At 39.2% G+C, this 72,089-nt stretch overlaps 1 protein-coding gene across 2 annotated transcripts; it reads right to left on the bottom strand.

Annotated features, from left to right (window-relative positions):
- Positions 1-641: 641 nt before the first annotated feature.
- On the bottom strand, positions 642-30,547 carry LOC131994258 (G-protein coupled receptor Mth2-like). Of its 2 annotated transcripts, none has more exons than XM_059360909.1 (7): positions 30,465-30,547; positions 23,694-23,853; positions 23,435-23,623; positions 10,157-10,402; positions 9,934-10,081; positions 4,805-4,999; positions 642-4,750 (listed from the first exon to the last, which is right to left on the bottom strand). In XM_059360909.1, the coding sequence occupies exons 1-7, from the start codon at positions 30,525-30,527 to the stop codon at positions 4,612-4,614; spliced, it is 1,140 nt and encodes a 379-aa protein (XP_059216892.1). In that variant the 5' UTR covers positions 30,528-30,547; the 3' UTR covers positions 642-4,611. The 2 variants fall into 2 exon arrangements, with proteins under 2 accessions (XP_059216892.1, XP_059216891.1); XM_059360908.1 differs by having other exon boundaries at positions 30,207-30,547.
- Positions 30,548-72,089: the final 41,542 nt, after the last annotated feature.

Raw genomic sequence — 72,089 nt, forward strand, 5'->3', positions numbered from 1 at the left:
TTAAAATAACGGTCATATTTGATCACACTTTTGATACTTTGTTGGCTCCGAAATAGGGTGTACACTCGATTAATCGTTATTTGAACCTGGATTTTCAAATAAACAATTAATCGAATAATCAAAAAATACAAATACATGTACACCCTCAGTTTTTGGCGAGTGGCCAAAGATGTGTGCGGTCTAGCATTGTCCTGGTGGAATATGACATCTTTACGATTGACCAATTCTGGTCGCTTCTCCTTGATGGCTGTATTCAATTTGTCCAATTGTTGACAGTAAACATCCGAATTAATCGTTTGGTTCCTTGGAAGCAGCTCAAAATATACCACACCCTTCCAATCCCACCAAACAGACAGCATAACCTTCTTTTGGTGGATATCAGCCCTTGAAGTGGTTTGAGCTGGTTTACCATGCTTGAACTATGATCGTTTTCGACTAACGTTGTTGTAAACACTCCATTTTTCATCTCCAATTATGACTCGTTTTATTATATATGATGAATACAAATAAATATAAATAATTGGTAATGAACATGATAAAAATATAAATTCAAAGAAAATTGATGAAAAGATGAAAAGCCAAATTGTAGAGCCAAATTATGCAAAAATTAAAATGATCTTTTATGCATAAATGTCGGTTAAACAAGCAGCAATGAGCAATTAGAGTTTTCGCGGACTTGAAAATTTATGGAAAGTCGTTCGCAAATTGCTTTATTGTTTTTCAAAATGTTCCCCATTAAGATCTATACACTTTTGTATGCGCTTGAACCAGCTGTCGAAGCACTTTTGCCACTCTGATTGAGGTATCTCCAAAACATGCATTCTGAGCGTGTCAACCGCTATTTCAGGTGTCGAAAATCGTTGACCTCTCAATTCATGTTTTACGTACGGGTATAAAAAGAAGTCATTCGGTGCCAAGTCAGGACTTTATGGCGAATGACTCATCAAATCGATGTTTTGAGTCCTCAACCAATCGACTCGAGCCTTTTTTTGAACGATTGGCAAATTGTGTGGGATCCAAAGCAAGAAAATTTTTTATACCATTCCGTTTTTTAGCCATTCCGTTTGTAACACTTCGAAATATTCGTCTAAGACTCCATTATATATATTCTTAATCGTCTCGACGTTCTGAGTTGATCTAGTCATGTCCGTCTGTCGAAATCACAATAGCAGTCGAACGCGTACATATAAACCCGATTTGATTTCATGAGTCGTTCGAAGTCGCAATTTTTGTCCGATTTGGCTGAAATTTTGCAATCAGTCTATAAACTGATATTGCACCCACGATAACCGGTCTCTCGATGATCCTTGTTCGGTTCCAAGAAGCTTTGATTTTTGCTGGTTTGGCAAAAGTTTTGACTAACAGAATAACAATAGAAATGCCTTTATCTGAATCCCATATGATCTTTATTGGTCTATGAGTTCGCTCGAAATTCGGATGTTAGAAGTAATCCATTCTTAAAAGACTTTATTTCAGCCCTATATTCTCATGATATACGATTTAGAGATGTTTTCGGTGGTGAGGTGGGGGAGGCGTCCCCCAAACACTTGGCCCTAAAATTGGTTATCAAAGCCCCATATTACGATGGTCAGTAAAAAATTGCTGTTTGTGGGGTATTTTGGGGTGTGGGGTTGTCCTCGAAACACTTAACCCTGAGAATATAGCAGCATATAATAATATATATTTGAACCCCATATTGCAATTGTGCTCGATATCAAATTCGGTTTCAAATCTCAAGAAGCTTTCGTTTTGACCCTCATTGCAAAAGTCAGCAAATATATCTGGTTTCGGGTATGGGCCTTTAAACCTATCAATATCGAGCTATCTTTTGCAAGCACTAGCCTTGCAGCTTAGTACAGGGTAGCAGAGATTAAGTGTTACCAAATCCGTTAAACTAGAAATGACAGCTAAACGATAATAGTAGCTGACCTGACGTATAGATGGCGGTAGTAGTATGAAAATAATATTTTCCCCAATTTGTTGTTCTTTCTTCTTTAGGTTGACTTCTGTTGGCACTCTCATCGCATTATCTTTATTAACAACTCATAATATTGTCAACGAACCACCACTAAAAGCATGTGTTTATTTAAAAATAAAGTTCATGTTGAAGTTCAAGCATAGTAAAGTTATTGCGTTACATATGTCGAGGAAATCACAACCGGCTATTGTCGGCGAACTCAAACACATCAAAGTAAACCAACTGGTTTTGTATCGCACCATTAATCCATCAAAATGGGTTCGGCCAGTGAAGACTCGAATTGAACGAGATCGATACCGTAGTGCCATTCAAATGGCTAAAGATCTGAAAAAACCGTAAAAGGATGCAACATACGACGTCTGATCGAAACAAAATTTTCAAATTTCGTGAGTTTTTTTATATATATTGTTTATACCAACTTTTTTGGATTGCCCGTTTGTTTTTGACAGATAAAAAGGTAAGCCGTTTTCTGTGTTTTTCGATTTTTTACTGTTCCAAAAAATGGATCAAAGAAACGGTATTAAGTTTTGTGTATCAAAAAAGCGCGATTCACAAGTGTTTCGAAGATGGGAAAAACGCAACCAATAGTTGGAAAGATAATTGAGGGAGACAACATAGTTATTGATGAATAAATAAATACTATTTGGAAAATTTAAAATAACGGTCATATTTGATCACACTTTTGATACTTTGTTGGTTCCGAAATAGGGTGTACACTCGATTAATCGTTATTTGAACCTGGAGTTTCAAATAAACAATTAATCGAATAATCAAAAAATACAAATACATGTACACCCTAGCCCGAGATTATAACTGCGATGAGTTACAAACGCAAGGACGAGGGGGACATTGATGAGTATACAAATTCTTTTTGAAAATGTATATCGAAAAAGGAGCCCAAGATAAAGCCTTACAATTTTCACAAAGACCAAAGCAAAAAGAAAGTTAGACTCGAATAAGCCGAGGAGTGGCTGCGCTTGCACGAACTTAGTGGATTACCTTAATTCGTGTACTCTGAACAGATAAATTTCCCAACTCAGCAATTTGTAAACTTCCAATATAGCACAAATGACGCCAGCAGTAGGAGTGGAAAATAAGCACTGAAAAATTGTTTCTGATCTTCTCGCTTGGATTCGAAACAAGACGTTCAGTGGCATAGGCGGACATGTTAACCTCTGCGCTACGGTGGCCTTCAAATGCAAATAAATGCACTAAGTTATGATGCCCTGCACCCTGTAGTATGCCAATCTGGATGCCCTGTAGGATGCCATTGCATGGGAATGGGCCAAAATATTTGCAGATTTCATTGCAACTAGTTTTTTGACCGACTCAAAGCCCTAGTCAAGGCTTAAGGTAGTCATATCGAGCAGAAGTGAATGGAGTCTTCAACGAGCGTTGCCTTTTATATTTTGGGATTGTACAATCCTTGTGTTGCAATCTGCCAACTGACAGCTCTATCGCTAAGCTTGACATTTTAGAGGTAATACGTACTTAGAACATTTTGGCAAATGAGCACTATTTGTGTGGTTTACAGTAACTTCAAAGATTCATCTCGCCCAAAAAATGGAATTAAATCACTTGAACATTTTCGTGCGACTATTTTTTACAACTTTTGCCATGCACTTAACAAGAGCGCATCGATGAACTTAATTCAATTTTTGGCGATGAAGCTCCATCAAGGACCAGTGTTGATCGATGCTATGGTGAATTCAACCAAGGTCGTAGTTCACTTCAAGACGAATTTCGTGAAGGTTGTCCAAAATCAATTGTTGTTCCAAAAACCATTGATGCTGTGCGCCAACTGATATTGCGAGCTCTTCATGTGACCGACCTATCGTCAGATTGAGACAACCTTAGGTATTAGTCGGACCAGCATACATTCAATTTTGCATGAACATTTGACTGTCAAAAAAATTTGTTCGCTTTGGATCCCACACAATTTGCCAATCGCTCAAAAAAAAGGTTCGTGTCGATTGGTCGAAAGAAATGCTCCAAGACTACCATCGTGGTGCTTCGAAACACGTCTATAACATCGTGACAGGTGATGAATCGTGGGTTTACACGTATGAGCCTGAAAGTAAACAGCAGTCGATTGTATGGTTGTTTTAAGATGGACCAAATCCAACAAAAGTTGCTCGCGCACGAAGTACTTCCAAGCTTGCAAACTTTCAAAAAACTGGACATATCCCAATCGTACCACTAGAACAACGCAGAACAGTCAGTTCTGAGTGGTACACAACCATTTGTTTGCCAGTTGTCTTACAAGAAATCAGGAGAACCAACCGCCGAAGGCGGATATCCCTCTTCACCGCGACAATGCAAGCTCTCACACATCGGCTCAAACAACTGCATTTTTGAGCACTCAAAACATTGATTTGATGAGCCATCCGCCGTATAGTCCTGACTTGGCACCGAATGGCCTCTTTTTATCCCGTACGTAAAAATTAAAATGGGAGGTCAACGTTTTTCGACACCTGAAGAAGCGGTTGATGCGTTCAGAATGCAGTGCTTCGATAATTGGTTCAAACCCCCGCAAAAGGTGTACAGATCTAAATGGGGAATATTTTGGAAAACAAAAAACTGATATTCGATGATTAATAATTGTGCCTTGGATTGGTAACACTTCTTGTGAGCTATCCCTTATGAGATACAGGATACTGCAAGGGCATATCCTCATCCCAAATCATTGTGTGAATCTCTTTCGGTTTCTGCGGATCTTGTAGATATTTCTTCCTTGGAGTGGGTTTGCAATGGTTTACGACTTTAACAATACTGCAAAGAGAATTTGTATTAAAACCTATCAAAAGTCTGTAAAGAGCTTAATACCTGTTCCATAGATATTTTAGTGTACTTTTCTTTAAAACGAAGAATATAAAGATAAGTAGGCCTTGAATGGATTTATAAAAGTCCGTCATTATAAAGAGTGGTTCCGCAATACTAACGTGACGTAAGAAAAACGAAACACTGTCCATAATCCATGATATGCCCATTAAGATGAAAAGGCGGAAAACAGCTAAGGCACTTTAAAGAAAAAAAAAAAAATAATAAACAGTTTTAAAGAAGTCAATTCAGACGATTGGTTTATATGGGGCTATATCTATATATGCAACTATTTGAGGCCATTTGGTGTGAGTGTTAGAGGGCACTTAAAAAATTCTAAATTGAGGCTAACGAACCGTAGCTACACACAAAAAAATAAAAATCAGCTTCCATCGCGAAAATAATTGATCCAAACGATTTTTTAATTGAAACCACTTCAATAATGAAAATGATAATATCAATCATAGTTTTTGAAAAGGGGTGATCGAAAAATTTTCAATTAAATAAATGTACTTAATTAACTTGATTTTTATACCCACCACCGAAGGATGGGGGTATATTCATTTTGTCATTCCGTTTGCAACACATCGAAATATCCATTTCCGACCCTATAAAGTATATATATTCTTGATCAGCGTGAAAATCTAAGACGATCTAGACATGTCCGTCCGTCTGTCCGTCTGTCTGTTGAAATCAAGCTACAGCCTTTAAAAATAGAGATATTGAGCTGAAATTTTGCACAGATTCTTTTTTTGTCCATAAGCAGGTTAAGTTCGAAGATGGGCTATATCGGACGATATCTTGATATAGCCCCCATATAGACCGATCCGCCGATTTGGGGTCTTAGGCCCATAAAAGCCACATTTATTATCCGATTTTGCTGAAATTTGGGACGGTGAGTTGTGTTAGGCCCCTCGACATCTTTCGTCAATTTGGCTCAGATCGGTTCAGATTTGGATATAGCTGCCATATAGACCGATCCTCAGATTTAGGGTCTTAGGCCCATAAAAGCCACATTTTATAACCGATTTCGATGAAAATTGACACAGTGAGTTGTGTTAGGCCCTTCAACATTCTTCGCCAATTTGGCCCAGATCGGTCCAGATTTGGATATAGCTGCCATATAGACCGATCCTCCAACTTATGGTCTTAGGCCCATAAAAGCCACATTTATAATCCGATTTCGCTGAAATTTGGGACAGTGAGTTGCGTTGAGCCCTTCGATATCCTTCGTCAATTTGGCTCAGATCGGTGCAAATTTGGATATAGCTGCCATATACACCGATCCTCCGATTTATGGTCTTAGGCCCATAAAAGCCACATTTATTATCCGATTTTGTTGAAATTTGGGACAGTGAGTTGTGTTAGGCCCGTCGACATCCTTCGTCAATTTGGCCCAGATCGGTCCAAATTTGGATATAGCTGCCATATAGACCGATCCTCCGATTTATGGTCTTAGGCCCATAAAAACCACATTTATTATCCGATTTTGCTGAAATTTGGGACAGTGAGTTGGGTTGAGCCCTTCGACATTTTTCGTTAATTTGGCCCAGATCGGTCCAAATTTGGATATAGCTGCCATATAGACCGATCCTCCGATTTATGGTCTTAGGCCCATAAAAGCCACATTTATTATCCGATTTTGCTGAAATTTAGGACAGTGAGTTGCCTTAGGCCCTTCGACATCTTTCTTCTATTTGGCCCTGATCGGTTCAGATTTGGATATAGCTGCCATATAGACCGATCTCTCGATTTAAGGTTTTGGGCCCATAAAAAGCGCATTTATTGTCCGATGTCGCCGAAATTTGGGACAATGACTTGTGTTGGGCCCTTTGATATTTGTCTTCAATTTGGCTCAGATCGGTCCAGATTTGGATATAGCTGCCATATAGACCGATCTCTCGGTTGAACAATGACTTGTACTTATAAGCATTTGGTCTAAATCGGATGATATCTATAGAGCTGCTATGTGGCATAAGGTATGCATTTTTCACTGGATTTTGACGAAATGTAGTTCACATATATACCCGAGGTGGTGGGTATCCAAAGTTCGGCCCGGCCGAACTTAACGCCTTCTTACTTGTTTTTTAATTTTTAAGTTTATATTTAAACAAGTAAAAAGGCATTAACTTTTGATACCCACCACCTCGGGTATATATGTAAGCCCCCTTTCGTCCCAATCCTATGAAAATTGGAAAATTGGCATATCGGTCTATATGACAGCTATATCTAAATACAGTCCTATTTTTACAATATTTGGGTCGGATGGCGGGTGGCCTAAGACAGCTCACTGTTTCAAATTTCAGTGAAATTGGATGAAAAATAATGTTTTTATGGGCTTCAGATCCCGATCTGCCGATAAGACCGGTCTATATGGCAGCTATATCTAAATATAGTCCGATCTGAACCACACTAAGGTCTGATGCGGGAGGCTTAAAATAACCAACTGCTTAAAATTTCAGCGAAATTGGGAAATAAATAAAGCTTTTGTTGGTTTCAGATCCTTTATCGACAGATCGGTCTATATGGCAGCTATATCTAAATATAGTCCAATCTGAACCATATTAAGGTTCGAAGTTGAGAGGCCTGAATCTACTCACTATTTCAAACTTCACCAAAATCGGATGAAAAATTAAGTTTTAATGGGCATTAGACCCCTTATCGGAAAATCGGTCTATATAGCAGCTATATCCAATTTAGCCCGTTTAAGAACTTAATCAGCGTGCATCAAAAAGACGTATCTGTGCCAAATTTCAGCGCAATATCTGAATGTTTGAAGCCTGTAGAGTGATTATAACGGACGGACGGAAGGACACAAGGACATCGTTAAATCGTCTTAGAATTTTACGACGATCCGAAATATATATACTTTGTAGGGTCCGAAATTGACATTTCGATGTGTTGCAATCGGATTGACTAAATGAATATACCCCTATCCTACGGTGGTGGGTATATACAAATATTATTGAACATTGTCGCAACTGTCAAATAAATTGAAAAATTAATATAAAAATATAATTTTTTAAATTTTCAAAAAATAAAAGCCGCTATTTGTTCAAATTCATATTTTAAGGAAATATATCTCCAAAAAAAAATTAAAAGTTATTTTAACAACTCCTTCAAGATAGAACCAATTTGTTAAGCCATTAACCATTCCATTAAGAAACAGGGTCAAACTTCTCACATATCAATGAGTGCTGTCCGTTTCTAGTTTTAAGCTCATTCGATTTGTCTGTCTGTCTGTCCGTCTGTCCATGTTAATTTGTGAACAAAGTACAATTCGCAATTTTCATCCGATCGTCTTCAAATTTGGCACAGGCATGTTTTGCGGTCTATAAACGAAGTTTATTGAAATTGAAAAAAATTGTTTCAGATTTGGATATAGCTCCCATACATATGTTCGTCCGATTTGCAGTAATAATGCAATAAAATGGTCATTTGTTAACCGATTCTCTCGAAATTTGGCAGGAAGGATTTTCTTATGAAAATCATTACTGGTGAATTTCATAGAAATCCGTCGAAATTAAGATACATCTGTCATATATATATATATATACATATCGCCCGATTCTGACTTCTTTGGTCACTGCAAGCACATTTATGCACCAATCTTGTCAAAATGTTGTACAGCGCTTTCCCCGATGGCCACCACAATATCTAAAAGTTTGCTAGGAATCGGTTTGCTGATATGTTCGTCCGATATTGGGAAATATTTCAACAAAGTGCTCATTTGTTAACCGATTCTCTCAAAATGTGGCAAGAAGGATTTTCTTATACCTTCTAATATTACTGGTGAATTTCGCAGAAATCGGCTCAGATTTATATAAAGCTGCCATATATGTATTTTACCCGATTTTCACTTCCAGAGTCACTGCACCGAAATTTGATACGGATTGTTGAATAACCTATCTGTTCCATCAAAACTGGTTCAGAACTAGATATAGCTCCCACCTTATACATATAGTTTAGGTGTAGGGTGTTGTAAAGTCGGCATCGCCCGACTTTTGCCTTTCCTTATTGGTTTTGCAAAAATATTATCATAACCGATTCTCATAAAATTTGGCGCAGAGGATTTTCTCATGATTCTCGGTACTGATGTGGAATTTCATAGAAACCGTTTCAGGTTCAGATATACACCCAGAAAAATTTGTTTGCTGATATCAGCAAACGCTGTCTGCTGATATTAAATTAAAAAAATTTTAGACTATTCACAATTGTTGAACCTTTAAACAACAATTGAGGCATTTGCTATATATTAATCAAAAAATTTGCCAATTTTAGGCGTTAATTGTTTTGTAGGTAATTTGTCTGTTGATACTGAAATTCGAATAAAAATTAGCCAATTGTAGAAAATTTTAAAAACTTTTAAGTTAAAATTGAAAAATAAGATGGAATATATCAATTGTTGAAATATGATGATATTATGAAATTTTTGAGCTTTCTTTAAAATTGTAAAACTTCAAAAAACAGCAGAATATGTTTGCTATCCTAGCAAAAAACAACGGCTGTCCCATTTTCAGGAGACTTTTTTCTGTTTCAGCAAACATTTTTTGTCGTATTTATCATAAAATTTCTATGAGTGTAGATTCTATGAGTGTAGTGAGTTTTTTGTGTAATGACAGACATGCTTTCTGTGACAAATTTTATTGAAATTGGTTTAGATTAAGATATGGCTCTCATATATATTTTTGTCCGATTTTTACTAAAACTCCAATATTTTTGTGATTTTCTAACCGATCCTTAAGAAGATAGGCACGAAATTTTCTCTTGTGACTAATCTGATCACTAGTGACTTTCACATAACTCCGATTTCCCTTTTACTGCCTTTGCAAACGCAAACTATAAGCCGAGCATGGCCGATCTTTTTAGACAAGATCAATTGATAAGATCTTCTCAAAAAAGTTCGGCTTGTGAATGGGCCAAAGTGTGCCCGATTTAAATTTTGGGCCTCTAGAGGGCGCAATTATTATGCCATTGGGTAACATTTTCTAGATTCACATGGTCACTAGCCATTGCCATCGGTACAAACCCTAATATAGCACCCATATTAATAGACCTGCCGACATGACTTCTTCAGCCTCTAGAGGGCGCAAACCAAAAAAAATGTAGCTCATATGAAACGGGAAAACACTTACTTGCTATTGGACGTTGTTGCACAATTCTCCTTCAGTGTCTGGCCGTTTTTTCGAATGTACCAATATACTTGGATAAATGCAGCAACATTTAACGACATCAAAATTGAATTGGGGCCATAGAAATACATTGCAGCTGCCCATTTCTCGGCTGCAAATACAAAATGGAAGAAACGAAAATTAACAAATAGAAATCCAATGCAATTTATATGGCAAAACAAATTACTATTTAACCAACAAACGTCCTCTCCAATGTCGGGCTTATAGAGATCAGCAATCAATTCAGAATCTTGGCACCACATCGTGATGAGTGTCAGCAGAGATGGTACGCCCCAACCATACAAACAATACCAAATGATACGTTTTCTGTTCTGCCTGACAAGGACAACTTGTGTTAGACTGGCATAAGTGTCGAAGCCCATCACATTTAGCCAAGTATAGGTGGAAACAAAAAGAAAGTAAAGGGAAAATCCTATAAAAAAGAAAAAGAATATTGATAAAGCAGCACATTAGAATTCCTTAAATCTTTTATATAACAATTGAAAGTGTGCTATGTTTGGCCGGGCAGAATTTTATATACCCTCCACCATGGATCGCATTTGTTGAGTACTTTTTCCGGTGTATCATTTTAGGCAAACAAAGGAAAGGAAAGGATGAAATAAAAAAGTTACTATGCTATTGGAGTTATATCAAGTTATGAGACGCTGGTAGAAGTCATTGTGTAAAATTTGACCGAAATCGGATAATAATTGCGCCCTTTAGGGGCTCAAAAAGTAAAATAGGGAGATCGTTTTATAGGGGAGCTGTAGTAGATCATAGACAGATGCAGACCATATTTGACACGTATGTTGAAGGTCATGGGAGAATCCGTTGAACAAAATTTCACCCAAATTAGATAATAATTGCGCCCTGTAGATGCTTAAGAAGTCAAGATTCAAGATCGGTTTATATGACAGCTATATCAGAACATGGACCGATATGGCCCGTTTACAATGCCAAAAAATTCAAGCTGCTAGCTTTACTTTTCCGAAAGTTAGCGTGCTTTCGAAAGACAGACGGACAGACGCACAGAATGACGGACAAGAATATGTATACTTTACGGGATCTGAGACGAATATTTCGAGAGGTTACAAAAAGAATGACAAAATTAGTCCTATTGTGGAGGGTATAAAAATCAAATTGTGTTTGTTTGTACAATAGGTTTGTTTGTTTGTTTGTGTGTTTCTTATAGACTCAGAAACGGCTGAACCGATTTTCTTGAAACTTACACAGATGGTGCATAATGATCCCGTGGTAAAAATAGGGTACTACATTTTTATACCCACAACAGGAGGATAGGGGTTTATTCATGTAGTCATTCCGTTTGCAACACATCGAAATATCAATTTCCGACCCTACAAAGTATATATATTTCGGATCGTCGTAAAACTCCGTGTGTATGTACGTCTATCCGTCTGTCTGTCCGTCTGTTGTTATCACTCTACAGGCTTCAAAAATTGAGATATTGAGCTAAAATTTGGCACAGATACGTCTGTTTGATGCACCCTGGTTAAGTTCTTGAACGGGCCAAATCGGACCACATTTGGATATAGCTGCTATATAGACCGATTTTCCGATAAAGGATCTAATGGCCATAAAATCTTTATTCTTCATTCGATTTCGCTGAAATTTGAAGCAGTGAGTACTTTTGGGCCTCCCGACATCGAACCTATATATGGCTCAGATCGGACTATATTTAGATATAGCTGACATATAGACCGACTATATTTTGTTAAAGCTGCCATATAGACTGATCTACCTATAAAGGATCTGAAGCCCATAAAAGCTTTATTTTCAACCAATTTCGCTGAGTAGTTCACAGTGAGTAGTTTCAGGCCTCTCAACTTCGAACCTAAATATGGTTCAGATCGGACTACATTAAGATATACCTGACATATAGACCGATCTCCCGATCAAGGGTCTGAAGCCTATAAAAGCTTTTTGTTAACCGATTACGTTGAAATTTGAAAACTTGAGAAGTTTCAGGCCTCTCAAATTCGAACCTAAATATGGTTCAAATCGGACTAAATTTAGGTATAGCTGCCATATAGACCGATCTGCCTATAAAGGGTCTAAAGCCCATAAAAGCTTTATTTTTGATCTGATTTCGCTGAAAATTTAAAACAGTGTGTAGTTTTAGGCCTACCAAAATCTAACCCAAATATAGTTCAGATCGGACTATATTTAGATATAGCTGCCATAGAGACCGATCTTCCGATAAAGGGTCTGAAGCCCAAAAAAGCTTTATTTATTGCCCACTTTCGCTGAAATTTGCAACAGTGGGTTATTTTAAGACTCCCGACATCTGACCTAAGTATGGTCAGATCGGACTATATATAGAAATAGCTGCCATATAGACCGATCTCCCGTTAAAGGGTCTGAAACCCATAAAAGCTTTATTTTTAACCGATTGCGCTGAAATTTTAAACAGTGAGTAGTTTTACGCCCCCTAACATATGACCCAAATATGGTTTAGATCGGACTATATTTAGATATGGCTGCCATATAGACCGATCTCCCGATAAAAGGTTTGAAGGCCATAAAAGCATTATTTTTTATCCAATTTCACTGAAATTTGAAACAGTGAGCAGTTTTAGGCCACCCGCCATCCGTCCCAGATATGGTTTAAATAGGACTGTATTTATCTATAGCTGTCATATAGACCGATATGCCGGTTAAGGGTCTGAAGCTCATAAACGCTTTATTTATTACCCGATTTTGTTGAAATTTGGTATAGAAAATTGAACAGTGACTTATACTTAATAGACCATTCAATATCCGTGCCGAATTTGGGTGCATAAGTTATCCAATTTTCATCGGATTGTGACGAAAGTGGGCTTACATATTACCCGAGGTGGTGGGTATCCAAAGTTTGATTTTCACATATCCCTCCCCCTCATCCTTATTTTCAGAAACGCCAGATCTCGGAAATGGGTGGTGCGATTTAAGGCAAATTTTTTGTGCTCTCTTATAGTAACCTACAAACAAAAATTTGGTATCCAAATTTCGGATGGGGTTCCTAGAGACCAATCGCGATAATATGGGACTCAAATGAAAGGTTTTTAAGTTTAGAAAACGTATCTGATATCCAATTCTCGAACTAAGTGTTTGGGTGACCATCCCAACCCACAAAAAGACACCCCTAAATCGGACATATTTACCGACCATGGCAATATGGGACTCAAATGAAAGGTATTTGGGAGTAGACCATGAATCTGATATCAACATTCGGGACCAACCGTCTAGGGGACGTTCCACCACCATTACAACCCCCAAATATGACGTATTTGTTCACCAAGACAATTTGGGTCCTCGATATTCATAGTTTTTAGGCCCCATTCCCCAAACCGGACATATTTGCTGGCTTTTGCAATAAGGGATTTAAATGAATGGTATTTGAGATTAGAAAACCAATTTGATATCCATCATGTTGCTGATATATTTTCAGGGCTAAGTGTTTGGGGGACCACCCCAACCCCCAAAAATCGGACATATTTACCGACCATGGCAATATGGGACTCAAATGGAAGGTAATTGCGAGTAAAATATTAATCTGATATCCAAACGTGGGAGCAAGTTTCTGGGGGTCCACCCCTTCCCCACAACACCCCCCAAACAGGATTTATTTACTGACAATGGCAATGTAAAAGCATTTAAGTGTCGAATACGAATCTGATATCCAGATGTGTGACCAAGTTTTTGGGGGCTGCCCATTCCCGAGAATATTTCCCAAAGAGGACAAATTTACGACCATTGCAATATGGTGCTCAAATGAAATGAAAGGTCAAATGAAAGCACCAATCTGATATCAATATTCGAGAAAAGTGTCTACGGAGCCACCCCACCCCCACAACACCACCCAAATAGGGAGTATTTGCTGAATATTGCAATATGAGGCTCAAATAAGAGGGTTTTTAGAGTAGAACACGAATCAGATATATAAAGGGTGATTTTTTTGAGGTTAGGATTTTCATGCATTAGTATTTGACAGATCACGTGGGATTTCAGACATGGTGTCAAAGAGAAAGATGCTCAGTATGCTTTGACATTTCACGCTTGCAAATCATTGAATTTTATTACCAAAATCAGTGTTCGGTTCGAAATGTGTTCAAATTTTGACAAATTTTGTTCAGCGATGAGGCTCATTTCTGGTTGAATGGCTACGTAAATAAGCAAAATTGCCGCATTTGGAGTGAAGAGCAACCAGAAGCCGTTCAAGAACTGCCCATGCCCATGAAAAATGCACTGTTTGGTGTGGTTTGTACGCTGGTGGAATCATTGGACCGTATTTTTTCAAAGATGCTGTTGGACGCAACGTTACGGTGAATGAACACATTTCGAACCGAACACTGATTTTGGTAATAAAATTCAATGATTTGCAAGCGTTGCTCGTTAGTAAGTCTATTCATGATGAAATGTCAAAGCATACTGAGCATCTTTCTCTTTGACACCATGTCTGAAATCCCACGTGATCTGTCAAATACTAATGCATGAAAATCTTAACCTCAAAAAAATCACCCTTTATTTGCGAGGCCAACTCACTGAGTGGCCGCCCATCCCTCAAAACACCCCCCAAGCCGGTCATGTTTACCATCTATGGAAATAGACCACGTATCTGATATCAACATTAGGGACCAACTGTCTAGGGCACGTCCCACCACCATAACAACCCCCAAATAGGACGTATTTGCTGACTTTTGCAATAAGAAGTTTAAATGAGATTAGAAAACGAATTTGATATCTAATTTTGAGGCCAATGCCAATATGGGGTTCAAATAAATGATGTGTAGATATATGAGAATAGACCACGTTGCTGATATATTTTCAGGGCTTAATGTTGGGGGACCATGTTGGATAATGTTGAAGGCCACCGTAGCGCAGAGGTTAGCATGTCCGCCTATGACGCTGAACGCCTGGGTTCGAATCCTGGCGAGATCATCCGAAAAAATGTTCAACGGCAACATTTGCTGGCAACATTTGTGAGGAACTATACCATATAAAATTTCTCTCCAAAGTGGTGTCGCACTGCGGCACGCCGTTCGTACTCGGCTATAAAAAGGAGGCCCCTTATCATTGAGCTTAAAGACTTGAATCGGACTGCACTCATTGATATGTGAAAAGTTTGCCCCTGTTCCTTAGTGGAATGATGGGCAAAATTTGCATTTGCAATGTGGGGGGACCACCCCAATCCCCAAAACACCCCTAAATCGGGCATATTTACCTACCATGTCAATGTGGAGCTTTAATACAAGGAATTGAGGGGTAGAGCAAGAATTGATACCCATTTTCGGGACCAATTCTCCCAAAATACCCCACAAACAGCAATTTTGTACTGACCATCGCAATATGGGGCTCAAATAAAAGTATGTATGACCATGTATTTAGGGTATCACCCCTTCCTCAGAACACCCCCCAAAGGGTAAAAACTTTTCGACCATGCCAATATGTGGCTGAAATGAAAGTATTTGGGATTGGAAAACAAATTTGATAACCTATTTCCGGGCCATGTGTTTGGGGGACGCCTCACCGTGTAAGCTCCCCTCAAAACCAATGGCAATATGGGGTTTAAATAAATGGTATTTGAGAGAAGAGCACGATGCTGATATTTTTTCACCACCCACCCCCGAAATCACCCCTAAATTAGACATCATGAGAATATCGGGCTGAAATAAAGTATTTTAAGAATGAAGTACACCTTACATCCAAACTTAAATTCGTAGACCAATAAAGATCATATGGGATTCAGATAAAGGCACTTCTATTGTTAAACTGTTAGTCAAGCGATATACTATTTTCGTATCATGGTATTTCACTAAAAGCTCTTTTATTGTTGAAAATGAATATTCCAATTAAAATTTTGTTCTATACAAAGTGAAAGAAGGCGCAGCGGAGCTGGCCCGGGTCAGCTAGTATATATTGGGTTGCCCAAAAAGTAATTGCGGATTTTTCATATAGTCGGCGTTGACAAATTTTCAACGGCTTGTGACTCTGTAATTGCATTCTTTCTTCTGTCAGTTATCAGCTGTTACTTTTAGCTTTCTTTAGAAAAAAAGTGTAAAAAAAGTATATTTGATTAAAGTTCATTCTAAGTTCTTTTAAAACTGCATTTACTATCTTTTAAAAAATCCGCAATTACTTTTTGGGCAACCCAATATATATACTTTATTGGTTTTTAGACGAATATTTCGAGGTGTTACAAACGGAATGACCATCCTATGGTGCTGGGCGTAAAAACCAAGTAAAAGCGTGTTAACTTCGGCCAGGCCGAATCGTATATGGATCACATTAGTCAAGTTTTTTGTCCGGTATCTCTTTATGGGCGACCTCTGGATAATGAATAGAAGCTGCTATTGGAGCTATGTTTAATATTAGATTATGAACCGATTCGGATTATATCAGACTCCAGGCCCCTATAGGGGCACAAAAAGTTATATCAGATAATGGACCGATTCAGACCAAATTTGGTCACACATGTTTTAGGTCATAGGAGTTGTCGTTGTACAAAATTTCAGCCACATCGGATAATAGTATAATCGCGTATTATCCGCTTATATGGGAGCTATATTAGGTTATGGCCGGATTTAGACCACATCATACAAAATTTCAGCCACATGGGATAAAAATTGAGCCCTCTAGAGGCTCAAGAAGTCAAGATCCAAGATCGGTTTCTGTGGCTGCAATAACAAAACATGGATCATATGGGCCAATCCCAACCGACCTGCAGTAATCGGAAGGATTTTTGTAAATTTTCAAGCGCCTAGCTTCATTCCTTCGAAAGTGGGGCTTTCGACAGACAGACAGATAGACGAACATGGCTAAATCGAATCGGAGTGTCAATAAATATGTCAGCTTCCAGACGTGAGATCGGTGAATCGGTTTATATGGTTCTAGTCCGATTGGGACCAAACTAAGCACCAGCATATCGGACAAAAATTTAAGCTTCTAGGTGCTCAAGAAGTCATATCTAGGGATCGGTCTCTACGGGGGCTAGATCCAAATTTGAATCCGTATGACCCATTTGCAATCCCCAACGACCTACATCAATAAGAAGTCCTGTTCAAATTTTAAGCGGATATCTTTAATTGTTCGACCTCTATCATGATTTCGGGAGACGGATGGACGGACATGGCTAAATATGGAAAAATTTATATAGTTTATGGGTTTAGAGATCAATATTTCGAGGTGTTACGAACGATATGACTGGGTTAGTATACCACACCTTCTATGGTAGTGAATACAACAAGTTAAAGCGAACTAAGTTCGGCCAGGCCGAAGCATATATATCCTCCACCATGAATCGCATGGGACAGGTTCTTTGAATGTATTTTTCAAATAGATAAGAGCTGTAATAATGGGAACTATATCAGTAATTTGGCACAATTTCAGTCGAATTCCGTAAAAATTGCTTTCTTTAGGGGCTCAAGAAGTTTTAGCTGAACACCGGTTCATATGGCAGCAATATCGGTTCATGGACCAATTTGGACCATGCTAGGCACAATTGTTAGAAGACAAAACAAGGACATATTTAGCCCATTTACAATCTCAACCAACCTACTATATATATGTATATATATATATATATATATATATATATATATATATATATATATATATATATATATATATATATATATATATATATATATATATATATATATATATATATAGTACTCCAAAATTTTAAGTGCTTATCTTCAGGCAGAGAGACAGACGGACGGACATGGCCAAATCTGAGCAAAAATAGGTTCCCGTTTTGGATCGCTGGTTTGGCGTTTGACCATAATTTGTCTTGTATACTGACTGACTGAAAAAAAATAGTGTACGTAGTACTTTTTTGTATGTAGAACTTATCTCGAAATCTAGTCAGACTTTTATTTGGATACCTATTGAAACATCAAATAGAACCCTGTAAGATTTTCCTACGATAGGACAACAAACTTGGATTTCCACATCCTTAAAAGGCCATATCGGATAAAAGATTATATGGAAGTTATATCGAAACCTGTGCCAATTTAGATGATGCACACTGGACCGTCAAATAGAACATTTTACGCCCTAGATTGTAGAGATAAGACCAAAGTTGTGATTTTTTCTACCTTCAAAGTCCATATCGGATAAAGCTATTTCTCAATTAGGACCAATTTTAATGAAATTTTGCACACGTATTGGAAAATCAAATGCAAGATCGGACGAACATTGTGGTTTCTACAGGCTAAAGTCTATTTCGAATGAAAGATATATCGGGGACCGATATCTAAATCTTAACCTAATTTTATGAAATTTTGCACAGGTAGTAAGTCGTCAAATAAAACACCTCGTACTGCATTTTGTTAACATCGAACTAAAATAGTGGCGTCTACAGCCTAAAACAAGTAAAAGCGTGCTAAGTTCGACCGGGCCGAATCTTATATACCCTCCACCATGGATCGCATTTGTCGAGTTCTTTCCCGGTATCTCTTTTTAGACAAACAAAGGATAAAAGGCAAGAATTGTGCTAAGTGACTTGAATGTTGGAGACCACAGTAGAAGTCTATGTGTAAAATTTCAGCCAAATCGAATAAGAATTTTGCATATTAGGCGCTCAAAAAATAAAATAGGGAGATCGGTTTATGTGGGAGCTGTATCAGGCTAAAGACCGATTCAGACTATATTTTGCACGTATGTTGGAGATTATATGAGGAGCCATTGTACAAAATTTCAACCAAATCTAATAAAAATAATACGTCTCATGCAAAATTTCAGCCAAATCGGATAAGAATTGTGCCCTCTAGTGGCTTAAAAACTCAAGACCCGAGATCGGTTTATGAAAGATATATGTGGGAGCTACATCTAAATCTGGATCGATTTTAATGAATATTTGCACACATATGTAGACCTCAAACAAAATACCCAATGCCAAACTTTGTAAAGATCGGACGAAAATTGTGGCTTCTACAGCCTTAAAAAGACATATCGGATGAAAGATATATTGGGTTGCCCAAAAAGTAATTGCGGATTGTTTAAAAGAAAGTAAATGCATTTTTAATAAAACTTAGAATGAACTTTAATCAAATATACTTTTTTACACTTTTTTTCTAAAGCAAGCTAAAAGTAACAGCTGATAACTGACAGAAGAAAGAATGCAATTACAGAGTCACAAGCTGTGAAAAAATTTGTCAACGCCGACTATATGAAAAATCCGCAATTACTTTTTGGGCAACCCAATATATGGGAGCTATATCTAAATCTGAACCGATTTTTTTCAAAATCGTGTTTGTCCAATCGGACAACAAATCTGACCTGCACTTTGATTACAAGAATACATGGTCTCACAGACGGGCATGGCTAAATCGCATCAGAAAGTGATTCTGAATCGATCGCTATACTCATCAATGGGTCTAGCTCTTCTCCTTCTTAGCGTTGCTAACTAATGCACACATCTATAATACCCTACACCACAGAGGTGGTGTAGGGTATATAAAAAAAAAACAAGTAAAAAGGGTATAAGTTCGGCCGGGCCGAAATTTGGACACCCACCACCTCGGGTATATATGAAAACACCCTTTCGTCACAATCCGGTGAACTTATGCACCCAAATTCGACAGGGATATTGAGTGGTCAAATAAGTATAAGTCGCTGTTCAATTTTTTACTTCAAATTTCAACAAAATCTAGTAATAAATAAAGCCTTTATGACCTTCAGATCCTTTATCGGGATATCGGTCTGTATGGCGGCTATACCTAAATATTATCCGATTCGAACCTTATTTGGGACAAATCTCGGGAGAACTAAGACTACTCACTGTTTCAAATTTCAGCAAAATCGGATAATAAATAGTGATTTTATGGGCTTCAGACCCTTTATCGACAGATCGGTCTTTATCAGCAGATCGGCAGCTATATCTAGTCCGATCAGAACCACATTTGGGTCCGATCAGAACCACATTTGGGTCCTATGTTAGGAGGCGTAAAACTACTCAATGTTTCAAATTTCAGCGAAATCGGTTTTAAACTAAAGCTTTTATGGGCCGATCTCCTGGACCCTTTATCAGGAGATCGGTCTATATGGCAGCTATACCTAAATATAGTCTGATTTGCTCCATATTTGGGTCAGATAGCAGGCGGCTTAATATAACCCTTAGTTTTATGGGCTTCAGACCCTTAATCGGGAGATCGGTCTATATGGCAGCTATATCTATATAGTCCGATTTGAACCATATTTGGGTCAGATATCAGGAGGCTTAAGGTAACCCTCTGTTGCAGATTTCAGCGAAATCGGGTAATAAATAGAGTTGTTATGGGCTTCAGACCCTTTATCATTTCAAAGCAATTCGTTCAGTTTAAGATATAGCTTCCATATCTCCCAATTGTCACTTTTATGGACTTTGCTAACGCACTTCTCAATCGATCTTCCTAAAAATTCGCACAACGGTTTACTCTATGGCTCCTACAATGTGTACGGATTTTCTACACTAAGCTGATTTTTGTGTTGACAACATAGCCTGCATAGGTTTAGGATATCAAAAATTAGGCTTCGCCCAACTTTAGCCCTCGTACTTACTTGTCCACATCTGTCGATGTGGATTAGCACAACAAGAGTTCATTGATGAACTTCTCGTTGGATCTAGACCTGGCAAGATATTGATGAAAATATCTTTATTTAATTTTTTGGCTGAATATCTGTTAAAATTATAGCGATTGGAAATAAGCGATGGTATCAATATTATCGATATTTATTTTAAAAATCGAATGTCGCGATTATCGATTCGTGTCGATTGTTGCATAGAAATGATGAAAACCAAGTAAAAGCGTGATAAGTTCGGTTGGGCCGAATCTTACATACCCTCCACCATGGATCGCATTTGTCGAGCTCTTTCCACGGTATCTCTTTTTAGGCAAACAACGGATAAAAGAATATTGAATATTGGAGACCACAGTAGAAGTCATTGTGTAAAATTTCAGCCAAATCTAGTAAGAATTGCGCACTGAAGGGGCTGAAGAAGTAAGGCTTTAAACCGATTCATACCATATTCGACACGTATGTAATAGGTAATGGGAGAAGCCGTTGTACAAAATTTCTGCCAAATCGGATAATTCTTGCGCTTTTTAGAGGCTCAAGAAGACTAGATCCCATATCGGTTTATATGGCAACTATATCAGGTTATAGGCCAATTTGAACTATTCTTAGAACAGTTGTTGAATGTCATAACAAAACACGTCATGCCAAATTTCAGGCAAATCGGATAGAAATTGCGCACTCTAGACGCTCAGGAAGTCAAGACCCCAGATAGGTTTATATGACAGCTATATCAGGTTATAGACCGATTTCAATCATACTCAGCACTGTTGTTGGAAGTCATAATAAAACACCTCATGCAAAATTTCAGCCAAATCGAATAAGAATTGTGCCCTCTAGCAGCTCAAGAATCAAGATCCCAGATCGGTTTATATGGCAGCTTTATCAAACCGTGGACCGATATAGCCCATTTACAATCCCAACCAACCTTCACTAATAATAAGTATTCGTGCAAAATTTCAAGCGGCTAGCTTTACTCCTTCGAAAGTTAGCGTGCTTTCAACAGACAGACGGACAGACGTACGGACATGGCTAGTGCGACTTAAAATGCCATGTCGATCAAAAATATATATACTTTATGGGGTCTTAGACGAATATTTCGAGGAGTTACAAACAGAATGACGAAATTAGTATACCCCCATCCTATGGTGGAGGGTATAAAAATACGATCGCGGAGCTCCAACAGACTTATAAAATCGTCACAGGTGACGAATCATGGATCTATGCTAAAGAAGACGAGCCAAATGCAACGAAAGTTGTTTGTGGAAGAAGCACTCCAAAGCAAATGGTTGACTTTATCTTCGGCAATGCTGGTCATGTTGCAACTGTCCCGCTTGAGCAACGTGAACGGTCAATTTTGAGTGATACACCACAATTTGGTTGCCTGAAGCAACAAGAGAAGGCGAATCATCGAAAACTTCAAGTTGATGGGTCATCCGTCTTAGAACCTTGACTTCCTATGACGTTTTTTTGTTCCCACACTTTATCCTGTTAGCTGCCGTAGAAAAATTCTGGCTCGAGTTAGAAAAGAGGTATCCAAAAGATGTTGTTGTTGTTATTGTAGCCACATTGCATATGAAGGTAGCGATCCTCGTCAAACTCATAAAGATCAATAAGCACATTCCGGTCCTTAGCACTGATCGATGCGGGAACGTGACATCCATTGGTTATTTAAAGGCGCCAATAACTCGCCTTGTCATAACGAGCATCATGGGTATTCAGTATTTATGAAAGAGCCGGTGCCGCCCGGCCTCAGACTGAGGCGCTTCATTCGTTGATTCACCGCGACTGCAGTTGCAGCTTCCCCGTATACGAAGCATCCCACCAACCACAATCTGTGGACGGTGACTGATAACAATGACTACAACAAAGATCGGAGTTCTAAGTTGTTAAGTTCGGTCGGGCCGAATCTTGGGAACCCACCACCATGGATTCTGCTAAAAATTTATACAAACTAACCTTGGTTAAAGGGCATAATTTTATTCTACATACCAAACTTCTGTCAAGCCAGCAAAAAATTTAAGCTTCTAGGAACCGAGCAAGGATGATCGAGAGACCGGTTTACATGGCAGCTATGTAAGGTTACAGACCCATTAGGACCGTATAACAGAACACCGCATGTAAAATTTTAGCCAAATCGGATAAAAATTGCAGCTTGTAAGGGGTCAGGAAGTCAAATGATTTCGGCGGACGGATGGACATATCTAGATCGACTCAGGATGTCGAGACCACCAAGAATATGTATACTGTATGGGGTCCTAGATCAACATTTCAAGGTGTTAAAAACGGAATGACTGGTTTAGTATACCCCCATCCTATGGCGGTGGGTATAAAAATAGCAATTATTTTAGAGAAGGGACAATTTTTAAATAAATTGGTTTATTGAGTTAATAACCGCTTTAATTGGATTTTTGAGCTTGTCATAAATCCAAGATACAAAATTGTGAGTCAATACTACAAATTCGTTAATTGGTCCGATTTCAGAGAATTCTTTAAGCGAATGTAACAATTTCTTAATTGAACAATTGTTTTTCATTTTTGCTGTGTTAATACGATTTTGAAGCCCGTTAAAATGCAGATGAAATGCTGACTGACATTAAGTTTCTACGGCGCACCATTTATGGCTAAGCAGAAAGTTTTTATTTTTAACATGGGGGTACAAGGCATCCATAGTACTACCGGCGCCTTCGGAGAAAAGAGTGATCCAAATACCTGAGAATTTTGCTGAACGGAAAATTTAACTTCAAACCCATCATATTGGAAATGACATTAAGGTGACTCTCGCCGTATAATCCTAGAGTTGTCATACTGTTCAATGCTGTATGGAGATGTGATGGTTGCGTTAAACCTATTGTGAATCTCTTAACATTTAACTTGTTTCGTACATTAGAAATAAACTGTTCACACTTACCCAAAGCTCTGCAAGGTGACAACTCAAATGTCCATTCGGAAATGTTGATGAAACAAAAGAGGGAATAGCATCCTATGAGTGATATGCTGTAGCAAACAAAAATTACCGTAGTCGGTCGCCTACGGAGTTTAGGTGAAATCAAATAAACTAATAAAGTGGGTATTAAAAAAATCAAAGACAAAAGCATGCCTATGAATTGAAAAAAAGTACATTAAAATGGAAACAAAAAAATATTTTATATTTTTGATTTTATATTTACCAATTGATTTCAACTTTAACCTAAAGCTGGTATCATTCGGTATAGGGCACGTCATGGCCATGAAGACACTTTCATTGGCCCCTTCAGCCTTGTACGGTGTCAGGCAGTAGCTAACAACATCGAGGATTGAATTATCATTTAGAATATGCAATTGTCCGTCCTGAAAATGAAATAGGAAATTTCAGATTATCCACCGTTTTGGGCACCATTTAGTATAGGAGGATAGGAGGTAGTAAGAGATATCATAGTGAAAAAATTTCAGCCAAATCGGATACGAATTGCGCCCTCTAGAGTCTCAAGATACCAGATGCACAATCGGAAGACCGGTTTGTAAGGGAATTATATCAGTTTATAGACGAATTCCGACCAAACTCAGGACAAATATTAGAAGTCAAAGAGAAAATCGTAATGCAAAATTTTAGCCAAATCGGGCTAGAGTTGCTTCTACTAGAGGCTCAAGAACTATTATAGGGAAATTGGTTTATATGAGAGTTAGCTCAGGTTATGGACCGATTTGAAGCAGACTTGGTACAGAGGTTGGAGGTTGTGGCGAAAGTCAAATGGTATAAAATAGCGCATAGAGCCCCAAGAATAGAATGGGGAGATCGGTATATATGGGAGCTATATCTTAACACAGACCCATTTACAATCTCAACCAACATACATAAATAAGAAGTATGCAATTGTGCAAAATTGCGAGCGGCTAGCTTTTCACTCTTTTGAATATTAAAATGTATTTTCGGACGACGTACGGACACGGCTAGATCGACTGAAAATGTTATGACGATCAAGAATATATATATACTTAATGGGATCTTTGACCAATATTTTTAGGTGTAACAAACGGAATGATCTTATGATCTGTTATACACGCAGAGAAAACAAGTAAGAAGGCATTAAGTTTGGTCGAGCCGAAGTTTGGATACCCACCACCTCGGGTATACATCTAAACCCCCTTTCGTCACAATCTGGTGAAAACTTGATATCTTAAGCACCCAAATTCGGCACGGACATTGAATGGTCTAATAAATATAAGTCACTGTACATATAGGACACGGATGTTGAAAAGCCTAACATAAGTCACTGTCAAATTTCAGCCAAGACTTTAAATCGAGTGATCGTGTTTTGTGGTACCTATAACCAAATCTGGACCTAATCTTATATATAACTAGTAAGGAAAGGCAAAAGTCGGGCACTCCACATAGCCTAAATATATATGTATATGAGAGCTATATATAAATCTGAACCGACTATTAAACAGATCGTTTGAAATTTGTTGTCACTACGGCCATATAAGCGCAAATCTGGCGATAAATATGCATGGGTGCTACTCCAAATCTGAATCGATTTTGATGAAATCTCGCACACATGTTAAGATCAGTAACAAAACAATCCGTGCCAAATTTTGTTTAGATCGGTAACAAATTGTGGTTTTTACTGCCTTATTAGTGTAAATCGGGCGATACATATATATTGGAGCTATATCCAAATCTAAACCGATTTTGATGAAATCTTGCAGATATGTTAGGATCAGTAACAGAACTATCAGTACCAAATTTTGTGCAGATCGGTTGAAAATTGTGGTTACTACGCCCATTTAAGTGCAAATCGGGCGATGTATACATATGGGAGCTAAATCTAAATCGATTTGGATGAAAATTTGCAGATATGTTAAAATCAGTAACAAAACAATCCATGCCCAATTTTGTGCAGATCGGTTACAAATTGTAGCTACTGGGGTAACTTAAGTGCAAATCGGGCGATACATACATATGGGAGCTATATCTAAAACTAAACCCATTTGGATGAAAATCTGCAGATATGTTTTGTAGCTACAAGGCCATTTAAGTGCAAATCGTGCGATATATATATATGAGAGCAATATCAAAATCTGAACCGATTTTGATGAAATCTTGCAAAAGTGTTAAAAACCAGTAACGAAACAGTCCGTGAACATTGTAGCGACTATGGCCATGTTAGTGCAAATCGGGCGATACATATATCTAAATCTGAACCGATTTTTATCAAAATCAATAGCGTTCGCCCTTAGGCCAAAAAAATGATTGTACAAAATGTCGTGTTGATTGGACAACAACTACGACCTGCAATTTGATTACAAGGAAACATGGACTCACAGACGGACAGACGGACATGGCTAAATCGAATCAGAAAGTGATTCTGAGTCGATCGGTATACTTATAAACAGGTCTAGCTCTTCTCCTTCTTAGCGTTGCAAACAAATGCACAAATCTATAATACCCTGTACCACAGTGGTGGTGTAGGGTATAAAAATTACCCTACCCTCCCCCTTACCACAATTTTCAGAAACACCATATCTCGGAGATGGGTCATGCGATCTAAGCGAAATGTGTGGTCCCTTATAGTAGCGTACAAACAAAAATTTGATATCCAAATTTCGAATGGTTTACCTAGGGGGGCGCCCCAAACCTACCAAATACATATATAGACCAATCACGACAGTATGGGACTCAAATGAAAGGTATTTTAGATGAGAAAACGTGTCTTATATCCAACAGTCGGACCAAGTGTTTGGGGAACCACCCCAACCTCAAAACACCCCTAAATCGGACATATTTACCGACCATGGCAAAATGGAACTCAAATGAAAGGTATTTGCGAGTAAAATACGAATCTGATATCCAAATGTGGGACCAAGTTTCTGGGGGTCCATCCCTTCCCCAAAACACCCCCCAAACAGGACTTATATACTGACCATCGCAATATGGGGCTTAAATAAAAGGTTTTCGATCATAGCAATATGGGGCACAAATGAAAGGTCTTTGGAAGTAAATCTGATGTAAATATTCGGAAAAAGTGTCATAACACCACCCAAATAGGAGGTATTTTCTGACCATTGCAATTTGAGGCTCAAATAAGAGGTATTTTAGAGTAGAACACGAATCTGATATATTTATATTTTCAAAGCCAAGGCGCTGAGTCGCCACCCCATCACCCCAAACACCCCCCAAACCGAACATGTTTGCCGACTATGGAAAAATGGGGCTCAAATGAAAGATATTTGGGAATAGACCATGAATCTGTTATGTAGTTTTTAGGGCCCATACCTCTTAGATGAAAGTTATTTGAGAATAGAAAACGAATTTGATATCCAATTTTTAGACCAATGGCAATGTGGGGTTCAAATAAATGATATTTGAGAGTCTTTCACGATGCTGATAATTTTTAGGGTTAAGAGCTTCGGGGTGTCAAATGACAGGCATTGGGAGGTAGAGCGCAAAATTAATACCCACTTTCGGGACCAATTGTCTGTAGGTCTACCCCTTTCCCATATGAGGCAAAAATAAAGGTATTTGGGAGTAGAATACGAATCTGATTTCCAAATTTGTGACCATTAATTTGGGGCACCGCCCCTTCCCCAAAGAGTACAAATTTACCGACCATGGTAATATGTGGCTTAAATGAAAGATATTTGAGATTGGAAAACTAATTTCATAGCCAATTGTTGGAGCCAAGTGTTTGGGGACGCTTCATTCCATAAATTCCCCTTAAACCGATGGCAATATGGGGTTTAAATAAATGGTATTTGAGAGTAGAGCCCGATGCTGATATATTTTTCAGGGTTAAGTGCCTGGGGAGTAGAGCACGAAATTGATATTCACTTTCGGGACCACGTTTTTGGGTTTCACACATACACCCTTTACTCAATAACCACCACCCTGAGTGCCTTTCCACTCCCAAAATCCCCATGAGAATATCGGGCTCAAATAAAGTCTTATAAGAATGGCCCTAGGCCCTCCGAGCGAATTCGTAGACCAATTAAGATCATATGGATTGAGATAAAGGCAGTAATATTGTTATACTGTTAGTCAAGCGATATACCATTTTTGTAGCATGGCAATTCACTAAAAGCTCTTTAATTGCCGAAAATTAATATTAATAGGATAATTTTGTTCCATATAAAGTAAAAGAAGGCGCTGCGGAGCGGGCCGGGTTCAGCAAGTTAAACAAGGACATAAAAATCACCCTATTTTATTATAACTCCCCTAGTATATCCGCAGTTATATTATTATGGGATGGTCTTGATCATAAATTATTCAGGTCCCGGGAACACATATACAAACAAGTAAAAAATTCCGATTCGAGCCATATTTGAGACGGATGTAGGGAGAACTAAGAGTACCCACTGTTTAAAATTTCAACGAAATCGGATAATAAATAGAGCTTTTATGGGCTTCAGACCCTTTACCGGCAGATCGGTCTTTATGGCAGCCATATCTAAATATAGTCCGATCTGAACCAAATTTGGGTCCTATGTTAGGAGGCGTAAAACTCCCTACTGTTTCAAATTTCCGCGAAATCGGTTAAAAAGTAAAGCTTTTATGGGCTTCAATGGCAGCTATATCTAAATGGTAAACGGTCTAAATGGCAGCTATATCTAAATATAGTTCGATTTGAATCATATTTAGGTCCTATGTTGAGAGGACTAAAACTGCTCAATGTTTTTATTTTAAGCTAAATCGGTTAAAAAATAAAGCTTTTATGGGCTTTAGACCATTTATCTGGACATGGGTCTTTATGGCAGCTATACCTAAATATAGTCTGATTGGATCCAATCAGGAGGGTTAAGATAAACCTCTGTTTCAAATTTCAGTGAAATCGGGTAATAAATAAAGTTTTTATGGGCTTCAAACCCTATATTGACAGATCGGTCTATATGGCAGCTATATCTAAATAAAGTCCGATCTGATCCATATTTGAAAATAAAGCATTTATGGGCATTAGGCCCTTTACCGGAAAATCGTTCTATATAGGAGCTAAATCCAAACATGGTCCGATTTGGCACGTTCAAGAACTTAACCAGCGTACATCAAAAAGACGTATGTGTGCCAAATTTCAGCTCAATATCTCAATTTTTGAAGGCTGTAGAGTGATTACAACAGACGGACGGACAGACACCCCGGCATCATTAAATCGTCTTAGAATTTTACTTCGATCCGAAATATATATACTTTGTTGGGTCGGAAATTGATATTTTTCGATGTGTTGCAAACAGAATGACAAAATGAATATACCCCCTATCCTACGGTGGTGGGTATAAAAATATGGTTGATGTAACCATATTTGGGCAGCATAATACATATTGTAAGTATATTGCCATTTTTGTATACCCTCCACCATAGGATGGGGGTATATTAATTTCTTCATTCTGATTGTAACACCTCGAAATATGCGTCTAAGACCCCATAAAGTACATATATTCTTGATCTTCTCGATATCCCGAGTCGATCTAGCCATGACCGTCCGTCTGTTCAAATAACGATAGCGGTCGAGCCGTTTGAAAGTTTGCACAGATACTAAATATTGAAGTAGGTCATTAGAAATTGAAAATGGGCCAAATGGGTTAAAATTTTGATAAAGCTCCCATATAAACCGATCTCCAGATTTGACTTCTTAAGCCTTTACAAGCATCAATTTTGGTCCGATTTGGCTAAAATTTAGCATGTTGTGTTCTGTTATGACTTCCAATAACTGTGCCAAGTACGGTTCAAATCGGTCTATAACCTGATACAGTTCCCTGATCTCCCGATTTAACTTCTTGAGTCCTTACAAGCAGCAATTTTTGTCCGATTTGGCTGAAATTTTGCATGCCTTGTTCCGTTACGATTCCCAACAAATGTGTCAAATCGGTCCAAATCGGTATATAAGCTAATATAGCTACTTTCTAAGCCGGTCTCTCGATCATCCTTGTTCGGTTCCTAGAAGCTTTAATTTTTTCTAGTTTTACAGAAGTTTGGAATGCAGAGTAATATTATGCCCTTCAACTAAATTTATTTATGTATAGAAGAATCCATGGTGTTGGGTTCCCAAGATTAAGCAAATTAAAACAAATAAAAGCGTGGTGAGTTCGGCCGGGCGAATTCTTGTTAACCCTCCACCATAGATCGGAGGGTTAATAGTCCGAATTGGACCGTACTTGGCACAGTTGTTGAAAGTCAAAGCAAAACACTACATGCTCAATTTGAGCCACATCGAAACAAAATTGCGACTTGAAAAGGCTCAAGAAATCGGGAGATCAGTTTATATGGGAGCTGTATCAGGTTATTGACTTATTTGGACCGTACTTGACACAGGGTTTGGAAGTCATAACAAAACATCAAAAGCAAAAATTTAGCCAAATCGGACAAAAATTTCGGCTTCTAGGTGCTCAAGAGGTCAAATCGGGAGATCGGTTTATATGGGAGCTATATCTGAATCTGAACCAATATGGCCCATTCCAATCTCTAACGACCTACATCAATGTTAAGTATCTGTGCAAAATTTCAAGCGTCTAACTTTACGCGTTCGCGATTTCGACAGACCGACGGAAATGGATTGATCGACTTAAGTTTTGTGAATATAGCCCTAAATATATACAAAATTTCATCAAAATCTGAAAAGAGAAACGAAGGTCAGTCTTTGGGGTGTTAAACCCCCTTTGGAAGTTAGTTTAAAGTTTGACTGTCGATTCATATGCCCATATAACTCGTTTACCTCATTCAATTGCCATTTATCCGTTTTTAAAGAAAGGCTTTCCAACATTTCGCAAGGTTGCCCAACTTGCGGAATGAAGTGTTGTACTATTTTCACCATGTCCTGTGTACCGTTGTCCATGCTAATCTCGATCTCGGTGGGCATTTGAAAGTCTTCTGGAAGTTTCTGACATTGCAAGGAAGTTTCATTGAAAAAGTGGTTATTTTTGCAACAAAGTTTAACACAGTAACGCCGCTGACTACAAACGCATCCTCTTACATGCAGATCGGTTGCATGTACAGAATTTTGGAACTTAAGGCGATAATTGTAGGTGGCCAACATGTCTGGTGGTATCAAAGCATTTTGATAAGCGTATGAGCCATTTACAAATGGCTTCCTTAGAGATAGGTCCACAGTGTCCTTATACGGGCACTTTTCATCAGCAGGCAATGGTAAATACTCGGTTACACTACCATCATTGATATCAAACGATTGTACATTGAATGTAATTAAAAGTAAAACAAGTATCGCTTGCCACACGAACGATTGCATTTTATTCGCTTTGTGTTAACCGGTCTATGAACATCGAAGAACTGTTTAAATTTTGAATTTCTTAAGGCTAATATACATTTATAAAATGGTTTCACTTTAATCAGTGACGGTTCTCAGAACTATATACCAGTGTGAGTAAAGAGTAGAGTCCAAATAGTCAACTATAGTCAACTTGATAATAATGACCAGAAATGTTGTTAAAAATATTAAAATTTGACATCGTAATTCAATCTAGCCATGCCCGTCGGTCCGTCCGTCTGTCGAAATCACTATAGCGGTCCAACGCGCAAAGCTAGCGGATTGAAATATTGCACAAATACTTAATATAGATGTTGGTCGTCGGAGATTGCAAATTGGCCATATCGGTTCAGATTTGGATATAGCTCCCATATAAACCAATTTCCCGATTAGACTTCTTCATCACCAGGACGAATGTAATTAAAAGTAAAACTAGTATCGCTTTGTGTTAACCGGTCTATGAACATCGAAGAACTGTTTGAATTTTGTTTTCTTAAGGCTTATATCATTTATAAAATGGTTTCACTTTAATCAGTGACGGTTCTCAGAACTATATACCAGTGTGAGTATAGAGTAGTGTCGAAATAGTCAACTTGATAATAATGACCAGAAATGTTGTTAAAAATATTAAAAAAATATAGCTCCCTTATATATCTCTCATCCGATATGTGTGTCTATGGTTATGGTAGCCACTTTTTTAGTCAGAGCATTACCAAATTTGGTAAGAGATGCTCTATTTGATGTCCCAATACGTCGGCAAGGTTTCATCGAAATCGGTTAACTTTTAGATATAGCTCTAATGTATGCATTTCACCCGATATACATTTTTATACCCACCACCATAGGGTGGGGGTATTCTCATCTAGTCAATCGAAATATTGATCTACGACCCCATAAATATGTACTTTATGGGGTCTGGATGGCCTCGACATCGTAATTCGATCTAGCCATGCCCGTCGGTCCGTCCGTCTGTCGAAATCACTATAGCGGTCCAACGCGCAAAGCTAGCGGATTGAAATATTGCACAAATACTTAATATAGATGTTGTTCGTCGGAGATTGCAAATTGGCCATATCGGTTCAGATTTGGATATAGCTCCCATATAAACCAATTTCCCGATTAGACTTCTTCATCACCAGGACGCCAAAATTTTTGTCCGACTTGCCTTAAATTTTGCACAAAGTGTTCGATAACTCTTTCCAACCACTGTGCCAACTACGGTATAAATCGGTCTATAACTCGATATAGCTCCCATATAAACCGATTTCCCGATTTGGCTTCTTGAGTCCTTACAAGCCGCACTTTTTGCCCGTTTTGGCTAAAATTTTGCAAATTGTCTCTAACCTGATATAGCTACCATATAAACCCGATGTGGTATCGTAAGCCTTTACAAGCCGAAATTTTTGTCTGATTTGGCTGAAAATTTGCATGTGGTGTTCTGTTAAGACTTTCAATAACTGTGTTAAGTACGGTCCGAATCGGTGAATAACTTGATATAGCTGCCATATAAACCGATTTCCCGATTTGGCCTCTTGAGTCCTTACAAGCCACAATTATTGCCCGATTTGACTTAAATTTTGCATGTAGTGTTCCGTTATAAGTTACAACATCTGTGCTGGCCACGGTCCAAATCGGTCTATAACCTGATATAGCTCCCATAAAAACCGATTTCCCGATTTGGCTTCTTTAGTCCTTACAGGCCGCAATTTTGCCCGATTTGGCTAAAATTTTGCAAGTGGTGTTCTGTTATGACTTCCAACATTTGTGCCAGCTACGGTCCCAATCGGTTTATAACCTAATATAGCTACCATATCAACCCGATTTGGCTTCTTGAGCCCTTACAAGCCGAAATTATTGTCTGATTTGGCTGAAAATTTGCATGTGGTGTTCTGTTAAGACTTTCAATAACTGTGCTTAGTACGGTCCGAATCGGTGTATTACTTGATATAGCTCCCATATAAACCTATCTCTCGATTTGGCTTCTTAAGTCCTTACAAGCCGCAAATTTTCCCGATTTGGCTGAAATTTTGCATGTAGTGTTCCGTTATAACTTCGAACATCTGTGCTGGTCCAAATCGGTATATAATCTGATATAGCTCTCATATAAACCGATCTATCGATTTGGCTTCTTAAGTCCTTACAAGCCGCAATTTTTGCCCGATTTGGCTGAAATTTAGCATGTGGTGTTCTGTTTTGAATTTCAACAACTGTGTCATGTACGGTCCGATTCGGTATATAACCTTATAAAGCTCCCATATAAACCGGTCTCTGGATTTGACCTCTTGAGCCCTTACAAACCGCAGTTTTTGTTTGGCCGTAAATTTTCAATATCTGCAAATTTCAAAAAGAAGTACTTAGACACCTCTATTCGTTTTGTAGGAATTTTTGAACACTATAAAGCAAAAAAAGAATTTTGAAAATCAAAATGCCGAGGGGCCTGCCACGTTGCACCCGTACCACATAGGGCCTTGGTTTTGCACATGATCTTGATTACACCTCAGCTCTAACCATTCCAAAGTTCATAGAGATATATATCTCTGCCCGTTCTTACACAGCATATTTTTTATCAGTTTCTTTTTTCCGATTTTCTCCCACTGTGCCTACCCGCACAATTGCTATCGGTCGTTTTGGTGACTTAACTTGTTTATCTTCAAATTCCCCTCTAGACTTTCTTTTGGGAAAATCGATATTTGCGATGTCGACATTACCTCTTTAGACTGGGCAAAATGACGTTACCCCTCTAAATTTAATATGGTTTATCATTTACTACATGGCCATGAATGCGATTTCTTCCAAAAACCCTTATCGCTCAGTCAACGTCGGGGCGAACATGGTGATTGATACGCACTACAGCTTAAATCAATTTCGATGAAATTCAGTTAGTCAGTCAGTCTTTATAAATATTTTGCAATTGCAAAACTCCTAATAAAACCAGTAAGGAAAGTCAAAAGTCGGGCAGTGCCGACTGTATAATATCCCACACCCTATATGTACAATGTGGGAGCTATATCTAATTCTGAACCAATTTTGGTGAACCTCGGCGGATGTTTTCAGATGGGCTGTTAAACAATCCGTATCAAATTTCAAGCAAATATGTTCAAACTGTAATAACTTCGGTTGACAAATGACAATATTATTGTCAATTACCCAAAACTTGACGAACATATATATGGGAGCTATATCTAAATATGAACCGACATTGTGGTAGTCGTCGAAGAAAGCGTTTTGGAAAAAAATTGGTACGAATGCCTGTGCTTGCAGTGGTTCTAGAACTGAAAATCGAATTCATCAGTAATGTTGAGAGTTATAAGAAGATCCTTCCTGCCAAAGTTTGCGCGAATCGGTTACAGCGTAGGTGTAGGTTATTTTACCCTCGGCACCGCCCGACTTTTGCTTTCCTTACTGTTTTTTTTTTAATTTCTTTATTACAATCGAAACGAGCCGATTTTTTCGAGCTATTGTCATTGTGCGTAATCCAAGGAGAAGTTCATCAATGTACTCTTGTCGTGATAACCCACATCAACAGATGTGGAAAAGTAAAAACGTGCTAAGTTCGGCCGAGTCGAATCTTATATACCCTCCACCATGGATCTACTATGTTACGTTCTTTGAGTGACTTGTTCAATATATATATGACTACATCAAGTTATTGACCGATATGAACCATACTTGTCGTGGCTGTTAGAAGTCATAGAAAAATACCAACTCCAAATTTTCGGGTAAATCGAGTAAAAAATTGCGCCAACCAGTCTCAAATTGTGAAGATTGGTTTATATAGCAGCTATATCAGGTTATCCACGGATGTAGACCATACTCGTCACAGTTGTTGAAAGTCATATCAAAACGAAATATGCAAAAATTCAACCAAATTGAATATGAGAATTGCACCCTCTATAACTCAAGAAGTCTAATCGGGAAATCGATGTATGTGGCGGCTACATAAGTTATGAACTGACTTCGACCATACTAGGCACAGTTGTTGGAAGTAATTCCTCAACAATATGTGCAAAATATCATGGAAACTGGATAAGAATTGCGCCCTCTAGAAGCTCAAGAAGTCAAATCAGGAGGTCGGTTTATGTGGGAGCTATACCAGGTTATAGACCGATTGGGACTGTACTTGGCATCATTGTTGCAAATGATAACAGAACACCACAGGCAAAATTTCAGCCAAATGGGACGAAAATTGAGGCTGCCATGAGGCTCCAGAAACCAAATCCGCAGATCGGTATATATGGGAGCTACATCAGGTTATAGACCAATTGAGACCGCCCTCGACAAAGTTGTTGGAAGTCATCACTTGCAAAATTTTTGGTCGAATCGGACAAATACTGAGGCTTGAAAGGGCTCAAGAAATCAAATCGGGAGATCGGTTTATATGGAAGCTATAGCAGATTATAGACCGATTCGGACTGTACTTAGTACTACATGCTAAATTTCAGCCAAATCAGACAAAAATTGAGGCTTCCATGAGATTCCAGAAGTCAAATCGGCAGATCGGTTTATATGGAAGCTACTAGCTGGACAGGGCCCGCTCCGCTGTGCCTTTTTCCCTTTCTCTTAGTTCATCTGATTCCTATACTGTCACGGTCAGGAAAAAGTCCTGTTTGGGGTGCTGGTATGGCCTTTAGATATTTCGCCCCAATGTGGATATCATATTGGTGCTCTACTCCCAATTTCTTTCATTTGAGCATTATGGTCGCTATGCTATGGTCGGTAAAAATGTTTGGTTGGGGGTGTTTTTTGTGGTGATGTTAATCTCCCTTTCATTTGAGCCTAATATTGTCATTATTGGTTTAAATTTCCATTTGGCGGGCTCTGTGGGTTGGGCGGCCGTCTGAGACATCGCACCTGAAACAAGTATACCAAATTTCTGTTTTTGAGTTATTATAAACAAACTAAATTTCGCGTAAATCGCCCCATACATCTCCGAGATCTGGCGCTTCTGAAAATAGGGTAAGGGGAGGGTCCGCCCATTAAAGCTTGGATGTTAGAGCTACTTCATTCTCTTGGTTTAGGCGGTGGATAAGAGTTGCCAAACCCTTTGCCCCGAAAGTGGATATCAGATTCATACTCCCAAAAACCACATTTAAGCTATACATTGCTATAGTCGCTACATATGTATGATTTAGGGGGAGTTTATATGGTGAGACGTCCCTGAAACACTTGGACATAAAACAGATAGCAGATTTGAGCACAAATATGTCCAGTTTGGGGGGTATGTAGGGTGGGACGGCCACCTATGCACTTAGGAAAAATATCAGCATTGTGCTCTACTCTCAAATTTCTTTTGTTTGAGCCCCAATTGTCATTGGTAAGGAGGCGTTTATGGAGTGACTCCCCAAACACTTGGCCTCAAAAGTTGATATCAAATTCGTTTTCTGCTATCAATTGCCATAGTAGGCACACATGGCTGTTTTGAAAGAAGGAGTTTGAGGAGCGGACCCTAAAGTAATATTAGTGGGCCGGTCCCATATTCTATCACAAATATCTATGCCTCCCAAAGACCTTTCATTTCATACTCATTTTATGACGTTGGACATTTATGCCCGATTAAGGGCTTTTTGGGGTTGGGGAGGCCCCGTAGACACCTTGGACCAAAATCTTGTAGCAGATGTGTTCTAAACTTCCAACCATCTTTCACTTGATACACATATCGCCTTAGTCGATAAATATGAATGGTTTTTGGGGGTGGGTGGCGCCTCAGACACCATGGAATAAATTTTTATATCAGTTTTTTGCTATACTTTTAAATACATTCCATTTGATACCCATATTGCCCAAAACGGTGAAAGAGTCATGTTGGGGTGTTTTTTGGGGGCTGGGGGACCCCCTCGTACACTTTGGGCGAAATTTGTATGCCAAGTTCGACATTTGTATCCAAGCGGGGTGATTTTAGGGTGTGGGGAGGCCCCTCAGACACCAAGGAAAACCTTTGTTTGTCAGATTTCTACTCTAATTTTAAATACCTTTCATTACTTTATTGCCCAAAGGGATGAAACAGTCCTGTTGGGGGTTTTTTTTGTGGGTGGGGACCCCCCTGAGATCTTTGGGCGAAATTTGTATACCACATTCGTACTCTACTCTTAAATAACTTTCATTTGATACCCATATTGTCACAATCGTTTAACATGTCCGTCCAGGTGGGTCCCAAAGACTTGGTTCCAAAAATGAAAGTCAATTTCGTGCTCTACTCCCGAAGACCTTTCATTTAAGATCCATTTTGCCAAGGTCGCTAAATATGTACGATATGAGGGGTTTTTGGGGGTGGCTGACCCACGAAACACTTAGTCCTACAAATGGATGTCAAATTCGTTTCTACACTCAAAAAATGATTTTTTCTATCGAAATTTTTTGTATGTATATCTTTTTTATACCCACCACCGAAGGATGGTGAAATATCCATTTCCGACCCTATAAAGTATATATATTCCCGATCAGCGAAAAATCTAAGACGATCTGGCCTTGTCCGCCCCTCTGTCTGTTGAAATCACGCTACATTCTTCAAAAATAGAGATATTGAGCTGAAACTTTGCACAGATTCCTCTTTCGTCCATAAGCAGGTTAAATTCGAAGATGGGCTATATCCGACTATATTTTGATATAGCCTTCATATAGACCGATCGCCCGATTTAGGGTCTTTGGCCCGGAAAAGCCAAATTTATTATCCGATTCTGCTGAAATTTAAGACAGTGAGTTATGTTAACCCCTTCGACATCCTTCCTCAAATTGGCCCAGATCGGTTCAGATTTGGATATAGCTGCCATATAGACCGATCTCATGATTTAGGGTCTTGCGACCATAAAAGGTGCATTTATTGTCCGATTTTACCAAAATTTGAGACAGAGAGTTGTGTTAGGCCCTTCGACATCCTTCCTCAAATTGGCCCAGATCGGTCCAGATTTGGATATAGCTGCCATATAGACCGATCGCTCGATCTAAGGCTTTGGGCCCATAAAAGGCGCAATTATTATCTGATTTCGCCGAAATTCGGGACAGTGAGTTGTGTTAGGCCTTTTGACATGCTTCTTCAATTTGGCCCAGGACGCTCTAGATTTGAATATAGCTGCCGTATAGACTGATTTCTCGATTTAAGGTTTTGGACCCATAAAAGGCGCATTTTTTTCCGAAGTCGCTGAAATTTGACACAGTGAGTTGTGTTAAGCTCATCGACGTCCTTCTTCAATTTGGCCCTAATCGGTCCATGTTTGGATAATGCAGCCATATAGACCGATCTCTCGATTTAAGGTTTTGGGGCAATAAAAGGCGCATTTATTGTCCAATTTTGCCGAAATTTGAGACAGCGAGTTCTGTTAGACTCTTCGACATTTTTCTGAAACTTGGCCGAATTCGGTTCAGATTTGGATATAGTTGCCATGTAGACCGATATATCGATTTAAAGTCTTCGCCTCATAAAAGGCGCATATTTAATCCGATTTCACTGAAATTTGACACAGTGATTTATGTTAGGCTTTTCGACATCCGTGTCGTTAATAATGGTTCAAATCTTTTTTTCTAAAGCAAGCTAAAAGTAACAGCTGATAACTGACAGAAGAAAGAATGCAATTACAGAGTCACAAGCTGTGAAAAAACTTGTCAACGCCGACTATATGAAAAATCCGCAATTACTTTTTGGGCAACCCAATAATTTGCCAGTCTATATATTTGGTGCAGTGGCGATAGTTCTTACTATCAAACCATGTAAAACTTTTGCACAAAGAAGTGTTGCAACACGTCGTTAAGCCTTGTCAGTCGATGAGCTAAAAATGTTGGGTTGCCCAAAAAGTAATTGCTGATTTTTCATATAGTCGGCGTTGAAAAATTTTTTCACAGCTTGTGACTCTGTAATTGCATTCTTTCTTCTGTCAGTTATCAGCTGTTACTTTTAGCTTGCTTTAGAAAAAAGTGTTAAAAAAGTATATTTGATTAAAGTGAATTTTAAGTTTTATTAAAAATGCATTTACTTTCTTTTAAAAAATTCGCAATTACTTTTTGGGCAACCCAATAGTTGCAACCCTAACGTTAAGGCTTGTGTTTTGTTGTCACGCTGAACGTCACAACTTCGGGGCTATGGCGGCCTGCATTTATTTGTATCCCCACACATTAATTAAATTATACAGTGTCCCTTGAGCACAAATTTGAATGATGCAAAATAATAGGTCAAATAACCTATTGGAGGCGATTTTAGGAGGTAAAACACCACCTCTTACGGACACAAAGTTTAATGTCATATTCGTAATCTGCTCTCAAATGCCTTTAATTTGAGTCTTATATAGCTATGATCAAGTAAGATTCCTATTGGGGCGGCTTTTTGCGGGTAGGGCGACCCGCAAATACTTAGACATCATTTTTATACCCTCCACCATGGGATGGGGGTATACCAATTTCGTCATTCTGTTTGCAACTCCTCGAAATATTCGACTAGGACCCCATAAAGTATATATATTCTTGTTCGTCGTGACATTATAGGTTGATTTAGCCATGTCCGTCCGTCTGTCTGTCTAAAGCACGCTAACTTTAAGGCGTAATGCCAGTCGCTTGAAATTTTACACAAATACTTCTTATTTGTGTAGGTCGGTTGGGATTGTTAATAGGCTATATCGGCCTATGTTTTGGTATAGCTGCCATATAAACTGATCTCGGTTCTTGAGTTCTTGAGCCACTATAAGGGACAATTCTTATCTTATTTGGCTGAAATTTTGCATGAGGTGTTATGTTATAACTTCTAACAATTGGGCTGAGTACGCTTGCAGTCAGCTTATAACCTGATATAGCTGCCATATAAACCAAATATACAAACAAACACAAATTCATTTTTATACCCTCCACCTTAAGATGGGGGGTATACTAATTTCGTCATTCTGATTGTAACTACTCGAAATATTCGTCTTAGACCCCATAAAGTATATATATTCTTGATCGCCGTGAAATTTTATGTCAATCTAGCCATGTCCGTCCGTCTGTCCGTCCGTCCGTCTGTCTGTCGAAAGCACGCTAACTTCTGAAGGAGTAGAGCTAGCTGCTTGAAATTTTGCACCAATACTTCTTTTTAGTGTAGGTCGGTTGGTATTGTAAATGGGCCATATCGGTCCATGTTTTGATATAGCTGCCATATAATCAGATCTTGGGTCTTGACTTCTTGAACCTCTAGAAGGCGCAATTATCGTCCGATTTAACTAAAATTTTGCACGTAGTGTTTTGGTATTACTTTCAACAACTATGCTAAGTATGATTCAAATCGGTTCATAATCTGGTATAGCTGTCATATAAACCGATCTTGGATCTTGACTTCTTGAGCCAAGTGATGGCGCAATTCTCATCCGATTTGGCTTAAATTTTGCATGAGGTGTTTTGTTATGACTTCCAATAACTGTGCTAAGTATGGTCTAAATCGATATAGAACCTGATATAGCTGCCATATAAACCGATCTGGGATCTTGACTTCTCGAACCTCTAGAGGGCGCAATTCTCACCCGATTTGGCTGAAATTTTGTACAAGGCCTTCTCTCATTACCTTCAATATACGTGTCTAGTATGGTCTGAATCGATCAATAGCTTGATACAGCTCCAATATAAACCTATCTCCCGACTTTGCTTCTTGAGCCCTTACAAGGCGCAATTTTTATCCGAATGAACTGAAATATTACACAATGACTTCTACAATGTCAATCAGCATTCAATTATGGTCCAAATCGGACTATAACTTGATATAGCTCCAATAGGATAACAGTTCTTATTCAATTATTATTATTTGTCTAAAAAGAGATACCGCGCATAGAACTCGACAAATGCGATCAATGGTGGAGGGTATATAAAATTCGGCCCGGCCGAACTTAGCACGCTCTTATTTGTTATATATAAGATAGAGGATAGATAACAAACCATGAGTAAACATGATTAGCACACAATGAAATAATATTTCTAATTATTTTCCAATTATTTTGGAATAAAGGGAAGTAACCTTTTATTTATTATCATCACCATGGGATGGGGTATACTACTACTCCTTCTGATTGTAACACCTCGAAATATTCGTTTAAGGCCCCATAAAGTACATATATTCTTGATTGTCTCGACGTTCTGAGTCGATCTAGGGCTGTCCGTTTGTCCGTTTGTCGATAGCCGCTTGAAATTTTGCACAAATACTTAATATTGATGTTGGTCGTTGGGGATTGCAAATGGGACATATCAGTTCAGATTTAGATATAAACTCCCTTATAAACCAATCTCCCGACTTGATTTCTTGAGCCGCTGGTAGCCGCAATTTTTGTCCGATTTAGCTAAAATTTTTCGCATAGCGTTTTGTTATGACTTTTAACAACTGTGCCAAGTACGGTCCGAATCAGCTCATAACCTGATGTAGCTCCCATATAAGTAGATCTTCCGATTTGACTTCTTGAGCCCCTGGAGGCCGCAATTTTTGCCCGATTTGGCAGAGACTTTTCAACCATATCAGGCGTGATGGCTTCAAGGGCCGTGCGTTGGTATGTTGTATTTGAATCGTATTGATTGCGAAAACGCATCTTTGACACAATTACCACATTAACCACGCCCGACAACCCTATCTATTAGCTGTACTTTTTCCAATAAAAGCTTAAAAGATTTTATTGGAGCCCTATATTCTCATATGGATTTTGGTAGTGGGAAGTGCCCCAGAGTGGTGGTTGGTGGTTTAATGGGGTTGTGTGGACCCCCAGAAACGTGGTCCCGTAAGTGGGTATGAATTTCGTGCCCTACTCCCAAATACGTTTCATTTGTGCCACAAATTGCCAAGATCGGTAGATATATATGTCCAATTTAGGAATGTTTTGTGGGCTGAGATGGTCCCCCAGGCACTTAGCCCTAAAAAAATATGAGCATCTTGCTCTACCTAAAAAAAACATTTATTTTTTAAACCCCATATTGCCATTGATTTAAGGGGAGTTTATGGGATGAGGCGTCCCCCAGACTCTTGGCCCAAAATTGTTTATTAAATTCGTTTTTAAATCTCAAATATCATTTAAGCCACATATTACCATGGTCGGTATATTTTTAAAATATGGGGGTTGTTTTGGGGGACGGGGCGGTACCCTAAGTACATGGTCCCACTTTTGGATACCAGATTTGTATTATATTCCCAAATCCCTTTATTTGAACCCCTTATTGCATCGGTCAGTAAATAATTGATGTTTGTGGGGAAAGGGTAGACACCCAGAAAATTGGTTCCGAAAGTGGGTACCAATTTCGTGCTCTAGTCCCCAATACCTTTCACTTGAGCTCCACATTGACAGGGTCGGTAAATATGTCCGATTTAGGGGTATTTTGGGGAGTGAGGTGGTCGACCAAAAACTTAGCCCTGGAAATATATCAGCATCTTGCCCTACTCTCACATATCATTTATTTGAACCTCATATTGCCATTGGCCTTAAAATTGGATATCGAATATGTTCTCTAATCTCAAATACCTTTTATTTAAACCCCTTACTGCAAAAACCAGCAAATATGTCCGGTTTGGAGTATGGGCCCTAAAAACTATCAATATCGAGCTCCACTCTCTTTAAGACCCAAATTGTCATGGTGAGCAAATGCGTCCTATTTGCGGGTGGGACGTCGGTTAGACAGTTGCTCCCGAATGTTGATATCACATTCGTAGTCTACTCCTAGTTACCTATCATTTGAGCCCCATATTTCCATAGTCGAGAAACATGACAGTTTGGGGGCTATTTTGAGGGATGGGGCGGCCACTCAGACTTGGCCCTGAAAACATATATCAGATTCTTGTTTTACTCTAAAATACCTCTTATTTGAGCCCCATATTGCAATGGTTAGCAAATACGTCCTATTTGGGTGGTTTTATAGGGTTGGGGTGGCCCATAAACACTTTTCCCGAATATTGATTTCAGATTCGTGCTTTACTCCCAAAGACTTCTCATTTGAGCCCCATTTTGCAACGGTCGTCAAATTGTTCCCTTTGGGGGGTGTTTTGGGAAAGGGGTGGACCCCCAGAAACTTGGTCGCACATTTGGACAAACAAACAAACAAACAAACAAACAAACAAATTGATTTTTCTTAATTTCCTTGACAATTTCACAGATTGTGTAGGTTTATATAATTTTTTTATATCGGGAGGGGGCGGACCCTCCCCCTTGCACCAAAAGTACTACCCAAAAATAAATGTGGACCGATCGGGACAATATGGGATTCAAATGAAAGGTATTTGAGAGCAGGGTACGAATTTCATAATTAAATTTGGTTCAAGTAAATGGGGTAATTAATTAATTGATAACGGAAGGGGGCGGACCCTGCATCGTTACCCCAAAAACACCACCCAAAACCAAAATTGGATCGATCGGGACAATATAGGTATCAAATGAAAAGTATGCAGGAGAAGATAACGACTCAGACATACAAATTCATATCGAATTATAGGGGGTCACCCCACCCCAACAAAAACGTCCAAAATGGGCACATTAGCCAATCACGGATATAAGGGACTCGGTTTCTTTGTTCATATTGTCTAGGTAAGTCTGAAAGGGCTATATAATTTTTCGGTATCGGAAGGGGGACGGACCCTATCCTTTATGCCAAATACACAACCCAAAAGTAGACCGATCGGGACAATATAGGTATCAAATGAAAGGTATTGGAGAGTAGAATACGAATATGGTATTCAAATTTGAGTCTAAGTACCCATCGGGCCGCCCCAACCCCGAACCCCCAAACAGACATATTGATCGTTAATTTCAATATGGGGCTCAAATAAAAGGTATTCGGGAGTAGATTTCGAATCTGGCATACAAAGTCAGATCGAAGTATAGAGGGCCACGCCACCCATCAAAAACGCCTTTAAACCCAATATGACTATATGATACTTGGCTTAACCGATTTTCTTAAAATTTTCATAGATTGTGTACGTTTGTCTGGAAGGAAACAAAGGCTATATATATTTAAGATATCGGGTGGAGGCGGACCCTCCCCTTTACCCTAAAAACGCCACCCATATCCGAAAGTGGTCCGATTGGCACAAAAAGGGTATCAAATGAAATGCATTGGGGATCAGAAAACGAATATCGTATCAAAATTTGGGTCCAAGTATCCAGAGGGCCTCCCCCCAACCCCAAAACTCCTATTAACAGATATATTCGAAGTTCATGTCAATATGGGGCTCAAATGAAAAGTATTAGGTAGTAGATTACAAATATGGCATAAAACATTAGGTCCAAGTAATGGACGATCGCCCACCCCCAAATAACCCCAAATGGTCATATTAGCCGACCATGGCTATATGGGACTCAAATGAAAGGTATTAGGGAGTAGATTACGAATATGACATTAAAATTTGCGTTCTAGTCTAGGTGGCGCTTTTCCTCCTTAAGATACGTCAAATGGTTATTTGACCTATTATGACAATATGGGACTCAAATGAAAGTTTTTTAAAAGTAGAAAACGAATTTGATATCCAACTTTGGACGCCCTAAAGCATCGCCCTAAACTGAACTTCATTTCCGTTGGGAATAAAGAACGAATTTGATATCTATTTTCAGTGCAAAGTGCCGGTGGCCGCCCCAGCCCAAAAACACCCTCCAAACGGTTCATATTTACCGACCATGGCAATATGAGGCTCAAATTAAAGGGATTTGGAAGTGCAGCACGAATTTGATATCCATATTTGAGTCGAAATGTCTGAGGTGCCATCCCTCTCCTAATCAAAACATTGCCCTAAGGAAGAACACTACCACCAGGAACCGAGAAGGGGAAAATTCTCACACATCAATGAGTGCTTTCCGATTCAAGTTTAGACTCAATGGTAAGAAATCTTTTTTACAGTCGAGTCCGAACGGCGTGCCGCAGTGCGACACCTCTTTGGAGAAAAATTTGTAAATGACGAAGCATGGCATTGTACCTCGCAAATGTCGCCAACGTTAAGAAGGATTCGAACGCGTTCAGCTTCATAGGCTACAATGGCACGAATTCGATATCCGCATTCAGGACGAAGTGTTACCACTCTAAAAAGATATAAGAGAGTTAAAGAAGGCGCAGCGGAGCGGGCCCGATTCGGTTAGTATGATATATACTTTAAAGGCCAAGTCAATGAGTGGCCGCCCCATCCCCTAAAACACTCCCAAACCGGTCATGTTTGCCGACTATGGAAATATGGTACTCAAATGAAAGGTATTTGAGAGTAAACTACGAATCTGATATTAACATTCGTAACCAACTGGGGGATATCTCACCACCATAATAACCCCCAAATAGGACGTATTCGCTCACCAAGACAATTTATGTAGGTCTTCAAGACATTGAAGCTCGATATTGGTGAATTTAGGGGCCCTTACCCCGAACCGGACATATTTGCTGACATTTGCAATAAGGGGTTTAAATGAAAGGTATTTGAGATTATAAAACTAATCTGATATCTAACTACGGGGCCAATGCCAATATGGGGTTCAAATAAATGATATATAGATATATGAGAATAGAGCATGCTGCTGATATATTATCAGGGATTAGCTGTTTGACGGACCACCCCACTCCTCAAAACACCACTAAATCGGGCATATTTACCAACCATGTCAATATGAGGTTCATATGAAAGGTATTGGGAAGTAAAGCATCAAATTGATACCCATTTACGGGACAAATTTTCTGGGAATCTACCCTTTTCCCAAAATGGACTACAAACAGGAATTATTTACTGACCATCGAAATATGGGGCTCAAATAAAGGTATTTGGGAGTTGAATACGAATATACAAATGTGGGACCTTGTATTTGGGGCATCACTCTTTCCCAAAAAAACCCTCAAAGGGAAAAAATTTGCTGGCCATGCCATTATGTGGTTCAAATGAAAGGTATTTGAGATCTTATTTGAAAACCAATTTTGGGGCCAAGTGTTTGGGGGACGCCTCATCCTACGCTACTTAAACCAATGGCAATATGGGGTTTAAACAAATGGTATTTGAGACAAGAGCACAATGCCGATATTTTTTCAGGGCCAAGTGTCTAGAGGACCTCATCACTCCCGAAAACACTCCTAAATCGGACACCATGAAAATATCGGGCCTTTTTAGAATGACATTAAATCCTCCGGGCGAATTCGTGATCCAATAAAGATCATATAGAATTCAGAAAAATTTTGTTTGCCAGTATTATTCTTCGCCTAATCTCAAAACTGGTGTCGTTCTTTTCGGTTACGGCAGTGCCGAGGTAGATAAAGTTACTGACTATCTCAAAGTTGTGGTTCCCAACTTTCTCCATTTTCTTTGTCTGCTCTGTTGTACAAGGCGTTTTGGGAGTTGAAACCATCCATTTGGTCTTATCTCCATTAACTGCCAGACCCATTTTCACTGACTCTCTTTCGATTCTTTCAAAAGCAGCAGTTACTACTTCCGTTGACCGACCTATGACGTCGATGTTGTCGGCATAGGCGAGTAGCATCTTGTATGATCTTCTCCAACAGAGATTACACGATAGACTGTCCCCTTGTCTGAAACCTCTTTTAGTATTAAACGATTCGGAGAGATTCTTTCCTATTCTTAGTAAGGAACGCGTATCAGCAAGTGTCATCCTGCAGAGTCTTATTAATTTTGCAGGGATACCCAACTCAGACATGGCTTGAAATACCCTTGCACGTAAAGGAGTATCGAAAGCGGCTTTGTAGTCAACAACAAGAGATGGTAGGTGTTGATTTGTCCTTCTCGGGTCTTCTCCAAGATTTGGCGCAGTGTGAATATCTGGTCCACGGTGGATTTACCAGGTCTAAAGTCGCGTTGATAGGGCTCAATTATCACATTGATTTTAGGTTTTAATCTTTCACACAGCACGCTCGTGAGTATCTTGTATGCCATCGGGAGGAGATTTATTCCTTTGTAGTTGGGACACTCTGTCTTATCTCCTTTCTTGTGTACGGAACATAGTGTGCTGAGGTTCCAATCATCGGGTATGCGTTCTTCTAGCCAGATTGTGCAGATAAGCTTTTGCATACGCCTAATCAGCGTGTCGCCTCCGGTCCTAAACAGTTCAGCAGGTAACCCACCGGCTCCTGCTGCCTTGTTGTTCTTTAGTCGGGTCACAGCTACTTGGACCTCATTCTGACTGAATTTAAACATTCTATGCCACCATCATTGATTGGTTATGCGGTATCTTCTTTGTCGCCAACGTCGGACACTAGCTGTTGGGTAAAATATTCTTTCCATATCCTCAGCATGTTATCTGTGTCATGTACCAGATATCCTTCTTTGTCTCTGCAGAAAGATGTGCCTGCACCAAAGCTATCGTTTTGATGTTTAATACTTTGGTAGAATTTCCGGACTTCATTCTGACTCCTGTACATCTTAATTCGCTCACACTCACGTCTTTCCATTTCTTTTTCTTTCTGTGGAACAGACGTTTCTCCTCTCTCCTTTTCTCCCGATACCTCTCCTTCATCTGGTGCGTTGCTACTGATTGCTGGGTTGCTCTATATGCCGCATTCTTGGCTTCAGTAGCATGGCGACATTCTTGGTCGTACCATGAGTTTCTTGGAGGAGGTTTCCCAAGTACGGATTTCGCGGCAATTTCCCTGGAGTTGGCAATAGTTTGCCACAGCGCCATTAATCATCGGAACAAGGAGGGTTTGTTCCCTTGTGACCGTTTGGTCATTCGAGTGGAGTATGTCGCTGCCATCTGTTGTGTTTGCAGCTTTTCAATGTCCAGCTTGAGTGCTGTGTCAGATCGTACTTTCCTCGCCATGTTCAAACGGCTGCGAACCTTTGCATATAACTGGATGAATGACTTCCATCTATCGGAACGTGATCAATTTGGTTCCTCGTGTTTTGATCAGGTGACAGCCATGTGGCTTAGTGAATATTTTTATATTGAAATCTGGTGCTACTAACTACCATGTTTTTTGCCACGGCGAAATCAATCAGCCTCAACCCATTACTGGACCTCATCTCGTGGAGGCTAAACTTTCCGACTGTTGAACCAAAAATGTCTTCCTTCCCTATCTTCGCATTAAAATCTCCCAGAACGATGTTAATATCATGGGCGGGCAGCGGTCATATTCTCTCTCTAGGCGCGTGTAGAAGATATCCTTGATCTGCTCGTCTTTGTCTTATGTCGGGGCATGGCCACAAATAAGGCTGATGTTGAAGAATTTGGCTTTTATGCGGATTGTGACTAGCCTCTTTTCCACCAGAGTGAAACTGGAGACAAGGTGTTTCAGTCTCTGCAAATGCAAATTTTGCCCATGAACATTCCACTAAGGAACAGGGGCAAAATTCTCACATATCAATGAGTGCAGTCCGATTCAAGTTTAAGCTCAATGATAAGGGGCCTCCTTTTTATAGCCGAGTCCGAACGGCGAGCCGCAGTGCGACACCTCTTTATAGAGAAGTTTTACATGGCATAGTACCTCACAAATCTCGCCAGCATTAGGAGGGGAAGACCACCGGTGAAATTTTTTTTTTTCTGATGGTCTCGCCAGGATTCGAACCCAGGCGTTCAGCGTCATAGGCGAACATGCTAACCTCTGCGCTACGGTGGCCTCCAGTTTCAGTCTCTGACTAACCACAAATCCAAAGCCAAATTCATGCCTCGTGTTATGGCAGCCATAGTATAGCTCGTCACCGTTTGGTGTTGTAGTGACGCCATTCCCAGTCCATCGCACTTCCTGTAATGCGGTTATATCTGCCTTGTACTTCTCTAATACATCCGCCAGCGCGTATACTGCACCTTCTCTATAAAGAGTGCGGACATTCCAGGTGCAGATCCGCAAATCATTGTCTTTTTTCAGACGTGGGTCGTCAATGTTGGCGGGTCCGCTTTTATACCCACCACCGTAGGATAGCGGATATATTCATGTGGTCATTCCGTTTCCAATACATCGAAATATCAATTTCCGACCCTAAAAAGTATATATATTCCGGATCGTCGTAAAATTCTAAGACGATTTAACAATGTCCGTGTGTCTGTCCGACTGTCCGTCCGTCTGTTGTAATCACTCTAGAGCCTTCAAAAATTGAGATATTGAGCTGAAATTTGGCACAGATACGTATTTTTGATGCACGCTGGTTATGTTCATGAACGGGCCAAATAGGACCATATTTGGATATAGCTGCAATATGGATTGCCGATGAAGGGTCTTATGCCCATAAAAACTTTATTTTCATCCGATTTCGCTGAAATTTGTAAAAGTGAGTAGTTTAAGGCCTCCCGACATCCGAGGCAAATATAGTCCATATCGGACTATATTTGTATATAGCCACCATATATAACGATCTGCCGATAAAGGGTCTGAAGCCCATAAAAGCTTTATTTACTACCTGATTTCGCTGAAATTTGAAACAATGAGTAGTCTTTGGCCTCCCGACATCTGTCTTAAATATGGATCAAATCGGACTATATGTAGGTATAGCTGCCATACAGACCGATCTCCAGATAAATGGTCTAAAGCCCATAAAAGCTTTAATTTTTACCCGATTTCGCTGAAATGTCCTCTATTTATTACCCGATTTCGCTGAAATTTGAAACAGTGGGTAGTCCTAGTTCTCCCGACATCCGTCCCAAATATGGTTCGAATCGGACTAAATTTAGATATAGCTGCCATAGAGACCGACCTCTCGATAAAGTGTCTGAAGCGAATAAAAGTTCTATTTTTACCGATTTCGCTGAAATTTGAGACAGTAAGTAGTTTTAGGCCACCCGCTGTCCGACCCAAATATGATAAAGATCGGACTGTATTTAGATGTAGCTGTCATATAGACCAATGTGCCGATTAAGGGTCTGAAGCTTGTAAAAGCTTTATTTATTACCTGACTAGCTGACCCGGGCCCGCTCCGCTGCGCCTTCTTTTACATTATATGGAACAAAAGTTTCCTTGGAATATTTATTTTCAACAATTAAAAAGCTTTTAGTGAAATACGAAAATAGTATATCGCTTGAATAACAATTTAACAATATAAGTGCCTTTGTCCGAATCCCATATGATCTTTATTGGTCTACGAATTTAAGTTTGGATGTAAGGTGTACTCCATTCTTAAAATACTTTATTTCAGCCCGCTACTCTCATGATATCTGATTTAGGGGTGTTTTCGGGGGTGAGGTGGTCTCCCTGGCACTTGGCCCTGAAAAAATATCGGCATCGTGCTCTTCTTTCAAAAACCATTTATTTAAACCCCATATTGCCATTGGTTTAGGGGAGTTTATACGATGAGGCGTCCCCCAAACACATGGCCCAAAATAGGTTATCAAATTCGTTTTCTAATCTTAAAAACCACATATTGGCAAGGTCGAAATTTTTTTACCCTTTGCGGGGTGTTTTGGTGTGTTTCGGGGAAGGGGTGATTCCCTAAATACATGGTCCTAAATTTGGATATCAATTTCGTATTCTACTCTCAAATACCTTTATTTGAGCTCCAGTTTGCGATGGTCACTAAAAAATTGCTGCTTGTGGGGTATTTTGGTAAAGGGGTTGGGCCCCCAGAAAATTGGTCACGAAAGTGGGCATCAATTCTTGCTCTACCCCCAATACCTTTCATTTAAGCTCCATATTGACTTGGTGGGTAAATATGCCCGATTTAGGGGTGTGGTCCCCCAAACACTAAGCCCATAAAATATATCAGCAACGTGCTCTATTCTCATATACCTATATATTATCTATTTGAACCCCATATTGCCATTGCCCTCAAAATTGGATACTAAATTCGTTTTCTAATCTCTTTTAAACTCCTTAATGCAAAAGTTAGCAAATATGTCCGGTTTGGGGTAATGGCCCTAAAAACTATGAATATTTAGTTCCACTCTCTTAAGGACCCAAATTGTCTTGTGCTATTTGGGGGTTGTTATGGTGGTGGGACATCCGCTGGACAGTTGGCCCTTAATGTTGATATCAGATACGTGGTCTACTCCCACATACCTTTAATTTGAGCCCCATATTTCCATAGTCGGCAAACATGACTGGCTGGGGGGGTGTTTTGGAGAATGGGCGGCCACTCAATGAGTTGGCCTTGAAAATATATATCGGATTCGTGTTCCACTCTAAAAACCCTCTTATTTGAGCCCCATATTGCAATAGTCAAAAAATACGTACTATTTGGGTGATGTTGTGGGGGTGACGTGGCCCCAAAGACACTTTTCCCGAATATTGATATCAAATTCGTGCTATACTCCCAAAGACCTTTCATTTGAGCCCCATATTGGTATGGTCGTAAATTTGTCCCCTTTGGGGGACGTTTTTGGGGAGAGGCGGCCCCCAAAAAACTTGGTCACATATTTGGATATCAGATTCGTATTCTTCATTCAAATACCTTTTATTTAAGCCCGTGTTCGATTCGTGTTCTTCTCGCAAATACCTTTCATTTGAGCCTCATATTGCTATGGTCGTAAATTTGTCCCCTTTGGGGGATGTTTTTGGTGAGAGACGGCCCGCAAACACTTGGTCTTATATTTGGATATCAGATTCGTATTCTACATTCAAATACCTTTTATTTGAGCCCCATATTCCCACGGTCAGTAAATAAGTCCTGTTTGGGGGGTGTTTTGGGAAAGGGGTGGACCCCCAGAAACGTGGTCCCACAGTTGGATATCAGATTCGTATTGTACTCGCAAATACCTTTCATTTGAGCCTCATATTGTCGTGTTTGGTCTAAATATATGTTTGGTAGCTTTTTGGGTGGGGCAGCCCCCCTAGGTACCCCATCCGAAGTTTGGATACCAAATTTTTATTTTTAGGGTACTATATCAGAGTACACAAAATTTTGCTTAAATCACACCACCCATCTCCGAGATCTGGCGTTTCTGAAAATTTGGGTAAGGGGGAGGGTCACTTAGATTAGCAGATATGGATCAAAAAGTCAAATCTAAAAACCACTTTATATGGGACCAATTTAGATATGGATGTATCCAATTGGATATTATGCATTATTTCCTATATCATTGGCGGCTTTCGCGGCGAACATACAACGGTGGGGACATTAAACCAGACGTGACCCGACTTAGCGGGGTGTCATGGTCACCAATTAAGGATTTTGCTACAAGAACGGAATTCCTGCCTTAAATATCATATCGTTATACCGTTATTACTAAAAAAATTTATTAGAGTTTATTATTTTGAAACAGCAATTTATTGTTTAATCTTTAAAAATGAGGGATATACACAAACAGACATTTATATAAAGTTAAAGTTCCGTTTCTTAAAAAGCATCAATAACGGATGTGATTTTTTACTTCACATCTTAAAGTTAACCAAATCTTGGTCAAACCTTTTTCACGCTGAGTCTAATCTCTTGGTCAAACATTTTTCACGCTGAGGCTAATCTCGGGGTTCAGAAACCAACTTTGGGGATATGGGCGTTATGGTCGGCGTTGGTGGTACAGTACACCACGGACATTGAATGGTCTAATAAATATAAGTCACTGTACATATAGGACACGGATGTTGAAAAGCCTAACATAAGTCACTGTCAAATTTCAGCCAAGATTTTAAATCGAGTGATCGTGTTTTATGGTACCTATAACCAAATCTGGACCTAATCTTATATATAACTAGTAAGGAAAGGCAAAAGTCGGGCACTCCACATACCCTAAATATATATGTATATGAGAGCTATATATAAATCTGAACCGACTATTAAACAGATCGTTTGAAATTTGTTGTCACTACGGCCATATAAGCGCAAATCTGGCGATAAATATGCATGGGTGCTACTCCAAATCTGAATCGATTTTCATGAAATCTCGCACACATGTTAAGATCAGTAACAAAACAATCCGTGCCAAATTTTGTGCAGATCGGTTACAAATTGTGGTTTTTACTGCCTTATTAGTGTAAATCGGGCGATACATATATATTGGAGCTATATCCAAATCTAAACCGATTTTGATGAAATCTTGCAGATATGTTAGGATCAGTAACAGAACTATCAGTACCAAATTTTGTGCAGATCGGTTGAAAATTGTGGTTACTACGCCCATTTAAGTGCAAATCGGGCGATGTATACATATGGGAGCTAAATCTAAATCGATTTGGATGAAAATTTGCAGATATGTTAAAATCAGTAACAAAACAATCCATGCCCAATTTTGTGCAGATCGGTTACAAATTGTAGCTACTGGGGTAACTTAAGTGCAAATCGGGCGATACATACATATGGGAGCTATATCTACATCTAAACCCATTTGGATGAAAATCTGCAGATATGTTTTGTAGCTACAAGGCCATTTAAGTGCAAATCGGGCGATATATATATATGAGAGCAATATCTAAATCTGAACCGATTTTGATGAAATCTTGCAAAAGTGTTTAAAACCAGTAACGAAACAGTCCGTGAACATTGTAGCGACTATGGTCATGTTAGTGCAAATCGGGCGATACATATATCTAAATCTGAACCGATTTTTATCAAAATCAATAGCGTTCGCCCTTAGGCCAAAAAAATGATTGTACAAAATGTCGTGTTGATTGGACAACAACTTCGACCTGCAATTTGATTACAAGGAAACATGGACTCACAGACGGACAGACGGACATGGCTAAATCGAATCAGAAAGTGATTCTGAGTCGATCGGTATACTTATAAACAGGTCTAGCTCTTCTCCTTCTTAGCGTTGCAAACAAATGCACAAATCTATAATACCCTGTACCACAGTGGTGGTGTAGGGTATAAAAATTACCCTACCCTCCCCCTTACCACAATTTTCAGAAACACCATATCTCGGAGATGGGTCATGCGATCTAAGCGAAATTTTGTGTGGTCCCTTATAGTAGCGTACAAACAAAAATTTGATATCCAAATTTCGAATGGTTTACCTAGGGGGGCGCCCCAAACCTACCAAATACATATATAGACCAATCACGACAGTATGGGACTCAAATGAAAGGTATTTTAGATGAGAAAACGTGTCTAATATCCAACTGTCGGACCAAGTGTTTGGGGAACCACTCCAACCCCAAAACACCCCTAAATCGGACATATTTACCGACCATGGCAATATGGAACTCAAATGAAAGGTATTTGCGAGTAAAATACGAATCTGATATCCAAATGTGGGACCAAGTTTCAGGGGATCCACCCCTTCCCCAAAACACCCCCCAAACAGGACTTATTTACTGACCATCGCAATATGGGGCTTAAATAAAAGGTTTTCGACCATAGCAATATGGGGCACAAATGAAAGGTCTTTGGAAGTAAATCTGATGTCAATATTCGAAAAAGTGTCATAACACCACCCAAATAGGAGTTATTTTCTGACCATTGCAATTTGAGGCTCAAATAAGAGGTATTTTAGAGTAGAACACGAATCTGATATATTTATATTTTCAAAGCCAAGGCGCTGAGTCGCCACCCCATCACCCCAAACACCCCCCAAACCGAACATGTTTGCCGACTATGGAAAAATGGGGCTCAAATGAAAGATATTTGGGAATAGACCATGAATCTGTTATGTAGTTTTTAGGGCCCATACCTCTTAGATGAAAGTTATTTGAGAATAGAAAACGAATTTGATATCCAATTTTTAGACCAATGGCAATGTGGGGTTCAAATAAATGATATTTGAGAGTCTTTCACGATGCTGATAATTTTTAGGGTTAAGAGCTTCGGGGTGTCAAATGACAGGCATTGGGAGGTAGAGCGCAAAATTAATACCCACTTTCGGGACCAATTGTCTGTAGGTCTACCCCTTTCCCATATGAGGCAAAAATAAAGGTATTTGGGAGTAGAATACGAATCTGATTTCCAAATTTGTGACCATTAATTTGGGGCACCGCCCCTTCCCCAAAGAGTACAAATTTACCGACCATGGTAATATGTGGCTTAAATGAAAGATATTTGAGATTGGAAAACTAATTTCATAACCAATTGTTGGAGCCAAGTGTTTGGGGACGCTTCATCCCATAAATTCCCCTTAAACCGATGGCAATATGGGGTTTAAATAAATGGTATTTGAGAGTAGAGCCCGATGCTGATATATTTTTCAGGGTTAAGTGCCTGGGGAGGGAAAAACACCCCTAAATCTGATATATTTACCGACCATTGCAATATATGGCTCAAATTAATGGTACTTGGGAAATTGATACTCCCTTTGGGGCCACGTTTTTGGGTTTCACACATACACCCTTTACTCAATAACCACCACCCTGAGTGCCTTTCCACTCCCAAAATCCCCATGAGAATATCGGGCTCAAATAAAGTCTTTTAAGAATGGCCCTAGGCCCTCCGAGCGAATTCGTAGACCAATTAAGATCATATGGATTGAGATAAAGGCAGTAATATTGTTATACTGTTAGTCAAGCGATATACCATTTTTGTAGCATGGCAATTCACTAAAAGCTCTTTAATTGCCGAAAATTAATATTAATAGGATAATTTTGTTCCATATTAAGTAAAAGAAGGCGCTGCGGAGCGGGCCGGGTTCAGCAAGTTAAACAAGGACATAAAAATCACCCTATTTTTTTATAACTCCCCTAGTATATCCGCAGTTATATTATTATTATTATTATGGGATGGTCTTGATCATAAATTATTCAGGTCCCGGGAACACATATACAAACAAGTAAAAAATTCCGATTCGAGCCATATTTGAGACGGATGTAGGGAGAACTAAGAGTACCCACTGTTTAAAATTTCAACGAAATCGGATAATAAATAGAGCTTTTATGGGCTTCAGACCCTTTACCGGCAGATCGGTCTTTATGCCAGCCATATCTAAATATAGTCCGATCTGAATCAAATTTGGGTCCTATGTTAGGAGGCGTAAAACTCCCTACTGTTTCAAATTTCCGCGAAATCGGTTAAAAAGTAAAGCTTTTATGGGCTTCAATGGCAGCTATATCTAAACGGTCTAAATGGCAGCTATATCTAAATATAGTTCGATTTGAATCATATTTAGGTCCTATGTTGAGAGGACTAAAACTGCTCAATGTTTTAAATTTAAGCTAAATCGGTTAAAAAATAAAGCTTTTATGGGCTTTAGACCATTTATCTGGACATGGGTCTTTATGGCAGCTATACCTAAATATAGTCTGATTGGATCCAATCAGGAGGTTTAAGATAAACCTCTGTTTCAAATTTCAGTGAAATCGGGTAATAAATAAAGTTTTTATGGGCTTCAGACCCTATATTGACAGATCGGTCTATATGGCAGCTATATCTAAATAAAGTCCGATCTGATCCATATTTGAAAATAAAGCATTTATGGGCATTAGACCCTTTACCGGAAAATCGTTCTATATAGGAGCTAAATCCAAACATGGTCCGATTTGGCACGTTCAAGAACTTAACCAGCGTACATCAAAAAGACGTCGTGTGCCAAATTTCAGCTCAATATCTCAATTTTTGAAGGCTGTAGAGTGATTACAACAGACGGACGGACAGACACCCCGGCATCATTAAATCGTCTTAGAATTTTACTTCGATCCGAAATAACAATACTTTGTAGGGTCGGAAATTGATATTTTTCGATGTGTTGCAAACAGAATGACAAAATGAATATACCCCCTATCCTACGGTGGTGGGTATAAAAATATGGTTGATGTAACCATATTTGGGCAGCATAATACATATTGTAAGTATATTGCCACTTTTGTATACCCTCCACCATAGGATGGGGGTATATTAATTTCTTCATTCTGATTGTAACACCTCGAAATATGCGTCTAAGACCCAATAAAGTACATATATTCTTGATCTTCTCGATATCCCGAGTCGATCTAGCCATGACCGTCCGTCTGTTGAAATAACGATAGCGGTCGAGCCGTTTGAAAGTTTGCACAGATACTAAATATTGAAGTAGGTCATTAGAAATTGAAAATGGGCCAAATGGGTTAAAATTTTGATAAAGCTCCCATATAAACCGATCTCCAGATTTGACTTCTTAAGCCTTTACAAGCATCAATTTTGGTCCGATTTGGCTAAAATTTAGCATGTTGTGTTCTGTTATGACTTCCAATAACTGTGCCAAATCGGTACGGTTCAAATCGGTCTATAACCTGATACAGTTCCCTGATCTCCCGATTTAACTTCTTGAGTCCTTACAAGCAGCAATTTTTGTCCGATTTGGCTGAAATTTTGCATGCCTTGTTCAGTTACGATTCCCAACGAATGTGTCAAATCGGTCCAAATAGGTATATAAGCTAATATAGCTACTTAGCTAATATAGCTAATAGTCCGAATTGGACCGTACTTGGCACAGTTGTTGAAAGTCAAAGCAAAACACTACATGCTCAATTTGAGCCACATCGAAACAAAATTGCGACTTGAAAAGGCTCAAGAAATCGGGAGATCAGTTTATATGGGAGCTGTATCAGGTTATTGACTTATTTGGACCGTACTTGACACAGGGTTTGGAAGTCATAACAAAACATCAAAAGCAAAAATTTAGCCAAATCGGACAAAAATTTCGGCTTCTAGGTGCTCAAGAGGTCAAATCGGGAGATCGGTTTATATGGGAGCTATATCTGAATCTGAACCAATATGGCCCATTCCAATCTCTAACGACCTACATCAATGTTAAGTATCTGTGCAAAATTTCAAGAGTCTAACTTTACGCGTTCGCGATTTCGACAGACCGACGGAAATGGATTGATCGACTTAAGTTTTGTAAATATATCCCTAAATATATACAAAATTTCATCAAAATCTGAAAAGAGAAACGAAGGTCAGTCTTTGGGGTGTTAAACCCCCTTTGGAAGTTAGTTTAAAGTTTGACTGTCGATTCATATGCCCATATAACTCGTTTACCTCATTCAATTGCCATTTATCCGTTTTTAAAGAAAGCCTTTCCAACATTTCGCAAGGTTGCCCAACTTGCGGAATGAAGTGTTGTACTATTTTCACCATGTCCTGTGTACCGTTGTCCATGCTAATCTCGATCTCGGTGGGCATTTGAAAGTCTTCTGGAAGTTTCTGACATTGCAAGGAAGTTTCATTGAAAAAGTGGTTATTTTTGCAACAAAATTTAACACAGTAACGCCGCTGACTACAAACGCATCCTCTTACATGCAGATCGGTTGCATGTACAGAATTTTGGAACTTAAGGCGATAATTGTAGGTGGCCAACATGTCTGGTGGTATCAAAGCATTTTGATAAGCGTATGAGCCATTTTCAAATGGCTTCCTTAGAGATAGGTCCACAGTGTCCTTATACGGGCACTTTTCATCAGCAGGCAATGGTAAATACTCGGTTACACTACCATCATTGATATCAAACGATTGTACATTGAATGTAATTAAAAGTAAAACAAGTATCGCTTGCCACACGAACGATTGCATTTTATTCGCTTTGTGTTAACCGGTCTATGAACACCGAAGAACTGTTTGAATTTTGTTTTCTTAAGGCTTATATCATTTATAAAATGGTTTCACTTTAATCAGTGACGGTTCTCAGAACTATATACCAGTGTGAGTATAGAGTAGTGTCGAAATAGTCAACTTGATAATAATGACCAGAAATGTTGTTAAAAATATTAAAAAAATATAGCTCCCTTATATATCTCTCATCCGATATGTGTGTCTATGGTTATGGTAGCCACTTTTTTAGTCCGAGCATTACCAAATTTGGTAAGAGATGCTCTATTTGATGTCCCAATACGTCGGCAAGGTTTCATCGAAATCGGTTAACTTTTAGATATAGCTCTAATGTATGCATTTCACCCGATATACATTTTTATACCCACCACCATAGGGTGGGGGTATCATCATCTAGTCAATCGAAATATTGATCTGCGACCCCATAAATATGTACTTTATGGGGTCTGGATGGCCTCGACATCGTAATTCGATCTAGCCATGCCCGTCGGTCCGTCCGTCTGTCGAAATCACTATAGCGGTCCAACGCGCAAAGCTAGCGGATTGAAATATTGCACAAATACTTAATATAGATGTTGGTCGTCGGAGATTGCAAATTGGCCATATCGTTTCAGATTTGGATATAGCTCCCATATAAACCAATTTCCCGATTAGACTTCTTCATCACCAGGACGCCAAAATTTTTGTCCGACTTGCCTTAAATTTTGCACAAAGTGTTCGATAACTCTTTCCAACCACTGTGCCAACTACGGTATAAATCGGTCTATAACTCGATATAGCTCCCATATAAACCGATTTCCCGATTTGGCTTCTTGAGTCCTTACAAGCCGCACTTTTTGCCCGTTTTGGCTAAAATTTTGCAAATTGTCTCTAACCTGATATAGCTACCATATAAACCCGATGTGGTATCGTAAGCCTTTACAAGCCGAAATTTTTGTCTGATTTGGCTGAAAATTTGCATGTGGTGTTCTGTTAAGACTTTCAATAACTGTGTTAAGTACGGTCCGAATCGGTGAATAACTTGATATAGCTCCCATATAAACCGATTTCCCGATTTGGCCTCTTGAGTCCTTACAAGCCACAATTTTTGCCCGATTTGACTTAAATTTTGCATGTAGTGTTCCGTTATAAGTTACAACATCTGTGCTGGCCACGGTCCAAATCGGTCTATAACCTGATATAGCTCCCATAAAAACCGATTTCCCGATTTGGCTTCTTTAGTCCTTACAGGCCGCGATTTTGCCCGATTTGGCTAAAATTTTGCAAGTGGTGTTCTGTTATGACTTCCAACATTTGTGCCAGCTACGGTCCCAATCGGTTTATAACCTAATATAGCTACCATATCAACCCGATTTGGCTTCTTGGGCCCTTACAAGCCGAAATTATTGTCTGATTTGGCTGAAAATTTGCATGTGGTGTTCTGTTAAGACTTTCAATAACTGTGCTTAGTACGGTCCGAATCGGTGTATTACTTGATATAGTTTCCATATAAACCTATCTCTCGATTTGGCTTCTTAAGTCCTTACAAGCCGCAATTTTTCCCGATTTGGCTGAAATTTTGCATGTAGTGTTCCGTTATAACTTCGAACATCTGTGCTGGTCCAAATCGGTATATAATCTGATATAGCTCTCATATAAACCGATCTATCGATTTGGCTTCTTAAGTCCTTACAAGCCGCAATTTTTGCCCGATTTGGCTGAAATTTAGCATGTGGTGTTCTGTTTTGACTTTCAACAACTGTGTCATGTACGGTCCGATTCGGTACATAAACTTATAAAGCTCCCATTTAAACCGGTCTCTGGATTTGACCTCTTCAGCCCTTACAAACCGCAGTTTTTGTTTGGCCGTAAATTTTCAACATCTGCAAAATTCAAAAAGAAGTACTTAGATACCTCTATTCGTTTTGTAGGAATTTTTGAACACTATAAAGCAAAAAAAGAATTTTGAAAATCAAAATGCCGAGGGGCCTGCCACGTTGCACCCGTACCACACAGAGCCTTGGTTTTGCACATGATCTTGATTACACCTCAGCTCTAACCATTCCAAAGTTCATAGAGATATATATCTCTGCCCGTTCTCACACAGCATATTTTTTATCAGTTTCTTTTTTCCGATTTTCTCCCACTGTGCCTACAAGCACAATTGCTATCGCTCGTTTTGGTGACTTAACTTGTTTATTTTCAAATTCCCCTCTAGACTTTCTTTTGGGAAAATCGATATTTGCGATGTCGACATTACCTCTTTAGACTGGGCAAAACGACGTTACCCCTCTAGACTTTCTTCTGGGCAAACCGACCAGAATTTAACATAAATTTAATATGGTTTATCATTTACTACATGGCCATGAATGCGATTTCTTCCAAAAACCCTTATCGCTCAGTCACCTTCGGGGCGAACATGGTGATTGATACGCACTACAGCTTAAATCAATTTCGATGAAATTCAGTTATGATTGCTGTTCTTTATAAATATTTTGCAATTGCAAAACTCCTAATAAAACCAGTAAGGAAAGTCAAAAGTCGGGCAGTGCCGACTGTATAATATCCTACACCCTATATGTACAATGTGGGAGCTATATCTAATTCTGAACCAATTTTGATGAACCTCGACGGATGTTTTCAGATGGGCTGTTAAACAATCCGTATCAAATTTCAAGCAAATATGTTCAAACTGTAATAACTTCGGTTGACAAATGACAACATTATTGTCAATTACCCAAAATTTGACGAACATATATATGGGAGCTATATCTACATATGAACCGACATTGTGGTAGTCGTCGAAGAAAGCGTTTTGGAAAAAAATTGGTACGAATGCCTGTGCTTGCAGTGGTTCTAGAACTGAAAATCGAATTCATCAGTAATGTTGAGAGTTATAAGAAGATCCTTCCTGCCAAAGTTTGCGCGAATCGGTTACAGCGTAGGTGTAGGTTATTTTACCCTCGGCACCGCCCGACTTTTGCTTTCCTTACTGTTTTTTTTTTAATTTCTTTGTTACAATCGAAACGAGCCGATTTTTTCGAGCTATTGTCATTGTGCGTAATCCAAGGAGAAGTTCATCAATGTACTCTTGTCGTGATAACCCACATCAACAGATGTGGAAAAGTAAAAACGTGCTAAGTTCGGCCGAGTCGAATCTTATATACCCTCCACCATGGATCTACTATGTTACGTTCTTTGAGTGACTTGTTCAATATATATATGACTACATCAAGTTATTGACCGATATGAACCATACTTGTCGTGGCTGTTAGAAGTCATAGAAAAATACCAACTCCAAATTTTCGGGTAAATCGAGTAAAAAATTGCGCCAACCAGTCTCAAATTGTGAAGATTGGTTTATATAGCAGCTATATCATTTTATCCACGGATGTAGACCATACTCGTCACAGTTGTTGAAAGTCATACCAAAACGAAATATGCAAAAATTCAACCAAATTGAATATGAGAATTGCACCCTCTATAACTCAAGAAGTCTAATCGGGAAATCGATGTATGTGGCGGCTACATAAGTTATGAACTGACTTCGACCATACTAGGCACAGTTGTTGGAAGTAATTCCTCAACAATATGTGCAAAATATCATGGAAACTGGATAAGAATTGCGCCCTCTAGAAGCTCAAGAAGTCAAATCAGGAGGTCGGTTTATGTGGGAGCTATACCAGGTTATAGACCGATTGGGACTGTACTTGGCATCATTGTTGCAAATGATAACAGAACACCACAGGCAAAATTTCAGCCAAATGGGACGAAAATTGAGGCTGCCATGAGGCTCCAGAAACCAAATCCGCAGATCGGTATATATGGGAGCTACATCAGGTTATAGACCAATTGAGACCGCCCTCGACAAAGTTGTTGGAAGTCATCACTTGCAAAATTTTTGGTCGAATCGGACAAATACTGAGGCTTGAAAGGGCTCAAGAAATCAAATCGGGAGATCGGTTTATATGGAAGCTATAGCAGGTTATAGACCGATTCGGATTGTACTTAGTACTACATGCTAAATTTCAGCCAAATCAGACAAAAATTGAGGCTTCCATGAGATTCCAGAAGTCAAATCGGCAGATCGGTTTATATGGAAGCTACTAGCTGGACAGGGCCCGCTCCGCTGTGCCTTTTTCCCTTTCTCTTAGTTCATCTGATTCCTATACTGTCAAGGTCAGGAAAAAGTCCTGTTTGGGGTGCTGGTATGGCCTTTAGATATTTCGCCCCAATGTGGATATCATATTGGTGCTCTACTCCCAATTTCTTTCATTTGAGCATTATGGTCGCTATGCTATGGTCGGTAAAAATGTTTGGTTGGGGGTGTTTTTTGTGGTGATGTTAATCCCCCTTTCATTTGAGCCTAATATTGTCATTATTGGTTTAAATTTCCATTTGGCGGGCTCTGTGGGTTGGGCGGCCGTCTGAGACATCGCACCTGAAACAAGTATACCAAATTTCTGTTTTTGAGTTATTATAAACAAACTAAATTTCGCGTAAATCGCCCCATACATCTCCGAGATCTGGCGCTTCTGAAAATAGGGTAAGGGGAGGGTCCGCCCATTAAAGCTTGGATGTTTGAGCTACTTCATTCTCTTGGTTTAGGCGGTGGATAAGAGTTGCCAAACCCTTTTCCCCGAAAGTGGATGTCAGATTCATACTCCCAAAAACCACATTTAAGCTATACATTGCTATAGTCGCTACATATATATGATTTAGGGGGAGTTTATATGGTGAGACGTCCCTGAAACACTTGGACATAAAACAGATAGCAGAATTGAGCACAAATATGTCCAGTTTGGGGGGTATGTAGAGTGGGACGGCCACCTATGCACTTAGGAAAAATATCAGCATTGTGCTCTACTCTCAAATTTCTTTTGTTTGAGCCCCAATTGTCATTGGTAAGGAGGCGTTTATGGAGTGACTCCCCAAACACTTGGCCTCAAAAGTTGATATCAAATTCGTTTTCTGCTATCAATTGCCATAGTAGGCACACATGGCTGTTTTGAAAGAAGGAGTTTGAGGAGCGGACCCTAAAGTAATATTAGTGGGCCGGTCCCATATTCTATCACAAATATCTATGCCTCCCAAAGACCTTTCATTTCATACTCATTTTATGACGTTGGACATTTATGCCCGATTAAGGGCTTTTTGGGGTTGGGGAGGCCCCGTAGACACCTTGGACCAAAATCTTGTAGCAGATGTGTTCTAAACTTCCAACCATCTTTCACTTGATACACATATCGCCTTAGTCGATAAATATGAATGGTTTTTGGGGGGTGGGTGGCGCCTCAGACACCATGGAATAAATTTTTATATCAGTTTTTTGCTATACTTTTAAATACATTCCATTTGATACCCATATTGCCCAAAACGGTGAAAGAGTCATGTTGGGGTGTTTTTTGGGGGCTGGGGGACCCCCTCGTACACTTTGGGCGAAATTTGTATGCCAAGTTCGAAATTTGTATCCAAGCGGGGTGATTTTAGGGTGTGGGGAGGCCCCTCAGACACCAAGGAAAACCTTTGTTTGTCAGATTTCTACTCTAATTTTAAATACCTTTCATTACTTTATTGCCCAAAGGGATGAAACAGTCCTGTTGGGGGTTTTTTGTGGGTGGGGACCCCCCCTAGATCTTTGGGCGAAATTTGTATACCACATTCGTACTCTACTCTTAAATAACTTTCATTTGATACCCATATTGTCACAATCGTTTAACATGTCCGTCCAGGTGGGTCCCAAAGACTTGGTTCCAAAAATGAAAGTCAATTTCGTGCTCTACTCCCAAAGACCTTTCATTTAAGATCCATTTTGCCAAGGTCGCTAAATATGTACGATATGAGGGGTTTTTGGGGGTGGCTGACCCACGAAACACTTAGTCCTACAAATGGATGTCAAATTCGTTTCTACACTCAAAAAATGATTTTTTCTATCGAAATTTTTTGTATGTATATCTTTTTTATACCCACCACCGAAGGATGGTGAAATATCCATTTCCGACCCTATAAAGTATATATATTCCCGATCAGCGAAAAATCTAAGACGATCTGGCCTTGTCCGCCCCTCTGTCTGTTGAAATCACGCTACATTCTTCAAAAATAGAGATATTGAGCTGAAACTTTGCACAGATTCCTCTTTCGTCCATAAGCAGGTTAAATTCGAAGATGGGCTATATCCGACTATATTTTGATATAGCCTTCATATAGACCGATCGCCCGATTTAGGGTCTTTGGCCCGGAAAAGCCAAATTTATTATCCGATTCTGCTGAAATTTAAGACAGTGAGTTGTGTTAACCCCCTCGACATCCTTCCTCAAATTGGCCCAGATCGGTCCAGATTTGGATATAGCTGCCATATAGACCGATCTCATGATTTAGGGTCTTGCGACCATAAAAGGTGCATTTATTGTCCGATTTTACCAAAATTTGGCCCGGAAAAGCCAAATTTATTATCCGATTCTGCTGAAATTTAAGACAGTGAGTTGTGTTAACCCCCTCGACATCCTTCCTCAAATTGGCCCAGATCGGTCCAGATTTGGATATAGCTGCCATATAGACCGATCTCATGATTTAGGGTCTTGCGACCATAAAAGGTGCATTTATTGTCCGATTTTACCAAAATTTGAGACAGAGAGTTGTGTTAGGCCCTTCGACATCCTTCCTCAAATTGGCCCAGATCGGTCCAGATTTGGATATAGCTGCCATATAGACCGATCGCTCGATCTAAGGCTTTGGGCCCATAAAAGGCGCAATTATTATCTGATTTCGCCGAAATTCGGGACAGTGAGTTCTGTTAGGCCTTTTGACATGCTTCTTCAATTTGGCCCAGGACGCTCTAGATTTGAATATAGCTGCCGTATAGACTGATTTCTCGATTTAAGGTTTTGGACCCATAAAAGGCGCATTTTTTTCCGAAGTCGCTGAAATTTGACACAGTGAGTTGTGTTAAGCTCATCGACGTCCTTCTTTAATTTGGCCCTAATCGGTCCATGTTTGGATAATGCAGCCATATAGACCGATCTCTCGATTTAAGGTTTTGGGGCAATAAAAGGCGCATTTATTGTCCAATTTTGCCGAAATTTGAGACAGCGAGTTCTGTTAGACTCTTCGACATTTTTCTGAAACTTGGCCGAATTCGGTTCAGATTTGGATATAGTTGCCATGTAGACCGATATATCGATTTAAAGTCTTCGCCTCATAAAAGGCGCATATTTAATCCGATTTCACTGAAATTTGACACAGTGATTTATGTTAGGCTTTTCGACATCCGTGTCGTTAATAATGGTTCAAATCTTTTTTTCTAAAGCAAGCTAAAAGTAACAGCTGATAACTGACAGAAGAAAGAATGCAATTACAGAGTCACAAGCTGTGAAAAAACTTGTCAACGCCGACTATATGAAAAATCCGCAATTACTTTTTGGGCAACCCAATAATTTGCCAGTCTATATATTTGGTGCAGTGGCGATAGTTCTTACTATCAAACCATGTACAACTTTTGCACAAAGAAGTGTTGCAACACGTCGTTAAGCCTTGTCAGTCGATGAGCTAAAAATATTGGGTTGCCCAAAAAGTAATTGCTGATTTTTCATATAGTCGGCGTTGAAAAATTTTTTCACAGCTTGTGACTCTGTAATTGCATTCTTTCTTCTGTCAGTTATCAGCTGTTACTTTTAGCTTGCTTTAGAAAAAAGTGTTAAAAAAGTATATTTGATTAAAGTGAATTTTAAGTTTTATTAAAAATGCATTTACTTTCTTTTAAAAAATTCGCAATTACTTTTTGGGCAACCCAATAGTTGCAACCCTAACGTTAAGGCTTGTGTTTTGTTGTCACGCTGAACGTCACAACTTCGGGGCTATGGCGGCCTGCATTTATTTGTATCCCCACACATTAATTAAATTATACAGTGTCCCTTGAGCACAAATTTGAATGATGCAAAATAATAGGTCAAATAACCTATTGGAGGCGATTTTAGGAGGTAAAACACCACCTCTCACGGACACAAAGTTTAATGTCATATTCGTAATCTGCTCTCAAATGTCTTTAATTTGAGTCTTATATAGCTATGATCAAGTAAAATTCCTATTTGGGCGGGTAGGGCGACCCGCAAATTCTTTGACATCATTTTTATACCCTCCACCATGGGATGGGGGTATACCAATTTCGTCATTCTGTTTGCAACTCCTCGAAATATTCGACTAGGACCCCATAAAGTATATATATTCTTGTTCGTCGTGACATTATAGGTTGATTTAGCCATGTCCGTCCGTCTGTCTGTCTAAAGCACGCTAACTTTAAGGCGTAATGCCAGTCGCTTGAAATTTTACACAAATACTTCTTATTTGTGTAGGTCGGTTGGGATTGTTAATAGGCTATATCGGCCTATGTTTTGGTATAGCTGCCATATAAACTGATCTCGGTTCTTGAGTTCTTGAGCCACTATAAGGGACAATTCTTATCTTATTTGGCTGAAATTTTGCATGAGGTGTTATGTTATAACTTCTAACAATTGGGCTGAGTACGCTTGCAGTCAGCTTATAACCTGATATAGCTGCCATATAAACCAAATATACAAACAAACACAAATTCATTTTTATACCCTCCACCTTAAGATGGGGGGTATACTAATTTCGTCATTCTGATTGTAACTACTCGAAATATTCGTCTTAGACCCCATAAAGTATATATATTCTTGATCGCCGTGAAATTTTATGTCAATCTAGCCATGTCCGTCCGTCTGTCCGTCCGTCCGTCTGTCTGTCAACAATTGTGCAAAGTATGGTTCTAATCGGTCCATAACCTGATATAGCTGCCATATAAACCGATCTTGGGTCTTGATTTCTTGAGCCTCTAGAGTGCGCAATTCTTATCCGATTTGAATGAAATTTTGCACGACGTATTTTGTTATGATATTCAACAATTGTGCCAAGTATGGTTCAAATCGGTCCTTAACCTGATATAGCTGCCATATAAACCGATCTTGGGTCTTGACTTCTTGAGCCTCTAGAGTGCGCAATTCTTATTCGATTTGAATGAAATTTTGCACGACGTGTTTTGGTATGATATCCAACAATTGTGCAAAGTATGGTATAAATCGGTTCATAACCTGATATAGCTGCCATATAATCCGATCTTGGGTCTTGACTTCTTGAACCTCTAGAAGGCGCAATTATCGTCCGATTTAACTAAAATTTTGCACGTAGTGTTTTGGTATTACTTTCAACAACTATGCTAAGTATGATTCAAATCGGTTCATAATCTGGTATAGCTGTCATATAAACCGATCGTGGATCTTGACTTCTTGGGCCAAGTGATGGCGCAATTCTCATCCGATTTGGCTTAAATTTTGCATGAGGTGTTTTGTTATGACTTCCAATAACTGTGCTAAGTATGGTCTAAATCGATATAGAACCTGATATAGCTGCCATATAAACCGATCTGGGATCTTGACTTCTCGAACCTCTAGAGGGCGCAATTCTCACCCGATTTGGCTGAAATTTTGTACAAGGCCTTCTCTCATTACCTTCAATATACGTGTCTAGTATGGTCTGAATCGATCAATAGCTTGATACAGCTCCAATATAAACCTATCTCCCGACTTTGCTTCTTGAGCCCTTACAAGGCGCAATTTTTATCCGAATGAACTGAAATATTACACAATGACTTCTACAATGTCAATCAGCATTCAATTATGGTCCAAATCGGACTATAACTTGATATAGCTCCAATAGGATAACAGTTCTTATTCAATTATTATTATTTGTCTAAAAAGAGATACCGCGCATAGAACTCGACAAATGCGATCAATGGTGGAGGGTATATAAAATTCGGCCCGGCCGAACTTAGCACGCTCTTATTTGTTATATATAAGATAGAGGATAGATAACAAACCATGAGTAAACATGATTAGCACACAATGAAATAATATTTCTAATTATTTTCCAATTATTTTGGAATAAAGGGAAGTAACCTTTTATTTATTATCATCACCATGGGATGGGGTATACTACTACTCCTTCTGATTGTAACACCTCGAAATATTCGTTTAAGGCCCCATAAAGTACATATATTCTTGATTGTCTCGACGTTCTGAGTCGATCTAGGGCTGTCCGTTTGTCCGTTTGTCGATAGCCGCTTGAAATTTTGCACAAATACTTAATATTGATGTTGGTCGTTGGGGATTGCAAATGGGACATATCAGTTCAGATTTAGATATAAACTCCCTTATAAACCAATCTCCCGACTTGATTTCTTGAGCCGCTGGTAGCCGCAATTTTTGTCCGATTTAGCTAAAATTTTTCGCATAGCGTTTTGTTATGACTTTTAACAACTGTGCCAAGTACGGTCCGAATCAGCTCATAACCTGATGTAGCTCCCATATAAGTAGATCTTCCGATTAGACTTCTTGAGCCCCTGGAGGCCGCAATTTTTGCCCGATTTGGCTGAGACTTTTCAACCATATCAGGCGTGATGGCTTCAAGGGCCGTGCGTTGGTATGTTGTATTTGAATCGTATTAATTGCGAAAACGCATCTATGACACAATTACCACATTAACCACGCCCGACAACCCTATCTATTAGCTGTACTTTTTCCAATAAAAGCTTAAAAGATTTTATTGGAGCCCTATATTCTCATATGGATTTTGGTAGTGGGAAGTGCCCCAGGGTGGTGGTTGGTGGTTTAATGGGGTTGTGTGGACCCCCAGAAACGTGGTCCCGTAAGTGGGTATGAATTTCGTGCCCTACTCCCAAATACGTTTCATTTGTGCCACAAATTGCCAAGATCGGTAGATATATATGTCCAATTTAGGAATGTTTTGTGGGCTGAGATGGTCCCCCAGGCACTTAGCCCTAAAAAAATATGAGCATCTTGCTCTACCTAAAAAAAAACATTTATTTTTTAAACCCCATATTGCCATTGATTTAAGGGGAGTTTATGGGATGAGGCGTCCCCCAGACTCTTGGCCCAAAATTGTTTATTAAATTCGTTTTTAAATCTCAAATATCATTTGAGCCACATATTACCATGGTCGGTATATTTTTAAAATATGGGGGTTGTTTTGGGGGACGGGGCGGTACCCTAAGTACATGGTCCCACTTTTGGATACCAGATTTGTATTATAAAGGGTGATTTTTTTGAGGTTAGGATTTTCATGCATTAGTATTTGACAGATCACGTGGGATTTCAGACATGGTGTCAAAGAGAAAGATGCTCAGTATGCTTTGACATTTCATCATGAATAGACTAACTAACGAGCAACGCTTGCAAATCATTGAATTTTATTACCAAAATCAGTGTTCGGTTCGAAATGTGTTCAAATTTTGACAAATTTTGTTCAGCGATGAGGCTCATTTCTGGTTGAATGGCTACGTAAATAAGCAAAATTGCCGCATTTGGAGTGAAGAGCAACCAGAAGCCGTTCAAGAACTGCCCATGCATCCCGAAAAATGCACTGTTTGGTGTGGTTTGTACGCTGGTGGAATCATTGGACCGTATTTTTTCAAAGATGCTGTTGGACGCAACGTTACGGTGAATGAACACATTTCGAACCGAACACTGATTTTGGTAATAAAATTCAATGATTTGCAAGCGTTGCTCGTTAGTAAGTCTATTCATGATGAAATGTCAAAGCATACTGAGCATCTTTCTCTTTGACACCATGTCTGAAATCCCACGTGATCTGTCAAATACTAATGCATGAAAATCCTAACCTCAAAAAAATCACCCTTTATTCCCAAATCCCTTTATTTGAACCCCTTATTGCATCGGTCAGTAAATAATTGATGTTTGTGGGGAAAGGGTAGACACCCAGAAAATTGGTTCCGAAAGTGGGTACCAATTTCGTGCTCTAGTCCCCAATACCTTTCACTTGAGCTCCACATTGACAGGGTCGGTTAATATGTCCGATTTAGGGGTATTTTGGGGAGTGAGGTGGTCGACCAAAAACTTAGCCCTGGAAATATATCAGCATCTTGCCCTACTCTCACATATCATTTATTTGAACCTCATATTGCCATTGGCCTTAAAATTGGATATCGAATATGTTCTCTAATCTCAAATACCTTTTATTTAAACCCCTTACTGCAAAAACCAGCAAATATGTCCGGTTTGGAGTATGGGCCCTAAAAACTATCAATATCGAGCTCCACTCTCTTTAAGACCCAAATTGTCATGGTGAGCAAATGCGTCCTATTTGCGGGTGGGACGTCGGTTAGACAGTTGCTCCCGAATGTTGATATCACATTCGTAGTCTACTCCTAGTTACCTATCATTTGAGCCCCATATTTCCATAGTCGAGAAACATGACAGTTTGGGGGCTATTTTGAGGGATGGGGCGGCCACTCAGACTTGGCCCTGAAAACATATATCAGATTCTTGTTTTACTCTAAAATACCTCTTATTTGAGCCCCATATTGCAATGGTTAGCAAATACGTCCTATTTGGGTGGTTTTATGGGGTTGGGGTGGCCCATAAACACTTTTCCCGAATATTGATTTCAGATTCGTGCTTTACTCCCAAAGACTTCTCATTTGAGCCCCATTTTGCAACGGTCGTAAAATTGTTCCCTTTGGGGGGTGTTTTGGGAAAGGGGTGGACCCCCAGAAACTTGGTCGCACATTTGGACAAACAAACAAACAAACAAACAAACAAACAAATTGATTTTTCTTAATTTCCTTGACAATTTCACAGATTGTGTAGGTTTATATAATTTTTTTATATCGGGAGGGGGCGGACCCTCCCCCTTGCACCAAAAGTACTACCCAAAAATAAATGTGGACCGATCGGGACAATATGGGATTCAAATGAAAGGTATTTGAGAGCAGGGTACGAATTTCATAATTAAATTTGGTCCAAGTAAATGGGGTAATTAATTAATTGATAACGGAAGGGGGCGGACCCTGCACCGTTACCCCAAAAACACCACCCAAAATCAAAATTGGATCGATCGGGACAATATAGGTATCAAATGAAAAGTATGCAGGAGAAGATAACGACTCAGACATACAAATTCATATCGAATTATAGGGGGTCACCCCACCCCAACAAAAACGTCCAAAATGGGCACATTAGCCAATCACGGATATAAGGGACTCGGTTTCTTTGTTCATATTGTCTAGGTAAGTCTGAAAGGAAACATAGGCTATATAATTTTTCGGTATCGGAAGGGGGACGGACCCTATCCTTTATGCCAAATACACAACCCAAAAGTAGACCGATCGGGACAATATAGGTATCAAATGAAAGGTATTGGAGAGTAGAATACGAATATGGTATTCAAATTTGAGTCTAAGTACCCATCGGGCCGCCCCAACCCCGAACCCCCAAACAGACATATTGATCGTTAATTTCAATATGGGGCTCAAATAAAAGGTATTCGGGAGTAGATTTCGAATCTGGCATACAAAGTCAGATCGAAGTATAGAGGGCCACGCCACCCATCAAAAACGCCTTTAAACCCAATATGACTATATGATACTTGGCTTAACCGATTTTCTTAAAATTTCATAGATTGTGTACGTTTGTCTGGAAGGAAACAAAGGCTATATATATTTAAGATATCGGGTGGAGGCGGACCCTCCCCTTTACCCTAAAAACGCCACCCATATCCGAAAGTGGTCCGATTGGCACAAAAAGGGTATCAAATGAAATGGATTGGGGATCAGAAAACGAATATCGTATCAAAATTTGGGTCCAAGTATCCAGAGGGCCTCCCCCCAACCCCAAAACTCCTATTAACAGATATATTCGAAGTTCATGTCAATATGGGGCTCAAATGAAAAGTATTAGGTAGTAGATTACAAATATGGCATAAAACATTAGGTCCAAGTAATGGACGATCGCCCACCCCCAAATAACCCCAAATGGTCATATTAGCCGACCATGGCTATATGGGACTCAAATGAAAGGTATTAGGGAGTAGATTACGAATATGACATTAAAATTTGCGTTCTAGTCTAGGTGGCGCTTTTCCTCCTTAAGATACGTCAAATGGTTATTTGACCTATTATGACAATATGGGACTCAAATGAAAGTTTTTTAAAAGTAGAAAACGAATTTGATATCCAACTTTGGACGCCCTAAAGCATCGCC

The sequence above is a fragment of the Stomoxys calcitrans genome, chromosome 1 (genome assembly GCF_963082655.1).
Source record: "Stomoxys calcitrans chromosome 1, idStoCalc2.1, whole genome shotgun sequence".
Classification (NCBI taxonomy): domain Eukaryota; kingdom Metazoa; phylum Arthropoda; class Insecta; order Diptera; family Muscidae; genus Stomoxys; species Stomoxys calcitrans.

What these genes read in the sequence shown, in the direction of transcription:
- LOC131994258 (XM_059360908.1), bottom strand. Translation starts at nt 30,527, where the DNA reads ATGTTGGCCACCTACAATTATCGCCTTAAGTTCCAAAATTCTGTACAT. An exon ending in GTTAAAGTTGAAATCAATTG is followed by an intron (nt 23,624 to 23,693) that starts GTAAATATAAAA and finishes TTCAATTCATAG; the next exon opens with GCATGCTTTTGTCTTTGATT. An exon ending in CTAAAATATCTATGGAACAG is followed by an intron (nt 4,751 to 4,804) that starts GTATTAAGCTCT and finishes TTCTCTTTGCAG; the next exon opens with TATTGTTAAAGTCGTAAACC.